At 39.7% G+C, this 60,948-nt stretch overlaps 2 protein-coding genes and 1 long non-coding RNA gene across 5 annotated transcripts in view; 1 reads left to right on the top strand and 2 right to left on the bottom strand.

The window, feature by feature from the left end:
• Positions 1-334: 334 nt before the first annotated feature.
• flrt1a (fibronectin leucine rich transmembrane protein 1a) lies at positions 335-41,172 on the bottom strand. Of its 3 annotated transcripts, none has more exons than XM_044222188.1 (3): positions 40,596-41,172; positions 16,897-17,155; positions 335-4,617 (listed from the first exon to the last, which is right to left on the bottom strand). In XM_044222188.1, the coding sequence occupies exon 3, from the start codon at positions 4,538-4,540 to the stop codon at positions 2,483-2,485; it is 2,058 nt and encodes a 685-aa protein (XP_044078123.1). In that variant the 5' UTR covers positions 4,541-4,617; positions 16,897-17,155; positions 40,596-41,172; the 3' UTR covers positions 335-2,482. The 3 variants fall into 3 exon arrangements, with proteins under 3 accessions (XP_044078123.1, XP_044078122.1, XP_044078124.1); XM_044222187.1 differs by having other exon boundaries at positions 40,600-41,172; XM_044222189.1 differs by having other exon boundaries at positions 17,070-17,155; positions 40,600-41,172.
• On the top strand, positions 11,005-21,496 carry LOC122888146. The gene is made up of 2 exons (XR_006380657.1): positions 11,005-12,065; positions 17,906-21,496. It is a non-coding gene; the product is annotated as an uncharacterized LOC122888146 (long non-coding RNA).
• A 19,581-nt stretch (positions 41,173-60,753) lies between the features above and the next one.
• rps6ka4 (ribosomal protein S6 kinase, polypeptide 4) overlaps positions 60,754-60,948 on the bottom strand; it is a 12,599-nt gene continuing 12,404 nt past the window's right edge. The window contains exon 18 of the mRNA XM_044222185.1: positions 60,754-60,948. This exon is cut by the window's right edge and continues 2,313 nt beyond it. The gene's annotated coding sequence lies outside the window, so the exon portion shown is untranslated.

Below are 60,948 nucleotides of genomic sequence, written 5' to 3'. Positions count from 1 at the left end.
CATCTGAAGTGTTTTGATGAAGTTTGATGGGCTCGTTCAGCCTTGTGGAAGTCCAGGCTGCATATCAACATAAAGTCACTGAGAGCAGCAGCCTCTTGACTCTTCCAAGTTCCATCTTATAATCTCAGCTGGTTCCAAGTGTCTGGCCTTAGGCTGTAGTTGGCACTGTTTTATCCCAGTGCTATTCAGGGCTTTCATCAAATGAAAACAATATGTAGGTATAATTTTTGCCTGCTTCTTGGGGTAGAATTTGATTCCCTACCAATACCTCTACTGTATGAGTTATAAAAATATTGTCTCCTCAGGCATGAGATGAAATGACAGGTTGCAGTAATAACAAGATTATAAAACTTTTTATTGATCCCCTCTGAAGATGAATTTATAAAGCAAATTCCACACATATCTCAGGTTCACATAATTTTTTACGCAAAGTTATGGCACCATTACTTTCTATAGTTTCACCAGAAAAAATATTCATGTGGCTGTGGCCATGGTTTTATTTATACAAATAATGAGGAAGTATGTGTTTTGAATAGACTCACTGTAAAACAGCAATTACACTATATCAACATTCCCCAAAACAGACTTAACCAGGCCTGTAAGATGTTATTTGTTTAAGCCAGTGATTTTGGGTGCAAGATAAAATATACATTCCACTGACATATTGTCTGACACCAGCGTAAAGCTCTAGCGGACAGAACAGTCAAGGAAGCACAATTGGTTTCCCCTTTGAAAGCAACACAGTGGTAAACAACTGATGGACAATATTAAACCCAAGGGGAGAAGCTGAGTATGACAAACAGATTTATGCATGAGTGAACTCCACCGTGCCAGAGCCATCAATTCAGCATCTTTCTCAGTGCCTGGAGATGTTTCTTTACCCTCCGTCTCCCCGTGCCTGTCATTACATTTATCCCTGTTCTCTGCTAAGTGCTAATACATTTACATTTTTAGTGCTGCTCAGTAATAAAAGAGGTGGAATGAGTGGAGGCCTTTTACCATTGCTAAAACAAACATCAATGAACTCACCTCACTGAGGAGTCCCCCCACCTCCAAACTCCCCCACCAGTCCATCCACCCACCCACAGCTTGGCCGCTGCTCCACAGTGCAGGTCAACAGTGTTGCGGTTTGAGTCTCCTCAGTTTCACTCACAGTTCTCGCCCTCATTTCAAGGTTCACTCACAAAAGTCTGCCTCACACAGGAGGGTCCACATTAGTATTTTGTCCAGTCTGGATTCTCTGTGAACGCCGTCATCGCTTTAAGAATGTGGAGGAAACATTTTGTAACCAATAGTTACCAACTGGAGTCACAGGTTAAACACACAGGCAATAAATGGGAAAAGAGGGATTGAGGTTGATCTCTATCGTCTCAGTGGACTGACATGCTAGTCTTTGGGTGGGGTCAAATTTTCAAATGACATATTATAAAAAGTCTCACTCAAGAATTCATTCTGCTGCATTTAAGAAAACATGAACTTGGAGATAGCCATCAGGATATTTTCTTCTTGTATTTTGTTGTTTGGATGAAACAAATCCACTGTCTTCATCAAAGCTGGGTTTCATCAGTAATGACATGAGGGTGAAAATTAAAAACAGCTATTTTAGCAGAGACAAAAACCATCACATGAGGAACAAAATAAATAAATAAAGAGAGCTGTGCAGGATTTGATTACTAAACAAACCACTGATAAAAATAGCAAAGCATTTTTCAAACACAGCCCAGTCGGTATCCTAGTATATTATCTACACGCTTGTGTTGCATCTCATCTGATGCAACACTACAATACTGATCTTAGGTGAATGATCTCGAGAGGTATTACCAAGGCTGACCAGCCCTGATAAGATCTTCACTCTACTGAATAAGGTAATAACAAGCCTACTTTAAGACACGTGGTTATTGGGTCGTTTGAAATAGAACAATTCACAGCTTTACAAAGCCCTTTCCTTGGATAGCTGGTAGGGCACATCAATATAGTTGAGGCATTTGGAACAATGAGTTGATAAGACTACATACTGTGTATGACCGGTGAGCAGGAAAAGAGTACCAAAAATGTGAGTTTCTCATCGTTTCTTAATCCATTTTGAATTGACTGCTGTGGCTCCTGTGTGTGAAAGAGGAACTCTACCTGGACCTACACTAAGGTTGACCTTTCCACAGTGTATACATTCTTTACTTACAAGTCACAGGGAAAGAGCAGAAAAGAAAACATACACAGGCCATTACTAAGATGGTGAAGAAACAGTCAGCTGTGCATTTACACCTGGGGCACTGGCTGTTGCTTCCTGCAGTGAACTGTTCCCATACGGTTTTAGTTCCAGTTAATCACATACAGTACTTTCAGTGCAGTTCAGCAGGTAATTTGGAATGGGAGACCAGAAGAAGAAGGCACAGAGGGGTGCTTCAGAAGTGTCCATGCGAAGGGAAATTGTGCATCTATACAGTTTACCAATAACACTGTGAACAGGATCTGGTTCAGTACATCATGTGTAACAGTAGTCTATATCTGGGATTCCTCCTTCTCTATAGCCACGGTTGGTGCCATGTCCTGCATTAGAAACATGGTTGGCGCCTTTGTACAGACCAGTGCCATTGGAGGGATATATGGTATGAATGATGTAATCCTCTCGTAGGGGTTTAGGCTGCATTGGCTGGCAAGCTGCCATAGGCGTCATCTGGAACCCTGGACCACGAATCTCCAAGATGGTATTGTCCTTCTTCGTGCCTGACTCAATGTAATCATCATAGGTCTTGTTTTTTCGGGAGCTGCTGCGAGTATAGCGGTCACGGGGACACAAATGCCCAGTCCTATGTCCATACCAACAGAAGACGCCAAAAATAAGAGCCAAAGATACAATGGCAGTAGCCCCACCAATAATCCCTGCCAGGGGCAGCGCTGTCATCTGCTGTAAGTCTTCATCCTCCTCCTCCTCCAACGGGCTGAGGTCTGATGTTTCAGCTTTAGCACACACCAGAGCTTCATCAGAATCAGCATCTCCAGAAATTGCCCCTTTGCTTTCTGAACTGGCAGAGAGGGGCACCATGCAGATGATGTAGCTGGAGTGTGGTTGCAGGGAGGTAAGAAGGTACTCTCGACGGTCACCCCGGACCAGAGTCTCTGTGATTGATCCCATGGCATTCCCAGTACCCAGTCGGAGCCAGCTCAGCCTGAAGGAGGAGCTGGGCTGGGCCACACTCCAAGTAACACGGACGCTGTTGTGAGAGAGAGGCTTCACGTTGAGGGCCAGGCTCTTCCCCACACCACTGCTACTAAGAGTATAGTCTAAGCCAGAGTCAGGAAGCCCAAGGCCAGGTCGCTTTGAGCGGAGGGTAAAGAGAGAGCCCTGTGGAGGGGTGTGAGTGGTAGAGCTATCGACCCCACCTCCACCCACTCTGTCTCTGTTCCCTGCTGTCCTCACCACCTCACATTCCTCCATCTCGCTAGTCAGGTCTGTCAAGGCCATGTCTCGCACCCTGTCAGGCCCATGGCAAGTGAGACCTCTGACAGTGATGGAGTTACCACGGGCATGTAGCCAGTCATACAACCAGCGCAGGTTACAGCCACAGTGCCAAGGATTACCTCGCACCAGCAGCTGACCCAGGCTGTCCAGGTCTTTGAACAGTCCCCTCGGCAGGGTGGTGAGGTTGTTTCCTGACAGGTCCAGCCTCTGCAGCCTGCGCATGCCATCCAAGGAACCACGTGGCATATGAGTCAGGGCATTGTCCTGTAGAGACAGGCGCTGCAGATGTGCACTGGGCAGGTTGACAGGTGGGGTCTGGAGGGAGTTACGGACTAGGGACAACTCGGTCAAGTTGGAAAGGCGGGAGAATGTGTCATCGGCAATGCGCTGGTTTGCCAAAAGGTTCCCATCCAGGACAAGACATCTAAGTGAGGTGAGGCCTCGGAAGGCATGGGTTGGGATAGTGGAGATTCTATTGTCATCCAGACGGAGTTCTTCCAGAGAGGCAGGCAGTCCTGAGGGAATACTAGACAGGTGGTTGCGTGAAAGGAAAAGAAGGCGCAACCGTGGGTTGTCAGCAAAGGCTTGGTCCTCAATGCTGACAGTGGAAATAGAGTTGTCATCCAAGTGGAGCTTCTCTAGCAAGGGCATCCGAGCCAGCGCACTACGAGGAATGGTGCGTATGTTGTTGTCCTGCAAATGCAGTTCACGGACGGATGGTGGCAGGTGCATGGGGAATTCATCCAGTTCATTATCATAGAGGTAGACCACACGGACGGCAAGATGGTGCTCCAAGGAGGTGGGCAAGCCTGGGTTGTTGATGTGGTTGTTCTGAAGGTAGAGGACGGATGCTGAAGGAGGCAGTGACGGGATAGAGCTCAGGCCACGATCGTTACAGTAGATAAAGTCCTCATCGCACCTGCATACAGATGGGCATATCATGTCCCTGTCTCCAATGTACCCTTGTATTGTGGCTGTAGCATACTGAAGCATGCCGGCACGTAGTGTCAAGCAAAGAAACAGCAGGAAGAGCCGAGCCTGCAGTTTAGCTACACCTACAGGTGCCATTATGGTGAACATATGCACTGTCTCACTTTTCCAAGTCTGTTGTTAATCCTCAAATCGTTGTGGTGAGCTGGAATCCTGTGACCTCCACCCTGAGAGAGAAAGAGAAATTACAGTCAGCACAGATGCACAAATTAATTAGTTAATGATCACAGGTGATGAGACAACTAAAGTGATTTAAGTTCAATTTCATGAACTCAGCTTCACGCTAAACTTTCATTCTCTTATGTCTAAGCAATATTATAATCTAGGAACATGCTACAGTTGTCATACCTAAACAGAAGCTACAGAGACATCTTGCATTCAATAACTACATTGTTATTTCAGAATTAATAATCATATCATCAGGGAGATCATAGATGGATCTGTGAGGATTTCCATCACAGCCTCTCACATCATTCTGTCATCGATTCAAAGCCAAAACGACACAAAGATAACTGCACAGCAAACAATCATTATGTTGAATTAGCAACAGTAATCCAAGATTACTTACAGTTATAAGACTAAACTTTAGTATGTCGTGTAGTGAATATTTAGTCTTAGGAAAACTAACTCTGGAACGGACTAATCCAATCCTTCATTTAGACTTAAGCCCTGTGCATAAATATGAAGTCTTGAGAATATTCTCCACTTCTAAATTATTTAAGAGATCTTGAAAGGCTCCATAACTCCATTAGGAGTTGCCAGCAGATGGCTGCATTAGATAGACAGAGCTGAAGATACTTTTCATTGTCAAGAAGGAAGAACATATTTTAGCTCAGAGCCATTGTCTTCAAGAGCTAAATTCTCATCCGGGAGTCAAAATGGCACTAGGTACTATAAAACTTCATTAAAACTTCTAGACAAATCATGTATTCTTAATTTAGTTGTATCACATTAATTGAGTACAATAATATAGCAATGGAAAGATAAATCTGCTGCAGAATATAGATGATGTGACAATTAATTAACTATTTGTAGTCACCATAATTGTGCGGTGGGAGTCTACATGAGCTGTACTCAGAACTTGATTGGCATCGTGATTTGTTGTTGTTACTGATTAAGTGAGAGATGTCATAACAGTAAGTACATTATTGACTACAGAGATTTGGAAACTGGTAAATTGCAACACAGTGACAACTTGAGCCCATCGCAGTCTTCAATAACCAGGGCCATTAGTCAAACCGTTAAGGCCCACACAGCAGCAAACATAGTCAGGCTGTAGTATTGATTTTCTCACAAATCCGAGGTGATCTGCGAAAGCCAGTCGGCTCTCATGCAGATTACAGGATTCCCAGGAGTGTAAGTTAGACAGCGCGATAATTTGCTGAATATATATTTGCAAACATTATCTGTATATGCTTATTCATTACCAAAATATTGAAAATTATGACAAACTTTGTTGACATTTCATTAATTTTCAAGTGTAATGAATCACAATAGACAACACCAAACACTCCAACAGTTGTTCAGCCGTGGCTTCAACTGTAAATTCTTCTTACAAAAGTAGGAATGCACTTATTCTCCGCTGAAGGTTGATGGGAGCACAATTTTATGACCATCTTATTCACCATTATGTTAAATATGATTTGGACTTCAGGGTCTAACTATCAAACCTATCTGGATACTCTTAAGCTGCCAATATGCTTCTTCAGAAGTGTTTGTCAGATGGGCAAACAGCTTCAGAAACCCCCTCCCCTCACATTTTTATGACATTGGAATTGGAAGGGCAGTGTCTGACAATTTCTGTAACTTTCCGAAACCATAAATCTTACATTCACACCCACTTTGCTCAGTGATTGGAAAGCTGTGTGAAGGTGAGACAGGATTTGAACTTCTCTCTCTAGCTCTTCTCATTCTTGACACAACTATTTCTGTCACTCTTCATGTGCACAACCGAATGCAACACAATGAGAGACAGTCGGAAAATGTGCACCATTATCCCCATATATATACTGTTATCATGTCTCCACGTCTGTATGACGGCCGGCAAAAATGTTGGTCATGACCATAAGGTACTTCCAGTAAAAACGATGCGTGTAAACTACACCAATCTCTTAATAATGCCTCTACAAATATAAAAATTCTGGAAAGTAAGTTTTAAGGGGAAAAAAATTTAGAAATTTCTGTATATTTTTGTGGGGTGCACGGTGGCAGAGCGGCTAAAGCTCCTGCCTCCCAATAAGGAGATCGTGGGTTCGTGGGATCGATTCCCGGACCAGACCATCATCACACAATCTCTCTGGGTGGAGTCTGCATGTCCTCCCCGTGTTACCGTGGGTTCTCTCCGGGTTCTCCGGCTTCCTCCCACCGTCCAAAGACATGCATGTGTAGGTTAATTGATAACTCTAAATTGCCCGTATTGAATGTATGTGAGAGTGAATGGTTGTCTGTCCTTGTCTGTGTCTGTGTTAGCCCTGCGACGAGTTGGCCACTGTCCAGGGTGTACCCTGCCTAAGGCCCAAAGTCACTGGGATAGGCTCCAGTCACCCGTGACCCCTAATGGGACCAAGCGGTAGAAAATGGATGGATGGATGTATATTTTTGTAACTATTTCTGAAAACGCGCCTGGGACATTCCGGGGCTAGGAGTGTTTTGTAACGTTAGCGAGATAGCTAGCGTTGTTAACGTTTTTTCAAAACTGAAGAGTAAAATCATTACTGAATTTAAAAAAAAAGAAGCTGATATTGTGTATACACTTTGTGCATTCATATTATTAATTCATTTTATGACTAAGAAGGCTATACACTGTATTCAGCTGTAAATGCTCACATGGTCTCGGTGTGCACATGTGCATGTGAGCCTGAGTAGTGCTAAAGAATGGATTACTTTTGAATCCCAGGAGCTTCAACAGTGAGTCTCTTGAACACTGGAGTATTTGGGTCAGCCCTTTAAAAACAAGATAGATGTGTTGTGAGATTTAAGTGATGCAGAGAGCCAGAGAGGATTAATAGAGCATATTGAGCTGTGGTTCTCTGGATTAAGCAGGTGCTACAAAAAATGGCAGACAGTCAGTTCAGGATTTTTTGCCATATGAATGCTCATTTTTCTTCCTCTATTAGAGAATGATGTAAAAGCATAAAGAGCACCTGACTGCTCTTTATGTTTGTGTGTTTGTCACTGTGAATGTTTCTGCTTCGGAAGTACTGTGTGTTTGTCTATCCATGCATGATCAAATTCCAAACATTAACCCATATGGGACAATCTATATGGTTGCAGTCGGCATTTCAGTTATCTGTAGAGGGGAATAAAGAAGGGATGTGGGGTAATGTGTTAGCCAGACAGCCAGTCGCCTAAGGCAGAGTACAGTACACACAACAACCCCCAATCTAATACTGGAACCCAAGACTGGATCGATTTACATTAAAAAAAACAGAGAGGGAGAGAGAGTGATAGAAAGCAGCTTTGAGCAAGACCTTTGAACCCCATCTCCCCATTAAGACCCCCACAGAGGGATAGGACTGGGAAATCTGGAAAACCGGATTTTGGTTGACCGAAGGAGCTGTTGATGTATCCGGAAATCCACTTTACTGATGGCAGAAAAAAGATAATAGTGGCCCACAGCTTATCTTACATGCCATGTCCATGGATCGTATTTTAGATTTACAGATTGGACATGTGGACAGGGTGACGCAAAACATGATGGTTATGGTGATGACAGAAATAAATCGAGGGATCTGAGATAGAAAAAAATAAGAGGCCAGAAAAGCATGGCCTATTCATTTTGGTTAATCGTAGAGGTTGTTGGATTTTATTTGTGTGTATATAATATTGTAATACTCTAGCTAAGAGACCATGTCTTTGCAATATTGTACTATAATCTTCAAGTTATTAAAACATGGAGATAAAAAAAATGGACTTTAATCCCCAAAAGAAACAAACAAGGCACAAATACATATCGCAGTGTACAAAAAACAGAAATATTTGTATCTAATATTTGTATTTGTATTTATATCTCTACAATTTGCTTCTTTCACATATTCTAAATCAGTCCAGCCCGGGGTCCTTTGCTGCATGTCATCCTCTCTCTCTCTCTCTCCCACATTTCCTGTCTCTCTTCAGCTATTCCTATCAAATAAAGGCAAAAAGCCCTCAAAAATAATCTTAAAGAAAAGAAACAGACACTACTGTCATCACAAATGATGTTCAAGTGTTTATGGTGAATAAAGCCATCTATATTCATTGCCTTGCATATTTCCCAACCAAATGAGTCCCTGCATTTGCGGCTCATAATAAACTATAATTATGAGTTATTTGATGTACCAGTTCATTACAATCTTCTTAACTCTCTTGTGATCTTCTCTTCTTGCCATGTGAATATGCTATAGAGGCAGATTGAATAACATGTTAAAGGCTTAATAAGTAATGGATTCACCCCCCCATACTAACTCAGTTTTTTTGGTTTATGCACCAATTTCCTGGCATGAAGTAGTGATTGGATTTGCACTCAGCAGTTTCTCATCTGAGCTGCTGACACAAAGACCCAGGGCATGTGACAAATATAAAGATTTGTGTTTCTGGATGAAAATCATTTTCTTATTTTTGTCATATAGTCTATATTAACACTCAATTGAAAAAGACCTGTATTTTCTGTTGTGCTAAAATGGATTAAGTTTTTTTTTAAAGAGCTTAAATTCTTGTACAAACAAACCAAATATTAAATTCTGTGTCTAATAAATTACACATTACACATGTAAAATTGGATCTGGATTCAAGACATTTAACCAAAACTGGGCCAATATTTTCAATACACATATTTAACTGTATGTTTATGACAATGCAAGCACTTTTAGAAACTCCAATTGCCATATAAATATGAAAGGGATATTGAAAACAAATGAAGAACACAATAATAAATATTGGACCTACAAATTAACAGTTCATTTTGTGTACTTTACTAAATATTGCTTTGAAAATATGCTGTAGCAAAGTAATAGAGATAGTACAGTGGTTATGGAGTGCTTCACATAATTCACAGTTGGGGATGTACCTTCATCTTGGGGGGTTTTGTTTGCTGGTGGGTATGCAGCTCACAGGGTCCTGAAGTGACTTGATATATAGCTCTACAGCACTATAACATGTTTTATCTTTATAGCACTATAATATGTTCTGTCGTGCCACCAGTCCAATTCCCCATCCTCTCCACTACAGCTGCTGCTGCCCCTGAAGTCTTTTTGGCTCAGTGTTTCTTCCTCCAGACAGCCAGATTACAGGTAAATCCTTTCAGCATTAACAAAAGGACCACAGCTCCTTGCAGCAATATGCTCCTGCATTGTGTGCAAAGGTAAGAACAAATCTTACATGCTGAAAGGGTTGGGGGGGTTATGTTCTGATAAATAGCGGGTTATCTTTACTTAACTGAACTGGACAGTTTTATCGTTAAGTTTTGCAAAAATATGCTTAATAATCGTCCCATTTCAAAAAATTACAGTAATCCAACAAACAATTAGTTTTTTCATTTTTTACTTTTTCTCTGGAATAGATAAAAAAAGCCTTTTTTATATCAAATGACTTTAATATTCTCAAGCAAGTATTCCCTGCCTTTGTATGCTAATTAACTAAAAAAGCAACTGATCTACATGTCTCTGGGTTTTATCTATGAAGCGATTTAAAATAGAGGTCTTGATATTTAATGGGAGATTTGCTGTTCTGCCACATTGTTGGGTGATACAATGAGATTTGGCCTGAGCTTGGCAGACTAGCTGGTAAATAAACTTCAGATGTGTCAGTCTGCGTCAGTGGTCATAATACAGTCTTTGATCAATGCTTCACTGGCTTCTGAAATCATTTACACTGCTTTTAATGTTGCTGGGTTTTCCAGTAACGTTGATGTTACATAAAACCGAGGAAACAGTTTATTCTCAAGAAGAGTCTAGCCTCTCCATTTTGAGAAAACATACTTGATCATTTTAAATGGGACTTATAAAGGGCAAATTTATCTTCTGCCTTTAAGTCAAGGAGTCAGGCTGTAGTTGTCACGCTTCAGCTAGGACTCTGATTGGATTTTTTTTACTTGTGAGAAAAGGAGAGAGGGAGGTTGGTTAGCTTAATTGGTTAAATTTGAATTCAACCCTGACAAGTTGCAATATAAATACAGGGCTGTGGGAGGCCCAGGCAGCTGAGTCACCTGACAGCGCTGTGCTTTCAGGGTGAAAATTAACCTCCACATCAGAAAAACAACAGAGGAAAAAGAAAAAGATAACATCAATGAAAAACCTCTCTGTATCCCTGACACCTTTACAGGGCTGTCAGGTTATGTCTGGCAGCCATACTGGAGATCCAGAGGCTATGAAAAACTGAGAACGCCTACCATTTCACCACTGCTAAAATGATGTGAAAAATATATGTGTTATGAGTGTAAACTGATCACTTCACTGCTGCTAACCATCCCTGTCATGTATTAAACACACATCAATATCAGCAGCAGCTGCTAGTTGAGGCGTAGTTACACTGCAACTTTTAAAGATCAAGAGAAGTGCATCATTCATCTTTTTCTTTGTTTTATGATTTTTTATGTATTTTATATTCTTAAATTATTTGTGGCTGTTCATATTCAGCATTGTGCAATCAGATGTTGCAGTAGCCTTTTATTTTATCTTTTTAGTTTAGGTTCATGTCAGGGCTGTGTTTTTGTTTTCTGCATGTGGATGAAAGTAATGGACATGTTAACATTAAAATGAAGGTTAACATTCTTTGCACTTTTTCCATTTGAGGAACCAGACAGTATTATTTGGTTTGCATTTTTGGCAGGCAGCTGTCACAGTGTTGGCATTGTAATCACAATGAACAATGAAGAAATGTGTTTTTTTGTTTTAACATGGTTATTTTTCCAGGAAAGTGGAAGTTTAATATTATAAGGCTTTTCATATAAAGATTTTCAAAGTAAAGCTTCATGTATGTTTGTGCGTTATAAAGCTAGAACGATATATCAGCATATATATTAGCTTATTGCAGATATCAGTATCGGTGTTGGGACCACTGGGACTCCACAGATGAATTTGTTCATATGTGACTTTAACTGAACATATTAAGAATGCATGCTCTTTTGTTCTGTAAACAAACGAGCACCACTAAACTCAGTCTCCCACAATCCATAGGTATTCACACCTACCCTAGATGTGAACTCCTTTTATGCCCCCTCTTCCAGCTACCATTGGTCATTCTGACCTGTGACCCGTGATGTCACCAGGTCAATAAAAGGGTCAGCGACCATTGTTCTTTTTCTCTCTTTTCTCCTCGCTCCATGCCCAGACCTCGTGTAATCTACTCGGAGCAGAAACACCAAACTGAACTCTCTGATCTTTCAACAGCGTCACGGATTCTGCATCAAAGCTTAGTTAGCGCCAATGGCTACTGCACAAAGTCTGCCAGCTAACTTTTACAAGCAGCTAAGGAAGTTAGTGGCAAGCTAACTATAAGGAGAACAAATAACGGAGCAACCAGCTTCCTCAGACCCCTACAATCGGAATACTGCACAGCAAGGACTTTTCCCGAAACCACAGTTCTTCTCCACCTAGCTAATCCACCACAGAACCACCAGCAAACGGAGCAGTACACCAAGGTAAACTCTTTTCCCTCCATGGACTGATAATGTAACGTAAATTAAGTATAAAGTGGATATAAGTATAAAATTAAAATAAGTGTAAAGTACAAAGTGGATAAGTATGTACGGTATAATAATACAATGTAATAATACAAGTAGTAAGCAATAGTGCATGGACTGTCAAGTTAAGTGTAGCTTATTAAGATTATTATGAGATGGTGGATATTGCAGTAATAGAAGTATGAATAAATATCAATAAGTAGGGAATTTTAAACTGAAAAGAGTATATTGCACAGCAGTATTAACACAGAATATTGCACAATTATTTCAAGTATTGCAGTGATGTTAATGATCAATGTCCAGTTTAATGACTTAGGGTCATATAGACTAACACTTAGAGGGAGGAGTTAAAGAGTTTGATGGCCACAGGCATGAATGACTTCCTGTGGCGCTCTGTGGTACTTTTTGGGGGGATGAGTCTTCCGCTGAAGGTACTCCTTTGTTTGACCAGCACGCCATGGAGTGGGTGAGAGACACTGTCCAAGATGGCATGTAGTTTGGCCAGCATCCTCCTCTCTGACACCACCGACAGAGAGTCCAGCTCCACCCCCACAATGTCACTGGCCTTACGGATCAGTTTGTTGAGTCTGTTAGCATCCGCTACCCTCAACCTGCTGCCCCAGCATGCAACAGCATACAGGATAGCAGGATAGCCACGGCTCTGGCCCTTCCTGTAAACAGCTTGCGTGTTCTTAGCCCAGTCCAGTTTATTGTCCATATGTAGTACAAGGCACTTGTAGTCCTCAACAATGTCACACTGACCCCGTGGATGGAAACCGGCGTCACTGGTACCTTGGCCCTTCGTAGGTCTACAACCAGCTCCTTGGACTTTGTCACATTGAGCTGCAGATGGTTCTGCTCACACCATGAGACAAAGTTCTCCACCGCAGCCCTGTACTCAGTCTCATCACCACCGCTGATACATCCCACCACAGCAGAGTCATCAGAAAACGTCTGAAGGTGGCAGGACTCTGTGTGGTAGCTGAAGTCTGTGGTATAGATGGTGAAGAGGAAGGGAGAGAGGACAGTCCCCCGAGGGGGCCCCGTTGTTGCTGACCACGCTGTCCAACACACAGTGCTGCAGACGCACGTGCTGTGATCTGCCAGTCAGGTAGTCCACAATCCAGGACACGAGGGTGGCATCCACCCGCATCACTGCCAGCTTCTCACCCAGCAGGGCAGGCCGGATGGTGTTGAAAGCACTGGAGAAGTCAAAAAACATGATCCTCACCGTGCTTGCCGGCTTGTCCAGGTGGGTGTAGATGCAGTTCAGCAGGAAGATGATGGCGTCCTCAACTCCCAGCCGGGGCTGGTAGGCGAACTCAAGGGGGTCCAGGAGGGGTCTGACCGTGGGCTACAGAGATACCATGTGGAGACTGCAAGAACTGTGATTGGCTGCTTGTTTCAAGTCTCCACTGGCAAGTTTCTGATGAGATTATTGGTAGTGAAGACAACATTAAATAAATTGAAGAAAGGCTCAGTAATCTGCTGCTTTTCAGTAACACACATGTAGCAAAGCCATTTCCACTGCAAACCTTCTGATCACCGCGATCACCACTTTCTATAAATTAATGAACGTAAACATGCTGACTGCACAGCAGTAGTCTCCATTCAGTAATAAGAAAAGGTGAAACTGAAGTTACCTGGTATAACTCCAGTCATATAAGTATGTGCGTAGCCCACCGTCATGTGGGAAATGCAACAGTTACTGTGGGGAATATAATTGTTGAACTAAAAACTCAACAGCTACGTTTTAGGTATCTACAGTGGTACTCCAATTAAGCCCTTGCATCAAGTATAAATTCAGTTTAACTTCTCAGGTTAATCTTTGCTGTACAGTAGCTCATATTCTTCCAACCTAATATAGTTTTCCACACTGTGAATATTCATGGGAACAGTTCAGTTTGACCTTAGCCACAACAACATTTCAAAACCAAATTCACATCCTACCAAAATAAAAAGTACAAGCAGAAAATCTAATGAATAACTCTATTATTTCAGTGTTTGGTTGGACTGATCATAGGCTAGTTTCCATCACATGTTGGTGCCATGATCTCACCGGTCTACTGTATTATTCATCTACTTGTCATCTACTTGGATCTTCATACTCTCATCTACACCCCCCACACCACAATTTACACATCAAATCCTACACTGTACTTTCCAAAATAAAAGCACGTTAGTGTATGTCTTCATATACACAGCCTGGACCTCTGAGGACTCAATTTCAGCCTGCATTGATTTAACAAAAGCAGCTTTTTCAGTTAGAAGAAGCATATTTTCTCCTCGCTCTCCCTGTCATAGTTTCTCCACTCAATGTTTGTGGCTTGTGGGAATGATGAGGCAGCTAAGTGAGACCCAGTTTTCTTTTGCTTCATCATCACACCTCCCTGTACAATCCTCCTTTCACTTTTGTCTGGCCTGTCAACTGTTTGTGTTACATTTACAAATGTCAAAAATGTCTTGTCATCTACGTTGACTGAATTTTTATGTTTTCATCTTTCCATCTGCAATTATGTTCTTTTTTCTTTTTCTGTACGTTTTATTCCTTAGGATTCAACCTGTAGTACTTTATCTCTTTTTTCCTCTATATCACTCTCTCTTTGTGCCACATTTGCTTAATCTCATTTTAAACAGGTTTATATCGTCCAAACAGAAATCTAAAGGCAAACAAATACTTGCTTTTCCTTTGACAGATTGAAATGATAAATGCTGGCAAATACCCTCCTCTTAAAATCCAGTTTTGTCTAATAAAATCTGGTCCAAAGGAAAATTACAGCAGCAATGCAACTTAGAAAATTAATTACTGAGCCATTACACGAGCCTAATTTAAGTAGATGTGAGGAGATGTTTCCTTGGGAGATGGAATTGTAGTTGTGGTTTAAAAGGCACTAGTGTATGCATGCAGGCTTTTGTTTATAATAAATAATAAAAATTAATAATAATAAAAGTAAATATGATCTTGTGTTGTCGCTCTTGGAGCTGTATACATTTGTCTTTCACCATATGAGAAATTACAGTGGATAAATAGATACAGGCCGCCTCCGGGACTCAGAAAAGATCTTGTGCAGTGTACACTTGACTTTGACTTCTCGCTGTGTGTGGGTTTCTCCTGCATGAAATATCAGCTGTAGGAGTGCTCAGATCTTAAGCAAAAGTTGCTTTGTATCCCGAAACACCTCACACGGTTGTTCAAAACTCTTCATTCTCTTATGACTCCATATGATCTCACTTTCACCCCTGAAATCTGGTCAGACTGGGTTCAAAACACAGAACATATTGTATTTTTGCTGATTTGCTGATAATGTAATCTGACCTTTGAAACTGAATCATGGCTTATGTTTAGAAAGTAAAAAACTAAAATCCTGCCCCTGTGAACCAATACATGCTGGCTTTGGAACTGAAAAACAAATTGAGGCAGTCGTGGTGTCAAGAGAGACAGTCCACCTCAAAGCATTGACCGATAGCAGCAAGTTAGTATATTTCATTAATGGGTGCTGGCTTTTAGAGCAACCTTTACTGATTGCTTTGTTTGGCCTCCTGCCCAAAAGGAGAAAATGAGGGGGATAATCGAGCTTTATTGCTCACTGTTTAACTGTTGATAAGTGTTAGTTTGTTTAATGGATTCATTTATCTCTTATTTAATTACTGACACCATTTGAGAAAGAAATACAGTCAAGGTGCTCCTCTGGCTTGGTTTCTGTTTGCTAAAGGTTTAAGGTCTCATAAAATACAGCTTTTCTAGGTAAACCAGAGTGGATTTTTTTAGACAGTTTTCTTACTTCCAACTAAGCAGTAATTATATTACATTTTGTGCATTTCTAGAAGTCAGTCTATTGAAAAAATTGTGATCTAATACAAAGGTTCATTGAGCTAGATTGACATTAGATGAGGTTAATTTATTACCATTACCCCATTTTTTTTATTACCACTACTGGGGTCCCTCAGGGTTCTGTTCTGGGTCCCCTCCTCTTCTCTCTCCTCTTCTCTTTAAATTCATTTTTAAAAAGCAACAAAAAGACTTTTTCTCTATCTCTTATTGTTTCTAAATGAAGCAGTTCAACGTATTTGATAAGGTTGATGTACTTGCATGATTCTTTGGGCAGTATCAACATGGTGCAATGCACTTATCACTATGGATAAAAGCATCAGTTAAAAAAATGTAATGTAATGTAAAAAACATTTGAGTCACAGCGCTAAGCTTCTGTTTCTCTGAAAAATAATTACTCTGCGATCTTTGAAAAACCCAGAGGGTTAAGTCAAAACTTAACATTGTCTGAAGGTATTTCCAGAATCCCCAAAAGATTCATCTAACCATCTGGATGAAAAAGTATTCCATTCAGTGTAAGAAAAAAAGATTTTTAACCCGTTTCCAAGGTTGCAATTCTATATCCTATCCACATGCTCCTTCTGTAATACACTAGCAAAATATTAATACTTTATTTTGTATGAAAATATAAAATACTGGAAAGAAACATCAATATATACCAATATAACTGTTAACTAAAATTAAACTAAAACAACTAAAATAACAAAATCAATTTAAATTAAAATAACGGATGCTTGGCACTGTGACTCAAATGTAGTGGTAATACATGGGGCTATAGGGTTAAAACAGCATAAGAAGACGTATAGTACAGTACAGGTGAGCATCAGTCAGTGGCAAATTCAAATACAAAAGAAAATACTTTGATTTTACTATTACATAGTAACACAGTGCAAAAGGTATAAACTTCTCAGATATTTCAAATGCATTGACTAAATCAAGAATAACTGAATATATGCTTACTTTTTGAAGTGGGGCTGCCAGGGAAGGAGGTGCTGCAGCACCATTTGCACCACTCTTTCTAACACGATTCCTTCAAAGTCTGCAAACTGTATCTTTTTTGGCGTTTATCAACATCTAGACCATAAACTCTGGAAAGCTGATGCAGGAAGTGATGCGTAGGGGTGTGTTCTCACTTTTTTCAGGAACAACTCTTTCTTCTGTGTTTTAATGTTCAGCTTTGATGTCGATTAGTTGTCACCACTGGCTTCAGATCTGTTCTCTGTGGAGAAAGAGAGTGACAGAAAAATCATAAGGGATCACAGCTGACCATCAATGCCAATCAAATGTCAAGATGTCACAGTTTCTGATGAAACTGTAATGGCATTACAGATCTTTCTGCATGATTCTGCCTGTCATGTGTGTTGTTATTATATGTCATTCTGTAAACACTATTCCAGTTTCTATTTTTATTACTTTTCTTAATCTACTCTTGGTTAGAGGATTAAGTGATTTTTTCTTCATTTACCTGACTTTCATTACATTTATTCAAAGTAAATCAGATGTGCATTTGCAATGACTGCGACTCAATTTAATCAAAACACCCTAAAAAGAAAAAAAGTTAAATTGTGTTTAAATGGTTTTATAAGGCAAATATAAAGTCAGCAAACTTTAAAAACCCATTACTTTCCCCCTGATTTTCCATCAAATTTAATGCTGTGCTCTTTTCCGCTAAGTTGATTGCATCACCATGATAGAATTAAGGTTGTTAAATCAAACTAAGTTAAAAGAAACTGTTCAAAGAATGGTATCAGTCTCAGCTAAAACATGTTGATGTGACAGATTTCCACCAAAGCAACCTTATACTAAGGTTTTGCCTCTAACTTCACAAAACTACTGTCCTACTCTCTCCCCAAGGTCCCTCACACCTCTCCTTTGAGGATTTTGTCACTTACTTGGAAAAGAAAATGGTTAATGACATCTAAATCTCCCAACTACCAACCACCACCAACCATCTCTCTTGTTTTCCCAGACGAGGCCTTGAAACTCAGCCAGCAGGCCCCTCCACCCTCATCTCACCGTCTTCTTCCTTCACATCGATGCTGATCGGGTCTCTTTCTCACAGCTAACATCAGCTGCTTTGTGACATGAGACAGCACGCCATCTTCCTTCGAGTCAGTTCAACTTACTCCTCTTGTCATGAAACCCAACCTCATTTGATCAGACATCTAAAACACAGAGCAGTATTGCTCCTTTAACATGCTGACTCCAATGAGCTGTATAAAAATCTTTTCCAGGAACAAGGAACTTAATTGTTGAGTAATTTCAACAAGGTATCTGCAAAAGGTATTCATGTAGATCAGGGGTTGTCAGAGTCTGACACTGTGCCCCCCCGCCCAGACAAACTTGCCCCAACTCAATCTGGCACTTTTAAAAGTATGCCGAATTAGTTATCAGCAATTCCTGTTTGCAGCTTACCCATGGATTTACAGACAACTATCACTGGATTACTTTGATACTGAAGAAACTTTAAAAATGTGATGATTCTCGTTCTTAAGTTATTAGGAGGGTCTTTTTTACTGTGATTTCTAAGCAAATTTATGGACAATTATTTGTGATGGACATCAGGGATAATGATATCCTCGGAAAGGGTAAGTCACACTGAATCTAAAAATATGTGCATCATGTCTGTGTGTTCAGATTTGTTATGACTCAGAGAACAAGTGCAATTTTTGACGCTGATTGCGACAATTGCGTGCTATGGGTTTTGAAGTAACTTAATTGCCGACATGGACTGTGTGTCACAGTTACTGTTGCTGCTTTAACTGTTGATTATGTTGGTGATAGGCTCAAATCAGCGGGCCAAACTACACTAACTAACTTCCTAATGGTTTTAGAACACCGGTATGCACCTGTCCCTTTCACCTAACACGGTATCTTTACCTCATGTCTCTCCCTCTGTGCCCCCTCTTCAACTCTCCTACGCCACCCTTGGGAAGCACGTCTCACAGTTTGAAAACCTCTGATGTAGATAAACACAGATGTGGATGAAAATGTAATCTTGCCACTAAACTGGAACTGAAACAAATGCAAAATATCCAAATGTTGGGCAGGCCGCGCACCTTGCCCATGATTTCATCCCAGTGTACCATCAGTTATACAGTTGGGTTATGATTTAACAATCTTCCATGCCCGATGTCCATGCAGCATACTGAGTCAAATCAAAGTGACACACAGGGACAATACGAGGGCCTGGTTAGCATGGTACTTATGTTAAACTTATATATCAGAGAAAAGAGCTAGTTTACACACCTGTGACAGCTAGAAACAAATACATATGAGGACAGCAACAGTTTTATCATCAGAATAACTGTAACTCACTATGGCCATAATGTAAGAGGAGCACCTCTACAGTAAGTCATTGCCACTAAGTAAACAAAGTGGTATATTGTAGGAAGAGACAGCAGAAGCAGAGATTGTGTGGTGAGACATAAAACACAGTTCAACTTATTTTATTGCACTTTCGTAAAGCGCATGTTTTTGTTGAAATTAGAAGTTATTGTTTTGGAAAAACAACTGGTGGTGACTACAAGGCTTCTAACATTAATACATCTATCAATTCGAGAAAACTGACTGAAAGCAAGAAATATTGTTGAAAGAGTTGCTGCCTGAGAAGTCAGCTACTGCCTATCCAGACAATGGTCGGTGCTTTTAGAAAATATTGTGTTACAGGTACTGTATCATGAAAAGAGTCCGCATCTTCCTCTCCAACTGGGCTAAACCATCTTCTTTAGCGGCATTAAACTTGGCTCTCTCACCACATCCTATAATTCCTCCTATCACTGCTATGACACTTAACTGTCCTTTTGATTCCCAGCTCTGACACACAGGTTGGGTTGCATATCTCCAATTTACTAGCTGAGATCTCCAATTGGATTCCTGCCAAACACCTCCCGATTGACCTTGACAAGACTGAGCCGCTGTTCCCCTCTCAGAAATCCTGCTCTTAACAACAGCCGTCAATCACAATGACACCCGCACAGTCGCTCATTCCCAGACCGACGTTTAGTTTGATCTTAGACAACCAACTGCTACAGCTGCTATTGCAGATTTGCTGTGTGTAAAATCTGCTGACTCAGACGCAGTTGCTTGTGCAAACACTCTTTGTCTCCCATCTGGACTGCTGCGGCTCCGATCTGGCTGAGCAACCTGAAAATAACTGCAACAAGACAGTTGTCAAACTAAACTTCAAAATGTACTTGGGCTTGTTTCCTATTACTGTAATAAAAAGTTGTAATATACCGCATGCAGATCTCATTTAAGATACTGAAGAATTACTGAAGCGACTGTTGATGTACAGTCCTTACATCAACATATTTACACTACATTACCCAACTTATAAGGGAAGCTTTGGATTAATATTTCTCTAATGAGGAATCAAAAGGAATCAAACAGCAAATTTATACAATGCAAAAGGCATCTGGGTAAATTTGATAGCATTTCCCTACTTGTTTGTCCTCCCCTTTGTTCTGTAACTCAATATAACTGGATAATACTGGGAAAAATACATAAAGGAAAAGTTCAACATTTTGGGAAATATGTTTGCTTGCTTTCTTCATGTCTGTGCGGTAAATATGAAGCGACAGCCAGCAGCCAGTTAGCTTAGCTTCACATACAGGCTGGAAGCAGAGAGAAAAAGCTAGCCTGAACATTGTATCTTGATTTATCCATAATCATATAAATAAGACGTTAAGAAGTATAAGATGTTTTAGAGGTATTGGCAAATGTATTTTTAACTTCAAACAGAGCCAGGCTATCTGTTTCACCCTGTTTCCAGTCTGTGTGCTAAGCTAAGCTAACTGTCTCCTGGCTGTAGCTCAACAGATATGAGAGTGGTATCAATCTTCTCATCTAACTCAGTTAAATATACATTTACCAACACCTCTAAACAGATTGATTTATATGATGTATCTTGTTTGTTTAACCCGTATATGAACAGATATGTGAAAAGGAAAATTTGTGATTTTAAGGAGTGCTTTGGAGCTATCTCTCACCGCTTGACAAAACATGTCCTGATTCTTTGTACAGACAGGCTGGAATTTGTGCAACCTGCACAAACACAATAAGTCACTATGTTGTAAAACTCAGCTCAGGGACACAGGCTCCTTTATGTGATGTCATCTGACACAATATGAAAAAAAAGCCCTTTTTAAGGGTACTGCTCAAAAGTGCAGACTTTTCCCTCTGAATTTCTGCCCTTATATCTTATAAAATCATACGTCACTTTTCAAATGATCATTTCTATGAAATGTTAAGTATAGATTCAGTAAGAAATTCAACTTGCTCTTTAACACACATGACATGGAATTTGTATCAATCTTCTCAGCTTACTTTCAAAAAGAAAGCAAATAAGCGGATTTCCCAAAACATTAACTATTTATTAAAGTCATAATCTGTATGTCATGCTTTGGAAACTGATGACTAATCATAAAGTGATCAATTTTGCCTACAAAATATCAGGTGTCCATGTTGAGGTTTAGGCTTTGTTACATATCTCTGTTGTTATAGTGCATCCCGACTGTAAGTTTCTGTTTCCATGTATATAAATGAAAGATTCACTGATTCCATGAGTGTGTGAGTATTTTAAATAGTTTATACCTCACTGTGATTTATTAATAGTGATAGACAGCAAAGGTGCAGAACCTGAAGCTGAAATGATTTAACACACACACACACACACACACACACTACTCTCACACACAGATACCCAGTGATGTGATCAGACTTTCAACACAGCTGCGCATAATGTCTATTCACTGACAGGGAGGTGGTGGAGAGCAGCGTGGACTGGGATGACAAAGATGGCAGATAATTGAGACAAAACATACTAAGTGAGATGATTTCACATGAACAGTTAACTCAGACCTTTCTTTATCATTGTCCCAAAGTCGTTCTCGCCCTTTCCTATTCAGTGCTTTGCTGTTTCACTTTTTCCTTTGAGGCCTATCTCAGTGACAACTGAAAGAGCATTCTCTCTTCCCTCGTTAACTGAGGAGTGCATCAGTCCTAATAAGAAAGCTTTTACACGGTTAATTAAGAGACACTGTAATGCAGTATGTAATGCTCAATTTACTCATCTCCCTCTCCCCCTCGTCCTCTTTAATTTCATTCAGAATCAATCTGTCGGACTCTCTTTTTTTCCCCATTATGTCGACTTTTCTACATCTACACTGTGCTTATGACTGTCCAATTTGCTGGCTCCATTTTGAGCCTTTCCAATAGTTTCCTCTTCTACTGCGTTCTCTGATCAGCCATTTCTTTTCATTCTCAGCCTTAATGTTACTAATTCAGGGCAGATGAGAGGGGAGAAAGGGGACACGAGTGTGGAAAAATCGATATAGGTAAATAAATGAACTGGTTAGGAGAGATATTAAGATTATAAAATGCTGGAAATGGGGGGGGGGCTAGCATTCACCACAACACAAATATTGGCAGGGACTGAGCCGTGAGGACTTGCCAGTGCAACTAATGTAAACATGGAGGGAATATAGAGTGGAGAGGAAAAGAGGAGCTGTGAAAATAGAGTGGGATAGTGTTGAAGTGAAAGTGGATGAGTAAATAGACCAACCACACTTTAAGGACAAAGAGGGGAAAAAGTAGAAGAGGTGTGGACATTAGGAGAAGGAAACAAACAGAGCGGACACTTGAGAGAGGGAGCGAGCTGAGGTTGCTGTTTTAAAGGTCCGCACGTTTGAACATTAATTAAAAGTTATCCACTGATGAATTGCCCTGTGATGAATTGTTTCCCTTACCATATAAACTGTGTATGCATCCCAGAGGGATAGAGGCAGGCCACTAAATCTGTCATCCATGTTTTTCATGCTCTCTGCTTTTGACAGTAATGAGCCTGGCCAGTATGATTGGCTGTTCAGCGGCTGATTAAAAGTAGTTTCTTCTAATAAAGTGGATTTACTTTGACATTTCTCATGCAGGAAACTTAATGGCTTCATAACAGTGGTGAGAGTAATAATTATTTCATTAGCAATTCATTTCTCAGTTGTTGTTTTGATAAATAAATGAATTGTTTCATCTTTAAAATGTTTTTAAAAAATTGTGAAAAATACCCATCACAGGCTCTTGAGCTCAAGGTGACGTGATGAAGCAGCTATAGCCGATATTTCTAAATTAAGAATGTATGAAAAATGACATGACACAAGGGGATGCTTATAGTGATGAGCATGCAGAGAATTATCATCCTGAGTTTGTGACAAGACGTGTGTTCATGTTATGTTCTGTTATGTTATGTTTGAGAAGGAGACAACAGGAAGCTAATGTGGTTGTTGTTCAAAGTCTGTGGCTCTTGTGTTGTGTAGCAGGCTGCTGTCAGTATGATCGTCTACATATCACAGAACGCTGACGTTACTGATTTATGCAAATGTGGTTTAAAATGAAGGATGGAAACAAGTTCTCCGTCTATGTAGACATATACCTAAACGTATTCCGACAGATTAATGCAAACCGACAGAAAATATTTTGATAATCGAATAAGCATTTTAGTATTTTTTTAAGCAAAAATGGAAAACATTCCCCAGATCCAGCTTCTCAAATGTCAAGTTTTGATGCTTTTCCTTGTCTTAGACAATAGTAATTTGAATCTTTGGTTTTTGGACAATTAGTTGGACAAAACAAGACATTTGAAGACATCACTTTGAACTGTGAGAAATTGTGACAGGCATTTTTCACTATTTTCTGACATTTTATAGACACAATGATTAATCCACTAATCAAGAAAATAATTGGCAGATTAATCAATAATGAAAATAATCGTTACTTGCAGCCCTACAATTGACTAATCGATTAATCAACTATTCCTTTCAGCACTTCTTCACAATGTCTTTCCTGTAGACACAGATCTCCTGAGAGTCTTTTTTCCCCTAACGAGCTTTGAATGTAACATGCGTTTATAGCAAAATCACAGAATAACTGAAGTAAGCATCAATCAAATTGTAATTACAGCGATACCATATATCTCTCGCCTGTAAAAGGCCTTGTCATGTAAACATGTGACTTGCTAACATCTCATCATTCATGAATTCAAATATACCTCGCCATAGGAGGCCCACACAGAAATGCACAAGGCGAGACAATCGTGCATGTTTCAAACATGCACAAGCAAGCTGCATTGAGGCTGTTATATGACGCGAAGTGGGAGACAAATTGCAGAGTTGCAGGCTGAAATGGTTCATGGCCGCGGCTGAGTCTGATAAATTCTGCCCGCTGAGCTCCACTAATCACTGCAGCCTGTCACAGACACGCCCCTCTTCCCTAGAGAGCCGACTATCACGCTCCTGATCTCAGGGCATCCACTGGCCGACCCCACAAAGCACACACTTACGGACTTACGGACACACCCATGCAGCCCCCTCACACTCGTGCGCTTTTAATGCATGAATTCACTGATTGTCAAACGGATCACAATCAAAATACAGTGTGAGTTTCCTCTGCTTCTCTCCCTGGTAACAGAACAAAAAAATCTTTTTTTTTTCTGCCCCGTGTGTTTTTTGTGACTCGCAGGAAACGAGAAACTGCATACTACAGCACAAAAATTTCCATATCTATCATTCTTAATCGTTCTCTATTCCACCCCCATCTCACACCCATACACACAAACACACTCAGTGTGCTCGTTTGTAGGCCGTATCAGTGTAATTGATGCAATACTGGAAATAAACAGGCAATTTAAGTGCTGGACACCTCACTGCTCTCTCTCGCTCTCTCTCTCTCTCTCTTTCTCCTTCCACTGCTCTCTCTCCCACCTCTATGTTTCCTCTGTGTCCCCTCACACACACACAGTCACACATACATTGTGGACTATCTCACAATCGAACAAGGTGGAATAAGGGACAAGGCCAACATGCTGGGGGGAGGGGGAGATGTGTGAGACGGTGAGGAAATTAGACAGGATAAGAATAGAGAGGGACAGAGGGCATGCAGAAAACAAAGACTAATCTCACAGATGACTCATGTCTGGATGGCCTGTTTAATGACAAATTCACAGCCTCGTGAGAGAGAGCAACAGACCGTATTATCACCAACCAAACTACATTTTCAACCATTATCAGTTTTTGCTGCTTTGACCACTACGCTTGTTCATTAATGTCATTCAGAGGCCTGCTGCTCACAGGAGGTACAGTCCAGTGAGCACTTTCACCTTCCAAAATGTTTCCTCCAGAAAGTCTTCCCTGTTCGCGTGATGGGTCGCCCTCACTCGACCACTCAGCCGAGCGGACAGTGTTCCAGCCTCTCCTGCCTGCAGCGAGCTTGGACCGAAAAAGACAGAAATAGCCCAAGCTGATCCAACTGGCCACGTCAATCTGACCAGGCTGCAGCACAAAACAACAGACTTTATCTGTAGTTATAAAGATCCCTCATGTGTGCATTCACATGTTCCACTATATAAGTACATGATATGCATCTATATGCTGACCTGTAACAACACTAATTATTAAAAAGCTACATGACAAAATGTGTACTTGTCTTCTGCACGTGTATGTGACTGCATTAATCTGATCCCACTGTTAGCATCAGTTGGGAACAGACTTGCTGCATGAATATTAAAAGGTTGCAGTCAGTTGGGTATGCTACAGAGTTCATAATAAACAAGGTCTAATAATTTAATGAGTCCACATGCTGACATATCCCATGGGCTGCCATACTGTCTGTACGTGAGGTAATAGGAAAAGAGAGTCAAGAATAAAAATGATACAGCAGGACTTGACAAATGGAGAGCAGTGCAAACACAAGGAAATGAACAGGAGGTTCAGTTTCCTTCGCTGTCTTTAGGCATTCTTGATGGAAAAAACTTCCAGAGTATCCTCAGATGGCCCCGGGGACCCAGATCAGAAAGAACCTCAAAAAACACAGTTTTGTGTGCTGTCGCAGACAGAATCTAAATTAAATTCAAAATAAACATGTGCAACATTTCCATTTTGAAAATAAAACGTTGTTATTTTAGAGGTTTGAGCAGTTTGTATTATTGTTTGTTCAATTTGGATGGTAGGATTTGCACTGTACATAGTGAGTTCTTGAAGGGGTCAGTGTACATGCACCTATCTGTAGAGTTGATAATGCCAATCATCTGCGGTTACAGTGGCAGTGACTGAATCACCCTGACGGGTTAACCAGGTTTTTATCTCTGTCATTAAACCTGTTGGCCTCCATATAACCATTATGTTTCTGGGGGGAAAAAAGCTCTATGTGTGAACACAGTCTCTAATGACCTTTGACCACAGCATTGCTGCTCAGCCATATTTTCAGGACTGATGACATCTGCCCTTCTGCTGAGGAAAATATAGTTATTATCTTTCAAACTGCATGCCCTTGGTTCAGCCTACAGAGCAACTCAACCTTGACTTGTGATCACATTGACAACATTTTACTGAACTAAATAAACATTCACAAGATTAATCGCTTCAGCATAGCATAACCATGTTCTTGTTTTGGGTTAGGAATAATTAATACAAAACCAACCAGCTAAGTCATACTAAATGTTTTACACTGATTCTTGAAGGTTTATGAAAAACACCAAAATCTAAATGATTGTAATATCTTTGTTTTAGTGCCACCAACTTCCAATTACAACAGTCACTGGTTGGCATTAATTCCTGTATGGTATGGAAATCAAATGGCATGACTCCTGAAACTTGCTTGTGTTGCATAATCAAGGGTGCAGATCTCATTGCAACTTGGGGGGAGACCACAAACATGGAATTTTCTCAAGAAGTGTTACGGATATGATCAATGTAACATTAGCTAGCAAGCTAGCTCTAAATATGGATCTGGCTGGGGATAAGTTAATTCACTTGAGGTGGTAAACAGTCTGGTTACATATTTAAACCTTTTATTCTGTTGATGGGTAGACTTTATCTTTGTTTGAACAAAATTACTTACAAGGCATCTGTCACAGGACTAGCCTATTCTGGGAAACGTAGTCCAAAAGCCAAGGTATCAGGATGAAGTAAACCGTTAACTTAATTTCCAAAATTCCCACTTAGTTTAGCATATGCAACAGTTGTTGTTTCCTGCTTAGACCACTAAGCAGGAAACATATGGGGTATATAAACAAAACCTTCAAAAAGTGTTGTGTTTATGTGTGAATTGTTTCAAAGTGGAGATATAAATATATATTTTCAGTTACATCATTTATTTAGAAATAATGTTTTTCAGAGGTTGGAGGGGACTCTGGAAAACAGCTGCTGCTGAAGTTTACTGTGATGAATTTCACAACTCAAGAAAGTCTCAAGAGTCCCCTAATTGATTTTTAGCCTTGATTTTAGCATGACTCTATCGATTGCAATGTCTGTCTGTCGGTCAGTCCACCACTTTGGTCCAGACTGAAATATCTCAAAAACTATTAGATGGATTGCCATACAATTGAGTTTAGACATTCATATCCCCCTCAGGATAAATGGTAATAACTTTGGTGATCCCTTAAATTTTCATCTAGTGCCATGAATCAGGTCAAAATTTGATTTGTCCAATAATTTGGTTTTGGCCTTAGCTGTACTTTGTTTTTCGTGCTAATTAGCAAATGTTAGCATGCTACCACACTAAACTAAGAGAGAGGTGAAATCTCATCCCTCTCTTCCTGACATGCTTGCTCATTCTCCCTTGAAAGACTTCACTTCTTGATGGCAGCATTATCACTGCAACCTCCAGACAAACAAACCCCCACTCATGCAGCAAAGCACACTGAAGCACACACACGTACTGTACATACACACACACAGACACACTGCGTAGGCTCTCTGCAGTGCCTCTACCTCATTGACCACAGTATAATACTTCATTAGCTATATAGCAGATTTTACCATTCTAAGTGAGATTAGCTTCCTTTGTCTCCTTTTAGCCTCTGAAAAGCTCCCTGCCATAAACCTTCTCTCCAGTCACAAAGCCAATAACCTCAAAGTCAAGAAATTTTATGTTTTCCTGGCATTTTTTTTTATATAAGCAATTTATTCCTTTATTCTCAGAGAGTGTGTGTGCTGGAAGAGATCCATGACCATATGACTGATTGTGACTCTGACACTGAAAACTGTGACACTGTAAAAATACACATGAAGGACTCCCAGATAGGTCAAACGCTCCCTTTTATTAGATAGAAAATAGAGAAACCAGATACTTGTATAAAAGGAGTATAATGCAATTTTCTAAAAAGCTTATAAATCATAAAATGTACTATAATGTGTTTATATATTTAACAACTCTCTCCTGTAATATTAAACACCTACAGTATTAACAATCAAACTGCTTAAGGCTGTTCCATAAAGGGCAGCCATTTGTCTTTCAGCACAGAGGAAAGTTAAAAAATTCAGGAGGCAGACCGGGGCCACAGAACTCCATTTTAAACCTTCTGAGAAATTTTCAGCGCAATTGATCATCGCACTTCATTTCACAAAGCACAAAGCCTGAAGCGCAGAGAGAGGACTGGGAAGGAAATCAGAAACAGTAAACCTGTCCAACTGGGCCCCCGTCTGTGTGGGCTGGTGGTTATTGCACCCTGACAGGGCGTCCACATTGCGAGCGGCTGATGTGTCGCTGTAATCTGACCTAGTGTGGGCGGTGCAACAGATTGCTCTGATTCAATCTATTTCAATTCAATTTTATTTATGTAGCACCAATTCATAACAGAAGTTATCTCATTGCACTTTTCCTATAGAGCAGGTCCAGACTCTTTATATTATTTACAGAGACCCAACAAATCCCACCATGAGCAAGCACTTGCTGACAGTGGCAAGAAGAAAACTTCCTTTTAACAGGCAGAAACCTCAGACAGAACCAGACTCAGTGGTGGGCGGCCATCCACCACATGATTGCTTCTATGTTCTGGTCTTGTGCAGCTACAAAGTTTAGAACAGGCAAATTATTAATGATTTTGCTGCATTACCATAGCTGAAGTAAATGGGAAGCATTAATCTGAAATAATAAACTGAAAATGTCACAAGAAAAATAAAGCTGTGAGCAGAAAAGTTAACTTTTATAAAATACTGAACAGGAAATGATTATATGTGAAGCTTATGGGCCCTACAGGCAAAGTTGTTTACCGTGTGGCAATGTATATAATACATGCCAATTATATATATATGTATTATACTGTATGTACCATGTTAATTAGTCAAGCAGCATGGCGATTATGAAAGTTTGACTTTGAGACTTTACTACAGCGACCTGAATGATCACATTTGTTCCACTGCTTGTCGTTAAAGTATTCATCCAATGTACTGTATTACACATCTAAATGTACAGTACAAACTCACACTACTGTTACACACTGAGTTACAGTACACAGTTGCACTAATGCAGCAAAAGGAACTCTTTAATATACAGTTAAATCATTTTTATATTCCCCCCCACTCGTTACTCTCCTGTTCTAACTTTGATTGTTGAACTTATAGCCACTGGAAACATGGCCTCATCTTAAGTATTTCTCTATAACATTAAATTTAAATAACTAAATGAGCAACAATCAAAGTTAAACAAACACTTCTTTAGGAATTATACTCCATAAGGACTGTGTAGGTGTGATTGTGGGTGTCAGATTTAATTGACAGAAACCAAACTCACCAAGATTTGAACCAGATTCTGATTCAAATGTTGCTAAATCCTGATTTGTGCATGGAAGTATATGACATCACCTTTTTGTAACTGAATCCCTTCATAAGACCCAAACCATTGAGAAGAGCGCAGAGGAGAACAGAATTTTCAAATGTGAAATAACCAAAGCTGTTCTAACTTTTATAGAAAATAGTGTGTTCACGTAGGATCCCATCACTCATAGTAAAGTAATCAGAGAGCACTGAATCTGCAGTGAGAGGCTGTCTGAACGCTGGGGGGAGAAAAACTCGCCTTCCAGTCAACACATTCCAGTGATGCCGTCGTAAATGACATGTTTGTCTCCACAGACATACAGTACCTGACTTCAGTTGAACAATGTCGGCATCATAACTAACCTGGAAACCGTAACGCTCCCATACAGACGGTCTAAATGTCACAGGAGGATCCTCCAGCTCTGGGCTCTCATTTGTGTTTGCCATTCGGAGGCAGCGACACTACAGGAGCTCGACTAACCGGGCTAAGCTGACTAGCATGCTACAGCTGATAGACTGGTGCTCTGTCAGAATGTTTTGGGTAAAACTCGCACTCTAGAACTTCTGTTCCGTGCGAGTAGTCGACATAAACAGACTATTTTGACAGTAACAGTTTGGGTCACAGGGCGTACCGATCAGAGGAAGTTGCATACCGAGCTGAACTTCCAACCCTATTGAACACAGCACAGTGATACACAAATGTTCCCTTTTGTTTTATACATTTTGATCTTATTCAGTTTTATTTTGGACGCATTCCATTCAGGTCTTCTTGCAATATTAGGGCAATGCCCTGCTTGTGAGCCGTTTCACTGAGCTTTCTGTCATGGTTTGTGAATTATTCATTTAAACATGGTTGACCAGGGCATTGAATTACGGGATTGATTGATCATTGGGCTCGTAAAAAGGAATCCCAATGACCACTGAAACCTAAGTTGTGACTTAAATGACAAAATGGTGGAGCAACCTCAGCAAGCCGACATGCTCAAGCACTGCAGGCTGAAAATGCATCACTCTGGTTTTGGTTCACAGCATCCCTCATTCTTGTTACATTCTCTGTAAAGAACATGGTGGTTATAAGATGGGGGAGGGGGGTAACTAAAACTACGATGAAAATCTGACCTCTGAACACGTTTCTTGGGAATACTAAAAACAATTGGTAATCTGTCGCTTCACCAAAGAGGCTACAGATTAGGGCTGCAACTAGCAATTATTTTCATTACTTATTAATCTACAGATTATTTTATTGTTTAAACAATAAATGGATTGGTCTATAAAATATGTATTTAATATAATATCAAAACCCAAAGATACTCAGTTTACTATCATAGAAGATGAAGAAAACCAGGACATATTCACATGTGAGGCTGGAACCTGTTAATTTAGCCATTTTTGCTGGAAAGATTACTTATTACTATTAATCTACAATCAAAATTGTTGCCAATTAATTTCCTGACAATCGACTATTCAATTAAGCAACTTAATCACAGCACAGTACTTTTTGTGCCATTGCAAGAACAACGCTCTCCTCCTGTCCTGTGACACAAAGCACCACCAATCTCTGATGCATCATGAAGAAATGTATCAGATTGCTAGAGAAATGCAAAGACACATAATGTCATCTGTAGTGTAAAGGCTTTTAAACAAATGTCTCAGCTGTCATTGTAGTAATGGTTGTAATCAGTGTAAGAATGCTGTATGTTAACACCTTTTAACTGGTGCTAATAGCTAGAGCAACATTTACACAGATATCAGATTTATATAGAAATGTCTGTGTCTCCTGGAGATATTGTTGCTGGTGTTTCTGTCTCAGACTCTTATGCTCTCTCTCTCTCTGTCTGTCTCCCCCATCAAAGCAAAACAACAAATCCCTGTATCCCTGATTTTTCATTACCGCCTGTCTTGCTTTATCCCCTAAGGTTCAAGTCTGAACCTTGTGTTTTGTCTATTTCTTTTTTCTGTTTTGTGTATTTCTGTGCTGCATGAAGTGCTGGACATGCCCTCTGTCTGTACTAGAATAATCCCAGATTGCACATAGATATTGAGTGTGCGTATGTGTGTATACCGTTATATGGCTCACATCTTGTTTTCTTTTACTCTCTATATACGTTTTATGTAATTGTGTGTCTTGAAATTTCATCTTTCCATCACCTCTGCACCTCTGCACCTCCATAAATTGTTGTAAAATTCTGCAATCCAGCCCCCACAAAACATTAATCAGGTCTTGGATTTCTAGAGCTGCTGTTTAGTCTACATCAACCAGAGAAACTGACCCAAATGTCGCTTCCCATTTAGAGTGGAGGAATGAAAAGAAAAAGCTGTCTGCCGTTAGGGAATTCTTGAAAATGAGCAAATTGTGGAAATTTTAAATCATGATAACTGCTGCTCCTTCTTCATGCCTGCTCCTCCTGTTTTCAACATCACTTCAGTCAGTCTGTCATATATTCAAGAGTCAGCTAAGTATCAGCTGTGCTGTATGTAGTGTGTAGTATTTATATATGTGTGTGAGTGTTTCCGCACAGGGGGGAGCGGGACGGCACTTGCTGTTTGTATAATAAAAGGTGCTGTTTGCATATTGCAGAGTCATTACGGGAGATGTCTTCCTTTCGCTGTATGCTATAAAGCTGCTGAATTTAGAGGCAAAGCACCATTTTTTTTAGGAGAAAGAAAAAGGGAGGAAAAAAGCCACATGAGCAACAAAGCGGAGCTTAATTATTGCTCCTGTCAAAACAAAAAAGAAACATAGTAGTCTTCCAGAAGCAAGGACCACAGACATCTTCATCATATTATGTTAACATATAGGGAATAGATGTCAAGCTATCGTCATCTATATATTTATAAAAATCTAAATTTAAAATCAGTCCACATGTAATTGTTTTTTTCTAATCAATTCTACAAGTGCTGCTGCTTTCAATGGTTGACTTTACGGCTGCTGTCTGTGTGGCCTCTGCCTTGAGACCGTCCCACTGGGTTCATTTACAGACATTATGTGAACGTACTGTTGCATGTTTTAATGGCCACAAAGCTCTGTGGGCAGCAGGGAGTGTAATGTGTGCTGCATGTGTTTGAGCACTCTAAAAAAGAGCAGCAATAGCAGATACAGAGCTACAGCACACATGAGTCAGTCACGTTTAAATGTGTATTTTCTCAAGTCAGCTGGCAAATATCTGCACTTGGGTTGGCATGCCCACTGTACCCTACTGGCTGCCAGCTGTCACTCAGGAAGACAGAAAGATGGAGGATAGAGAACAAGAGGGAGGGGGGATAGATAAAGGGAGTGGTGATGATGAGAGGACACGAGCCCCGAGGCTTTCGTTCCCTCTTGTTTCTCATTTGTCTCTCTGATGATAACAAAAAACATGGCAGCTTGAAAGAAGAGAGGTCGACATCAGAGAAAAAAAGGGGAAAACAATGCTGAAGGAAAAGAAAGAGTGAGCATGATATGGAAAGGAATGACAAACCATTTTTCCTCTTTATGGCAAAATTACAAAGTATGCAGGCCACAACATAGTGATTCTTAAAGAATTAGTCCAATGAGTGCACAGGTTTACCTTGACATTAACCATATACAACAATGTGGTATTGTATGCATGCTTTTATGCATACTAGGGCTGAACGATTATTATTGCGATTATTTTGACAGATATTGCAATTGCCATATGTGTCACGATTTTAGTGGAATGGTAATTTTTGCATTTCATTTTCACTGAAAAAAATATAAAAATGATGATGATGATGATTTGATGTGATTTTTGCTGGGGTCTGTACCAAACAAGCATGTTGTCTTTCATCTGGAGAATGTGATTTGTAGGCCACATTGCTTCATTTATAATAGGATGTTGTGACACATTTACCTTTATCAAAAAATTGCAACTCCTGCGTTTTGGATATTGCACCTCCCCATTTTACAATTTTGATAATATTTCGACTAATTGTTCAGCCCTAATGCATACTGTGCATGAAAACACAAATTCATCAATGTGAGTGAAAAATGTGATGTGAGTCTCTTCTTGATGCCACATTTGCACTCCAGTGAAGTACACAAGCTGCCATGTTGTTCTGAGAGCAAACTGTATACTATTAAGCGACTGCATAGTCCCCATTACGATCCAACCACAAGCAAACTACAATTACTAGTGAACAGCAGAAAAGTGAACAGTCCATTTTTAAGAAAATCTTGTTTCCTACTCTTGTATGATGAATGAAGACTGTTGTGAACCCCTAATGGAGCCTGCTACACTAACAACACACTAGAAAATCTGATGTCATGACTTCTCTCTCTGACTTTGGGACCATCAATCAACCCACAGTCACAGCGCTGCACAGAGAGAATTTCAGCTTAGTTACTCTGAAAGAAAAGTGTCAGCAGCATGTGTGCTGTCTGAGGTTTGGGCTGAAAATACTGTATATCAGCACATACTGTACATTGGATTTGACATGAAGTTACTTGATATTCTTTGCGCTGCTGCTGCAGATTTACAGATTAATAGATTTCTTGAAGCCTTTCATGTTACACGACTGGGCATGACACATGCAGATACAACTTGCTCATATTCCACCTCATGGGAAACATTAATATTTAATATCTTTCGCTCATACAACAATTTACAATTTAGCAGCACTCTGCAGCTAGGGTGATTCTGACAACCTTTGAATTTGTGTGTATATTTTGTCAAGAAATATCAGATACAGCTATATTGCTAACATATAAAACTGAGCATGAATGCTTAGGCTTTTCATAAGACAGTGATTTCTGTGATTTACAGAGTACAAGGGGGTTTAACAGATCACTAAATCATTAGAAGACACATTCTGTGACTTTTGCTGGATTTAAACGCTTTAGTGTCTACAAATGCCAATACTATTGGGCCTCAGAAAGCTTCCTCCCTGTTTTATTTAGAGCCTCAACATAAAAAGGAAAATCACCATTAACTGCTGTTGTTTTGCATTTTAGATTTTAAATCTCTCCCCTTCCTAAATATCTGTTTTTAAATTAAAATGACTATTGTGATTTTCCAAATCATTCATGCAAATAATTATTATCATCATGTTCACCTTACTTTAGGGCTCAAACTCCAGCAGTGTTACACAATAAGATTTATTAGAGTAATACTGCATGAACATTTTTTATTTCACAAATCCACCCATAAATCCACATCCACAAATGAAACATTTTTTTCAAGCCTGCATGAGACTGAATTGTCAAAGGGATATTGTTATATTTAGAAAAACAGTATTTTTACACACAATAGTTGTGTTCCATGTTGTATTAAAGCAGTTATGAGCTACATGTTATTTAAAAGATGTCGGTATAGGCTCAACTTGTGTTTTAGGGTAAAAAGCGTAGGATAGAGCAAATTAAGTTCACAGGCCAGGAGAACATATTTCCAATGGGAAAACAGTGCTCCAACAAGCAGAGAGAAGGTTTGATTATTTTATTACTGCATTGAATATGATCAACGATATATCTCCTGCATCTATGTACCCAGAGCCTGTTCCTAAAATGAAGGACAAATGAAAATTGAGTGAGGACGTAGTTTGCTTTTTCAGCCTCTCAACATGGCTAATGTATGAAGGAGGAAATGATATTGCCTGTGGTAGAGCAACACAGGCTCTATTGAGATAGAAGAATTGTGATTTTACTCCAGCTCAGTACACTCTCACAAGCAGCTTCAAGCTATTGATGTCTGTTCTCACAGCTATTGTTATTCGACATTCAATTCGGGGACTCCAGGATACCACTTTTAAAAGTAAAGCCACATATTGGACAATGTCAGTGCAATGATGACCCCACATCCTCACACAGCTTTCATCTGCACAGAGCTTACATCTATGGATGAACTGGTCACTCTGCATGCACAGTCAAAGTAAAGCAACTCGGTTACTCACAGTATTAAACCAGCTTTCTGTGTACAAAAGGCTGAGACATCAAGCCTTTTTTTTTCTTCTGTAAAAATGGCAGACATTCAAAATACTCACAAAATTCATGCAGGAAGCTATGTTTCTTTAGCCTCAAACCACAGTAAATGGTTATATCAGCATCACCACTGATGTAATCAGGGAAAGATATGCACTGCACACACAGCAAGACTGAAGCATAGCAGGGGGAGGGAGAGCAGTACCTGTCTGGTCTTTTTAGTCATATCATGAAATTGTCAATCTCTCATCTTTGCACCTGCACTAGCTTAGATTCAATTTTAGAATGCTTAAACCTCACAACGTCTTTTGCATATTTACCTAACCCTGATGAGTAGGATATATAGGAGTGTGTATGTACTGTAGGACTGGCTCTTAGAGTGACAGCAGGTACAACACTGGTGGTTATAATCCAGCGGTTCCCAACCAGATGAACTCAAGTACCCCTTCACCACCCGACACGTTCCAAATTAATGAAAAATGAAAAAAAATGTTTGAACAGGATGTCATTTAATACCATTAAAGTGGAAATTGTCATAATTACAACCATTTAAAACATTTTTTTTACATCTCTGTTCTTCTCTGTTTCTTAATAGTTTCAGGTGTTAAACTCAATATTTGTATATACTGTTGAATCAAATCGTAAATGTTTTTTTTAATTGAGCTACTCCACATCTACTTTCCACATACCCCCTATCTTCATGGCAAAACAGACAGACTTAAAGGAGCATCAGCACTAACGAATGCCATGCATTGTGTAATAGGTGTAATAACTTATGGTCATTATGGTCTATTTGCATGCTTTCAGTGCTTGACTTCATTACATTTTGATTCTTGGAAATGACATGTATAATGACATGTTTGACTGTCCATTTCATGCATCACAGCACCTGTTAAATTACAAGCTAGGTTGGAGAAATAAAGGCAGTATAGAGAAGGGGTGGCTTCTGGTGGTGCTGTGCATGATTTTTATTTTAATCAAACCTGCTATCTTACCAGACCACATACTGCTGAAAGTATTTATACTTTCTGGTGGTTAATATTGATTCATTAGTATATCATATTTTATGCTAATTTGCAATCAGCATTACAACAATCAACAGCAATTAGGGAACAATTGGAAATATTTCATGTCCATTCATATTTTATTTGCCTTGGAAGGATTTCGGTTTAGAGTGCATGTGCTGATATCGCCATTCCCACTCTGCCAAATAAATAGCACTCATAAAACTCAGGCGTCTGCGGCACGGGATGGCAGGAAGTTTACAATAAATGTCTGGATAAATCCACGAAAGACAGTGTTGCCAACTCTTCTCCAGTGAAATACACTAATAGCTGCTCAAAAAGTCACACAAAGAAGATGATGCAATACCTTAATTTAAATGGAAATTAAGTTAATAGGTGTTTATCATCAGAATGAAAGACTTTACAACATGAAAAAGAGAAAGATGGATGTTGTGAGTGGAGAGTGACTGGGCTATGGAGAGGCAGCAACACATCCTGTCACAAACTGCCCCTCTCTGGTCTCCCAGCCAGCTGACTAACATTGATCCAGTGAACCTCAGTTTTGTCAGCAGTAGTTCAACGTGCTGTTTACCCATCAAATGTACAACTAATTAATTTGTGGTCATAGCCAAAGATAGAGGCTGTCCAGCTCAGTGCGGGCCTGTGGCAAGGGTACCAACACCAAAGGCCAGAAAGCCCTCCCTTTCCTTTCCTTCCTCCCCTCTAATGCTTTCACTGGAGAAGAGAGGGACTGTGTTTCTGTTCCTGCTGCTGCAAACAGCAAGGGGCTAAGAACGGCTTTCATTAAAGCAGCAAAAACAATTGGATGTAAAATGCATTCATACTGTATAACAAATTCCTTAAAAACTAGTCTTTGCCCACAAACATTCTGCAGAAATTAGACCTCTAAAAGAGCCTGAAAGGTTGCTGAAAAACTACAACTCCAAACACAATTTTAGATTTTGCCAATTTTCCCAGCTATGAAATTGTAAGAGCACTTGCAATGTGTTCCACAAGATAAATGTAGGTGTGCTCTACTTCATGAAAAATGTTGTATGCTCATACATTTGTATGTTGTTACAAAGCAGTACTAATTGGTACTGATGCATCTCCTTAATCAGTGTTGTTTTACCACTATGGCATTGAAAATAACACGGTGGGATTCTTGGAATGACTTACCTTGCAATTAACAATATGAGTCAATAGTGAGTATAGGTGCTTTCCGTCAAAATCAATCAGAAGTTTTTTATGAGCTGTTTTAATCTTGCTTCTCAGTCCACCTCCAGTCTGTTCTGACAAATTTCCACCTACTGCCCACCACAGACACTGCAAACCATCAATTTTTCAGCTGTAATGGCAACAATGGGTAGCGGGACGGCTGTCATTCCTATAATGACTGTGCTGTCATGAATATAATGGCTATGCTGTTATGTTTTATAGACAGGAAGTTCACATTCCCAGTGTGAGCAAGAAGTACTGTAGCTAGGGCAGCTAGCTTCGCTGGGCTGAAATTGCACCATTTCTTATTTTGTAAGCTTGTTTTGTGGCAACACTGTGCAGTCTACGATGGTAAAAAAAGATGGAAGGGTGTCATGAATCTGTTGCAGATATGTAGCCAACTGATCTTTAAGGTTGTATGTTGTTTCTGTAAAATTGTTGCACAGGGGGCGTTGATGCACTTTTTTCTTGCCTGTTTTTAATGATTTCTACATGAAAAAGCCATGTTGATATTATGTGACATGTTGAAACTAATCTGTCAGAGATCAGGACGAAATTATCTGGACATCAGTCAAACGTCAATAACATCAATAAGTCAAATGTCAGTAAGTAATGTTACCTTGCATTCACAGCCAATTGAACAAGTAGTAATGATTTGGGACTGGCTTATCACTGGCAGCAACAACACGAGTCTCTGATCTGCTACAGGTTGCCAAGTAAGGCACACTTAAGCGAGCTGGTCATTATTGAAAGTAAGCCCCAAGGCGAAATGCAATAATGAATGGCTCCCTATACATTATCCTGCTTATTACATAGCTGCTCACCAAAGACATTAATCATCTGACACAATATACTGATTTTAAATGTTTTTCATTAATGCAATGAAGTAATTAACAAGGCAGCTCAGTAGTGCAGCCATAGAAATGTTTGTAACTAGCATCCATGGCTACACCGTGAAAGACCTGGACAGCAGCATAAAAAAATCCAACAAGACTGCTGTACAGTCTCTGACAGGCAATAAAAAGTATTGTGCTCTCCAAATAAATTAGTGTGCTCTAATCTGAGTTTGCAGTAACTACGGATAACGTCAAATCAACAAAAAGAAACCTGAAAAGATCCACACAAAGACCCTTATACTACAACACAATACCTTGCACTATAATGTGCCTGCTCTATCTACAAACGAATGAATTACGAAGCCACAATAGTCAATAACCATGTTAATGACACAGCATCTAATAGCACTGGAAGAGGCTGCATTATGCCTGAGCTAGTCATCCATTTGCAAATCTCAATTGCTTGCATATTTATTGATGTATGATTAAGCCATGCAAATCAATTCGACAACACTGCAGCATCAGCATCGCAGTTGCAGTGCAACAAGAGAGATTTTTTTGTAAGGTATGGGTAAGTCATAAGACTGAGCGATGTAATCAGCGAGGCCATTCACCATGACTGCCATCATTACTGCCAGACGCAGGCCTCGGTGCCAGCGAGTCAGAGGGTAGCCCATCCAAGAATATCTCTTCCAACTTTCACAAGATGAATTCCTTTGGAGATGCCATCTGTTTGTCTATCGCCCGTGTGCCATGTGCACAGGTTAGATCAACTTATTGCAGGAGACATGTCCCAAGCCTCTGCAGTTCCTTATTCATATGAGTCCTCATCACCCTGTTTAGTTTCACCTCTGTGAAGTGCCCCTCTGTGGGCTTTTGCCAGAGGTTCCTCGCGTCAAATCTACCTTCATCCCGGTATTCAGCACACAGGATTATTTAATGAGTTGCATTGGAAATGTGGTTGGAATATGTTGGACTGTATGTACTTAATCAGACACTAGTGCTTGAAATTTGGTTTCCTCAGAGCTATTAAAGGAGCTACTGTTATCATGACGTTGGCATTGACAGAACGTTTACATAAAAGAGGATAGATTTTTGTATTGGGGACACATAACAATGTGCTGCAAAAGTATTACAATCTGACACTTTGCTTATTGGTTGCATTATTTCCATTCTTATTCACCATCAGCTCAGCCAGTGCATGAAGCAAGCTATGGACACATGAGCACTTTCCTGACTGATCCTCTGAACCACAATATTTCTATTTTACATGTTTCCATTTATTGCATGTTGTGCTGATTTTCAGCTTGTGGTGTTTTTACTTCTAACTGTTTTACTACCTTAATGTCAATTTAATGGGCACACATGGCAGGGGGCACTGCTGCAGGAGTAATATATGCAGAAATTCTGTCCACAAGTCAGATAAGTCAATGGCAACCTGGCAGTGGGGGTGGGGTGTGTGGGCTTTCAGGTTATCCAGAACTCACCTCACCAACTTTACAGTCTTCATTAAACCCCCAAACCAGGCTGTGCTGTATATGATTTGAGCACATTCAGACTGATTCTGGAAAGCACTGTTCTGAAAATAGATTGTTCTTCACCTAATTGTAACTAAAATGCAGCCCTTTACTCCATTAAATGCACATTACCAGTGCTAGTGTATTACACTTGTAAACTTATATTTTGTTGCTTCAATATGCAGTTTTTTTCTTGAAGACCTGCTCCAATCACTGTCTAACCCCTGTAGCTTTTATGTTGTGTCTTCTCCTTTGTTTGAATTTATATCCAGACTGGGCCTTCGAACCACAGTCCACTGCTTATAGTTCTGACTGCCAGCTATTAACTGAAACACGTATCCTCAATCAAGTGGCTTGGCATTTGCAAAGAGGCGATTGTATTGTTTCACAGACAGACCTTATTATTTCTTGAACCGCGCCACAAACAGACGACAGATATGAGTCAAAGACTTGTTGGGCTATCACGCGCAATAAAACACTGACAAGGTGGTTATTATTATTATTAGTATTTTTTTTTTTTTTTTTTTTTGGCCAGATCCGATGATGAACAGCATATTGGCAGTCCGTGCACATCAATCAAGGCTCACCTACCGGATGGTGCTTCGGATGCCACGCTTTCTCTCGGCTGTGTTTGATGCAAAGTCCCTCAGATTTGGCCGCCCTTTTCCCGCACGGGTCCTCCGGTGTCCTCCACAAGCAGGTGTGACCACAATCTCGCCTTGTTGTATTCCCATATGTTGTCGCCAGCGCAATTATGAATGCTCCAGTTGATCAGTGACTGGATAGCCTGCGTGATCATGTGCTGCCAGCTCTCTCTCTCTCTCCCTCTGTCTCCTCTCTGTAACTGCTCCCTCCGCCCGATTATCTCCCCGCTGCGGCACTGGCTACATGGTAATACGGAGAAATAAAACGTGCCTGACTCGCCGGCGAACTTGTGAGCCTTCTTATGGCAATTAGTCACCGGACCGGTCCGTGCTTGTTCATCCGTGCACCTTTGCAAAATACACTGCCTCTCAGCTATGTCCGCTATTTGCACTGAATAAATTGCCCGCGAGACGCCGAAGCGTGTTTTATTTTCTGAAAGAGAAAAAGAAAATCTCTCCAATCTGCCGGCTGAGGCTGGAGAAGAGGAGCAGAGGAGAGAGAGATTGAGGCGTAAAGGATGGAGAGGATTAAAGGAGAGGGAGGAGGAGGATGGAGCACATTTGTGAAAGCCTTTCCTCTATATGTCATTTGAATAACAGTGAGACACGGTGCATATTTCCCAAATCTCTCTCTCCCTCTCTGTCTCTCTGTCTCTCTATCAGTCAGCTGCTCCCTGTTTTTTAACTGTGGTGTGAACTTGTGCAAAGCAAGCTATTCAGATCACAGAAATATGTTGTAAATCTATCTATCTATCTATCTATCTATCTATCTATCTATCTATCTATCTATCTATCTATCTGTCTGTCTGTCTGTCTAACATATCTGCAGTGTTTTGTCTAGAAATCAATCCTTGTGAATGAATAACATCATCACCATCATCTGTGCAGTTGCATTTTGAAAAACAACAGTTCCCCACAGATTTTGCTCTGGCTGGTCTCAGTCTCACTCCCTCTTTGTCAGACTGATGGATGGATGTTTTAGGGGTTTTTTTAATTACAGCTCCTCACTGATCTGCACAGCATGTTGGGCAGGTTATGATTCTGTCCAATCATGGCATTGTTAGTCCGAGCCTTGACAGAGAGTGTTTTCAAAGTGGTCTTCAAATTGGTTGGACATCTGTTACAGTCCCCAGAGTGATGTGGACCACGGTTCGCTGTGGGAGGAACGAGCTGTGTGAGGACTGTGTTGTGAATCCCACCGGTGGGGCAGAGCTCAGACCAGCTGCTTACATTTCAGTTGTGCATCAAAAACCAACACTTGTCAGGCTGAGAGTTTTCATTGAATCAGCTGGTGTGATTACGTGTGGCACAGCTTTAGCCTCTCTTTCCCTACCTATATGTGTACATGTCATTGTACAAAATGTGCCGTCTCTATGGATTTGCTATTGTTTTATGCTGCTCGTTCATGTCCCATTAAAAGCCAGGGTTGTGATTTGTGTAGAAGAGCAGAATTTTTCACATAAAAGGCAAAACTTTAAGCAAAGATCAGTGGCTCCTATAATTACAATGCAGAGCATCAGCGAATAACATTAATGATTCAGTAGGACCTTGAAAAATGAAAAATGCAGCTACTCAAAGCTTTCTGTGCCACCATGCACTCCTGTGCTCGCCTGCATTTCATGTAATTTTTTGTGCATCAAATTGATGTCAGTATTTTTCTAGGAAACAATTACTGTAACATCTGAGAGTGTTATAGGTGATAACCTTAGCCCTTTGAACAGGGAGCAGAAGGGACTGGGTGTTTAGAGCAAGTAACCTACAAGTCAGAGATGAAACTCGACAGAAAGGTAAGGAGGCCTGTAACCTAAACGGAATCGGTCTGAGAAGTGTTGCTTCTCAGCTCTATGACAGGCTTTGCTTGACGCCTATCCGCTATACATGGGAATGTGCAGCCTAATAATCCTAATCTGAATGATATGCACTGTGGAGTCACAAAATTCCAACCTTTTCATTAAGCTGCCATGATTTCATAGAATTGTTGTGACAGATGATTTGTATGCAGGCTTGTTTGTAGCTGTCTTAGACACGCTTGGACACGTGCTACTAGAAATATACGACACCATCAGAGATGCTATCTGTCACTATGTGCATGCAAGTCATCGATAGGTCCGATCACTGCTGGAGTCATGTTGGCAGGTCCAGACATTTCAGTGGCTCTGCAGGCTGACTGTTGATTTTTTACAGCTGCTATACAATCAAATAGTAAGGTGAGCTGAGCTTTATGGACTCTGAGCTTCATTCATTTTGCTGCCTGGGCTGCATGTTGAAGCACTGAGAGGATTACTACTATGCCAGTTGTGTTGTACTGGCTAATGACAACAACCTTGTTTGAGTGCATGACTCGCTGTCAACAGTTGATGTGGGTGTACAGAAGCATGCACATTTTCAGATGTGTTAATTAAATGTACCTGGTTCTCATAGTGATCTCTGTGGTTTGCTATATGCTCAGGCTGATGACACTGCTGTGCTTGAAGTATCTGGCTCTTGTTTATAGCCAGCTGTTAAGATCCTATTGTGATAAAGTGGCTTTCAGTCCATCCAATGAGCTATTGTACTGCTAAATGTGATTTGCCATTAACATGGCCATATTGTAATTAGACTGCAGATTGAGCGAGAGCTTGAGTGCTACGTGATGTTCAACACATTTTCTGCAGAAGAAAATAATAAACAAAATCCAATGGCGCAAAAATGTAAATCTTTAACAAAGTATCCCTAACGGGGCTTTAGAGAGAGATGGCACGTAACTCCAGAGGAAACAGCTACAGTTTGCAGTAGTTTAGAGTAATATTTTGAGGTAGTTTGCAGTATTTTGCTTTATATCATTAAGATGTAATGACCAATATGGTGATTGAGATCATGATGTTCAAAGTCACCTTTCCCCCCTAATCTGTAGGAGTGCCCAGCCAGCATTCAGGACTGAGTGAAGGAGTGAAAATAATATCTGACCCCCCTTGTGACATTTTGTTCATCTTTTCTCTCTCCCACTGCCACTGCTCTCATCTATGCTGCATTTCCTTCCTTATCCTCCCTCTCCATGGCATCTCAGTGGGAGTGGGAGTGTAATTACGCAGTCAGACGGTGTTTACAGACGCAAAAGCGCCTTAATTTATTCCAACAGTTAGAAGTAATTCCCCACTTTAATTTATAGCTCTTCCACCCAGTGGGAAAATGAGAGAAGCAGATAGTGAGAACGAGGGGGAGAAAGAAGGAGCATATGGATGTTATATTACAGAATAGAGTTGACTACAACTTCTACAATGCTTACACACACGTAAAAGCCATCACCATTGGTTTTACTGCACAATTAAGTTGTTTTTTTCCAATCAATGGTGGGTTGTAGCTTGCTCTATAATGGAAGAAATGCAAACCAAAAAAGAGGTTCATGGCTGTGTTATTTGTATCTGAAAACTGTTTGCAGTGTTGCTGTTCAGTAATCATTATCATCCTGTTCCTGGCAAACAGTGATATTCATGTCAGGTCAGACTGTAAAGCAGAGGAGTGAAGGGTAGTTTAGTTTGTCTTTACTGTCATTTAATCAACACTGTGATTGGGTAATAATTCACTCTTACCAATGTGTTACACTTCTCCTCTTGTAAACAGGTTTTCAGCCTGTTTTAGGGGTGATTTACCGCCCACAGGGAGGCATTTCAGGCAAAAAGTGCATTTACTCCTGTGTTTTCTTAACTTGTAAGCCCGTCTAACGCTGTGAACACTGGTGAGAAAACTGGCATTGATTACATTCATACTGCTGCCTCACAACAGCTACAATGGTTCTTATTGACTTTTTGGAAACTATGCGAGGCAAGGTACAAAACCTTAATGACCACATGAAAGACTTAAGATACCCAGGACAAACAACCTGCTGAACTGTAGCAGCTGGTGCGGAAACACGCCTCTCCATTCCCAGCATGAAAGTGCAGTATTGATGCAGCTGTTGACAGCAATTTGAAACAGGAACAAGTCAGAATTGAGAAAAAAAAGCATGGACCAAATCTTTGCATTGAGGGCTGTCATTGAAATCTTAAAAATATAGTCAAGAAGAGACATTAAATACAGTATCATCTTCCTGGACTGTATCCTCTCCTCCATTCTTCTACTGTATTTGCCACTGCCATGCAGAAAACACTGATAAACCTAAAGGCTTCTCCAAATAGGATGATCCTGATTTACATTTACACATTTAGCTTAAGTTAAGGCAAATTGCATTTAGTGTAATGCTAGAATAAGCTTAAATTCCTGGATAGCCAACATTACAGCGAAGCATTAATAAGACCATTAGTAGGAGTCAAAGCCACAGGGGCCTGACAACGAATGTAACAAATCTTTCTGTGTGACTAGAATGATCATTTACAACAGAGAAACACTAATTAAAGAAAGAAGGAATTTTGAGTTAGAGAGAAGATACAGTTTGTACCGGGGAATGGGGATGCTTCAGAGACAAGAAGACTATAGTGGAGAAAGAGACATGAAGTTATTAGATTTTAGGTGAAAACAGAGACATTGATTGCTGTGTTTACTGGGAACGTGAAGCTGACTCCAGCAAGGATGAACTACGAATGAGTAGTTGATGTGACATTGGGTGGAGCCACAGTTCTGTGGCCACAGGGAAAAGAGAGCTAACCAAAGAGCAGACACACAAACAAGCTGGACTGTGCATCAAAATGATCATGTGCACTTCAGCAAATAAGCTGCATCTGTCATTGGTCACACATATCAGCGGTAAAAAACACACAAAATTGGCATAGAGCTGGCTCATCTGGCAAGACTCTTCAGTAATTATGTCAGACTAAATGATATCACTGGGTCGTCCTCGTGAGCCAGTAGTCAACACACACCATGGAACTGTGACTTGGTTTGAGTCTGGCTGGAAACTTGTAAAATGTCATCTTCTTTTTAAAGAGACTAGGCAAAGAAGGACTAATAGGATGGGCGTAAGTGCAGGCAATTTGCAGTAAAAAAAATTCAAAACAATACTTAAGAACTGTACGAAAATGATCGGGTGGTTAAGGGGGCTGAACCACTTTATCAAGAGTTTAACACAAAAAAAATAGCTAATCTGCTTCTTCAGGACTGTGTGGGTGTGGTCTGATCAGATTTGATTGACAGTGCTGGCAACAAAAGCATGCAAGCATTGCTCACATATTCATGTAGGATATCCTTGTTCATAGTAAGAAGCTGATTATTATAGCATTTAATTTCAGGGCCTTGTGGATGCTTACGTTCAAAAACGTTCTCAAAAAAACTAGCTTATTTGATGATGAATTACATGACTGAAGTCAGTCGGTTCTTGAGTGTGATATTGGTCTTGAATGGGAACATTAGATATTGCAGGAGCCCATAAACACTGTAGAGAGGGAGATAGATCAATCTTGTGTCCAGATTGGGAATGGATAAAAACACTGAGCATGTTAAGTTTTTGGATGTTTCTTGATATTTTTTACATTCTTTTAGGTAAACCCAGGAACTGATTTTTTTTTATAAATCATTGCAGTAAATTTCCACAAAAACCCTCAAGACCCAATACAAGTACCTCATAAAACACAATCACAGAATAATTTGTAGATAATAAATTTAGCGTACAGTCTGTGAAGCTTGCAACAGTGGGCAGTTTCACTGCCAGTTTTACTATAAATGGCTCAAAGCCTTCTTCATCTTAAACACATTTACATATTCAGAATTGCTACAGTATAAAGATTAAAGAACTGAAGTTGAAATGTCCCTACCTGTCACATCATTCAATTTTAAACAGTGAGCTAAAACTGAGAAAAGGATGTAATGTTCAAAGGACTGCTTATGAACGCGGGAAACTTAACATTCATGTGAAAGTCAATGGGTTTTGTGAGAACCATAACAATGTGCTTTTCAACCATATCACCTTTCTATGCAGCCTCAAACTATGAACACAATCACATTCCCTCTCTGTCATTTACATAGACATTTCACTATTCATTCTCCCTTTAAACCATTCTGCGTTTTATTCAGTGGAGACATCAAATAAGCAGTAGATGGGTAAACCAGGGCAATCAGCACTTAAACAGGAGGAAAAAGAAATAAGCCTTATTGCTAGATAAAAAAAAACTGGTGATAAACAGGCGTGGAAGGAAGGAAGGAAAGAGTTAAAATGTTCATTTTAGACTTTAATATCCCCTTTTCCTATTCATGCAATCAACAAACCATCTTGCTGCACTGCAAAGGGTAGTGATCCATTACAGCATGATAACAGTAATTTTGACTAGATGAACAGAGTCAGACCACTCAACAAAACCCGAAGCAGCTGTCAGATTCAACTTAAATGACATAACTTGCTAACTAATAAATCCTAAACACTCTGTATATTTTGTTTGTCCTTGTGGGTAAGTTAATTATATTAATTAAAATGATGTTGGTCTCATCTTTTACGTCTGTCCTTGTTTCTCCTACTTCACTAAATACTCCTAGGATCCTGTTCCTGCTGGTGTTGCCGGGGGAAGAGGAGTTACTGTCAGGCTGGACTTCTTCAGAATGCAGTTGGGAGTTACTGTTGAGAGTCAGCCCTCCTTATTTGGCCACACAAAGCAGCATTTCCCCCACCCGGGACTCACCAAGGCACAACCAAATATTTACAGAAGCACACGTTCTTATATCCACATTGCAGCCATCATTTGTACCCTGCAGAGGCAGATGTGAAGCATTCTTGGCACAGAGCAGGCTGGCACAGCAGGACAAGTGAGGGAGAGAGGAAGTGAAAGGAAAAGTGAGACAAACTCTGGGTTAAGGAGGTGTATGGGCACAGCATCACAACATGCTGGAGGGTCAACAGTGGTAATAAGGCTGTTGATATTTTGTATTTTTCTTATTTTCAACAAATCCCATGAAAAGGTCAAAGCCAAAGCCAAAGTCGACTACTAACAAGTATTGTTTGTGTAGCTAAAGCCTGATATATCTTATTCCTCAAAACTGTTGTCTAAAAACTACTAAAAAAAACATCAGTGAGGCACACTGTTGCACCTGGTGACAGGTTCATTCATTACCATGAACATGGGGACTGTAGTTTTCTGAGTCAACCCCACATATACCATCTTGCTGCTGTAGATACTCACTAGAGCGCCAAAAGTGCATTAATACGCAGCTGAAAATGGTCCCCAACAAATGCACTATTTACTCTTGTTTGAGTGACATTTTCTAAAAACTAAAAATGTCCAGCTGGAAATTATTTAGCCTTTTTTTGTAAATTAAAGTATATATATGTGAGGCTTTTATAAATAATTACACCTTCAGTAGGAATGAGTGGGCTTGAGGCTGAGAGCCACAGATAGAGTAGGGTAATTTGAAAGTATTGAGAGACAGACAAAGGCATTGTCGGTTTTGGTCTTATCGTGTGATTTGTTGACAATGACAAAATATAGAATATTGCCAGCTGTATCCTTTGATGGGCTGTGGAGAGTGAGTTATTCTCAGCAGAGGGCTCATCCCCCACAACCACTAAGGACTCGCTATATTACTTATCAAAGATTCCTTGTTGATGATTCCCAATTAATGATCTAATTTTCCACACCACTGAGCTGACTTACTCTGTCCCACAACATATGGGACAGTAATATTGGAGGCAGGGAAGAGAGACAAAATCACCATAGATGCATATTGTCGGGGGGGCGGTTGAGTGCGTGTTAAGAGGAAATCATCTCTCCTCATACATGACCAGCACTGTACCTTCCTCACATGGACAACATATACAGTATGTATCACAAGGTGTCCTAGCAAAGAGAGATGAGTGCAGTCGTACCATCTTATAAAAAATTCTCATTTCAAATGGCTTTTACAAAGCAGACAAAATCAGAATCAGAATCAGAAATACTTTATTGAAACTCTTTCTCACTGCTGCTCATTATCACTTCACACAGGAGAAGAAGTACTAATAGAATAGAAATAGACATAATAATAAATAAGCCTGCAATCAAATCGAAATATGATTCATTATAATACACCTAATCAAACTAAGTACAAGTGGGTATGAAGTATAAAGCTAAGTAAGTGTACAGTACAATGTAATAATATAAGCAATAGTATTGCAATCATGTCAAGTCGAGTGTAGCAGATGTAACCAGCTTAGTAGGCGGTGGATATTGCACAGCAGTAATATAGTTTTCTGAATGATTAGTTCTTTTAGTCTGATTGTCAAGACTTTTTGACGATTGCACAGTACTGTGTGTTAAATATCTGGCACCAAACTGATCTCCAACAAACAGAGTTTGTTAGTGCTGTATTATCAATGCACAGGTTTTTAACGCTCACTGAACCACCTCTGCAATCATACAACTATCTTGAATTATCTTGTGCCTTGAAGGCTCGCAAGTCTTAAACACACATCAGAAATAGAAATAAACGATTGCACTGTTCTATTTGTCAAATCCCTAGCACCAAACTGATCTCAAACAAATAAATTACCATGTTCTCAAAACATAAAACTACTACTGTTGATTCAGTCTGCTAAACTAGTGTAAAATTTAAAAAAAGCGTTATAGTGAATGCGCCTTTAGACCAAATATATAATCATTTATTTTTATAAAGATATTTATCTTTAAATTGCCATATGGTTATTATTCAAGGCAAAGACAGCCACATGATTATATTATATATATGCTATATGTATATATGTTATATATGTATGTATATATATATCTACATACCATTATACCAAAAAAGGAACCACACATAGAAAAGTAAATAAGTGTTCACAATATACAACAAGGCACTGTGGAAGAAACCGGCACGCTCGTCTTTGGATGGATCTGCCGCCCGCGGAGCTCCAGTGAAATGTTTTAGGAATGTTACACTGCAAACAGTCCAACTGAGCAAGTCATTCAAACTAAATTCCAATTGATCGCATCAAAATCCACCTAATCCATCTAACTTCTAATGTTTCAGTCATTACAGTCTAAGTTACAAGGGGCATTATGTAAGGTTTTAAAGCCTTATGGCACACAGTGTCTCCTGTATCTCAGGGGTTTGTTGAAAATAACACATTTCTGGCTTTTGGTCATATTGTGTAAGTGCTCTGCAGGAGTGGGGAAGCAATTATGTACACTGGAAAAGAGGACCATCTGTGGTCAAAACGTAGCCTACACAAAATCAGAATGTGGGTTTTAAATTTTTTTTCTCTGTTACTGTTTTGGGGAAAAACTCTCCAAACGTAAAAAAAAAAAAAAAAAGCCCAATATATTGAAATATATATTGAAGTATATAGCCCATCTACTGCGTGTCTTTTCTGTCATAAAAATGAAATATCAGAATAACAGAAATCAGCATAACAACTATAATATGAACACATTCATTTGCTGAGATGTGGTTTAAAGCTCCAGAAAAAGCTAGTAATTGGACTTGAGTTAAGATTTTGCTTTTGTCAAAATAACATAAAAAACATAATGCTCTTTTTTTTACTTTTTTGCACAACAAATAGTTTAGCTCCTATTTCTAAGTCTTAATGTGCTCTGTTGTACTTTGTATCTCCTGTTTTAACCTCAGCACTTTACACCTACTCTTTGCCCTTTGTACTTAAATAATAAGAAGCAGAGAACTATCCAGGCTATTTGTATATGAATTAAGAAGTGATGTTTGGGAAACGTGAAACAGCCCCAGCCTTAAGCAAAGTGGTTGGCAATAATTGAACAGCAGATGATAAATACGTATTTAATGAGATAACCTGAAAGAAAAGAGAGGGTACGTGTATAGCAAGATGCTTATCTGTAATTTAACAGTGAAAATGGGTCTTGGTTTGTAGGAAATAGAAATGTTAGGCACCTTTAAAACAGTATTATTTGAGGGAACAGTTTCAGTGCCACTGACAGCACTCGCTCTCCCAGCAGGAGCCACTGGGGAGAGAAACTGAGGGCAGCTATCGATCCAGTGATCTGCTCTGCATGTGGGCAGGGAGTCACAAGTGCAATACAGTCCTTTATTTCCCACTAACCTACATGAAATGGTTTTATGGCAGGAGACAGAAAAGCTTTAGAGTTTGCAAGGAGGTCAGAACAGCTCCCTGGTGCAGTAAATGGCTTCATGCCAAACTGTAAGAACAGCTCTGGATGTTGCTGTTGTTGATTTTCTGTCACACCTTTCTCATCTGTCCTGCCTGGTGCAACATCTGCCAGAACCTCAACAGGATCAAAAAGGTCATCAGGGACAGATGTTCTCCCTTTTATACCTGAACGTTTATAGTAAATGACCTTTTGCAGAAATTCAGCTCTGTGTTGGCTTTGCTAATTGGACTTTTTAAATTAAATTAAGCATGACTTAATTTAAGAGAAGAGAAGTTGGCTATCATTCCCACAATGTTAAAAGATAAAGCTTATCTCAGTACCTTCTGACTTCCCTATCCTGTTTGTGGCACTGAAGCCCATTTGTTTTACTGAAAATGTAAATCTTAGGTCACAAATATATATATATATACATATATATATATATATATATATATATATATATATATATATATATATATATATATATATATATATATATGTAATTTCCTAGAACAGCTGGGCACTGTAGTTTTCACTCAAGCAGAAGTAAATAGTGCATTTGTTGGGGACTATTTTCAGCTGCAGATGAATACATATTTGGTGCCTTGAAAGTATTTTAGTATTTCCAGCAGCAGGACGGTGTATGTGGGATTGACTCAAACTAAACTACAGTGCCCATGTTGGTCGTAATGAAGGAACATGTCACTCAGTGCAACAGTGTGGCTTACTGATGTGTTTTTATGTAATAGTTTTTGGACGACAAGATGGAGCGCTATGTCACAGAGGAATATGATGTATCAGGCTTTTCGTGGAATTTGTTGACAATAAAGACATAGGATATCACCAGACTTTGTTTTTGTTTTCCTGTTATGAACAAACCATTTTGATCATAGTATGAAAGCGTGCAGAGTGTACTTTACCAAGTTTGTCAAGCAAAGAGGCTACCTAACATACTGAATGCTAAACATATAGTTTCATCCTCAATTTGGGAAAGTTCGCCGCACATGAGGAGCGTGTTTCTGTACTATCTATGCAAGTAAGCCCAGGAACAATACATGAGAATAACTGTGAGGCAACGCATGAGGAGGAAGTAAATTAGTAATGAAGCTACCACAACACAGATTTCCTTCTTCGTGTACATTATCAAGTCACAGTTCTGGAGGTTGCTACTAAGTTCTTGACTCGTGTACAGTGACCGTAAAATTTCAGACACACAAACGCGTGATCAGGTTATTTATAAATGAAAGGTTTATTAAACTACTAACTACACACACAACTAACAACTACTAACCATACAAATTAGTGAATAAGGGCAACCATGAATGAATGCAATGACTACAGCGATGAACAATTAATAAATGAATTAGTGAAATTATGAATACAGCCCAAACAATGAATGACTGGATGAGGACCAGATAAAGCAGTGAATGATGGCAAGATGTCTAAATTTGTGGAAACACAGGAGACAGTGGAGGAAACTTAATCAAATAAATCATTTTGATGCACCGTTCAGCAGCTGAGAGGTTGCTGGAAAGCACGAGTGAAATACTTTAAGCAGTTCCATATTATTAGTAAATTGATGGGAGATCCTACTTACCTAACGTTTCCTAATTACTCTTAGTAATCTATTGCATCAACCCCAATACCCAAAAGTAAAGTTTCACCTGCTATGGCTCTTCCTCTCAGGTGGAGCTCTCTGGAGCTCTCTGGCATTTGGGGGCATTTTTGATCCCACGTGGCGACTTCGGCTTGAGTCTACTGTCTCTCGGCAGGCAGAAGGGTAGCAAGTTTCTTGTAGAAGGTTTCTTGTTGGCTGCCGCCGGCCTCCAGCACTTCAGTGCGGCCTGCATGGGCAAATTCGGGTCAAAAGCTGGAGAGCGACTGAAGAGAGGCAGAGAACAAGAGCACACGAGAGTGAACAGGAGGTTTCCTCTTGTTTTGTAGTCTTCTGAAAGAGGGGTCCAATGTCAACTTTAGTCCCACCCTTAATTATTTTTTCTTCTAATTTCTTTTCTAAAGAGTTAATAAAGTTAGCATGTCTAATGCTTCCATGCTTAAAAGGTTGGCCTACACAGTTGCTGACAGACACCAAACACCTTTTGTGAATACGGGATATTATCCATTTAAAATAAGTAAGTAATAGAGGGGCACTCTGAGGGTACATGAGTTTTGGTATTCCAACTTACACTTTGTTTTGTTACAAGCTATGATCAATTTTCTAGTTAGACATGTACACATTAACAATGTCCGCGTCATTATTACTAATCAAACAGTCTACACCAATGAAACTGTGTTTCCCAAGTTACCAAACATGCTGTCCCAACTTAACAAAAATGTCACTGAAAATTTGTTTTGTGTCACTACAACAAAATGGTGTGCCATGCTTTGTAAAAAATATCATACACACTTCATTCAGAAACAGTTCCTGTTACTTCACCGTTTATTGCCCCTGCATCTAAATCAGCACTCAAAACATCCCATTCATTTTATATGGTTAATGACACATAACATATCAATAATGTACATTTCAGTTCTGCATTGCAAAGTCAGTTTCTTTGTCCTTTGTTGTCCATTTCCTGGAATGTGGGAGTATTAGGTCAGTTTGAGGCCTGTCCGTCGTAAATTGGTCAGTTGTCACTTAACGTTCCATTAGTGTCCTCCCTGAGTCCTAACTGAGCCTCTTTCATAAACCAGAGGCCATGTGGACAACAACTTCAGGGAAGGTTCATTCTTTTATCAATAAAAGATACAAAATGTTCATCAGCATGCACATTGATCCGGCTACAGCATGAAGCAGCTCAATGATAATTATTATGCTTCGCTGTTTGTGCACAAGGACAGGAATGCATTTCATGCGTCCTTCAGCAGCTTGTGGCAGTTTCAGCACGTATGTGGCCCATGAAAGCGTTGTTGCTGTGAGGCTTGAGCGATAGCTGTAGGCGCTCTGATAGCTGCTGTACACATACACATCAGCTACGAGCGATTTAGTGACTGTTAATAAGAGCAGAGCAGACTCCATAATAGAGTTGATTGTGTTTCCTCTGAAATGGTGGTCCTGTGTGCTGCATGTCGGTCTTGTGTGTGCCTGTAAATGCACTCATGCATTGCAAGGGCTTGACCCAGATCACAGATAGACATGATAATGCATGACAGGTTGTCCTTTTGAAAGCCCAGTGTCCTAAAAGGCAGACTGGCCATTCACAGCCCCCATGTCTGATACCCTGATGAATAAAGGAACAGTCTGCTACACACGTCTCAGTTTCCATTTAAATTTCACCGTGTGTTTATTCAAATCTATAAAACAAATCCACACAGTATGAGTGAAATATTTAAACCTAAGACACCATTTTTTATGGCTGCACCATAAAAGTATTCTATGTGTCTTGTGCATCATTTTATACATATTATCAAATCAATTCGAATATATTTGGTATCACTGGAAACTTTAAGATCCTTAATGTAATTTAAAGTAAACTTGTATAGATTTGAACAAAGCAGAGGTCTGAGGACAAATAGGAAAATGTCCTCAGACTGAGCACTCACATTAATGTGTGAGACTTGCAGCTTTGACTTTGGACATGTAAACATTACATTCACAAAAAGCCCAGCCAAGATCTTATTCCAGTTACAAGAAGCTCTAAAAATACTCAGAGAATGTGCTCACATACCAGGATGTCAACTTAAGCACAATTTCCATGGCATCTGTGAGCATATTCAGTTTATTTTTATTCATTATACATGTGCACGTGTGAGCATGACATTAAAGATGCATACGGACAGCTTATCACAAAGACTTTAAAGGCGCTCCTCACCAAACAAAGATAATGTATTATTCAGATAATCTCATGTTGTGAAACTGTACCACAAATTCCTCTGCTTTCAGTTGTTCACAGTTAATGAGGCTGAATTTGTCCTCTGAGTGGTGTCATCTGAAGGACACATACTCCATGTGGAGGGGAAGTGACAGTTCATCTTGGTAGAACATTTACATTTTATAGTTCACAACTACTAACTCTACGTGACTGTATTAACTGGTGTTTTCCGCAGTGTTATTTTTCTGAATGCTGTGCTTGTTGAGCTTTCAGGGCCACTGTAGGAGTGGCTTTTCTGTAAGTCTCAATGAGGTTTTGTGTCTGATGATTTAGTTATAACGGTGACATTATGAAGAATCGATAACATGAAGGCTACAGTGTACAGTCACCACATTCTTATCTGTTTGTATCTGGAATAACTGGTGCATGTGAATATACTCACTGAATTTATCCATGACAGGGTTTAATGTTCCATCTGAATCTGTGTGCTGGTTAGTATTCATCTCTCTCCATAATCTAGTCTGTTAACGTTTCTCGCTGTCTCCTCAAGCATTTAACCTTGTCAGAGATAGGCTGGGATCCATTAAGATTTCCTGAAAGGGTTGAGCATTACAGGCTAATTTAGAATGACTTCCATTTTTAATAAACTGCTCACAGCCCTGCAGATCAGATACAGAGGAGGTGCACTTAACAATGCCGGAGAGATAGATATGCCTCATAATTTATATTACACAAAAGCTTAGGAAATCATACCAGTGCACCCTCCATGATTTTTCTCCCTATATTTTGTTCTGCTCCTTCCTCCTCTTTGTGAAAGCTCTTTTCACACCACATGCTCGTAGTTTGACATATTCAACATGTTTAAAAGCTGCCTCGTCTTTTCAGGTTAGCCCTGCTGAAGCTCTGGTGTGATTTTTTTTTTATATGCTGCAATAATGTTTACCTTTTTTTTAACAGACTTGGATTATTTTGTTTGTACATGGCATCACTGCTGCCAGCTTAATCTATAACAGTCTGGAAAGGCTTGTTAAAGTGGATCACTGGCAGAGAAACTGTCCTGTGGATTTACCACTGGGGATTTTACATTTTTACAACACACTCAAGATTACACTGATATTTGTATCACTACACAATCATGCCTAAAGTTGAATGTGTGTGGAAAGGTAATGATCATATCCCTGCTGAACCAGAAATGATGGGATGAGAATAAAGCGGACAGGGTTAACAGACAGTGAGAGGGGTGATGGGTGCCAGAGGGGAGGGTGAGGTTAATGGAATTGGTGGAGTAAAAAGTGCAGGGGAGGCTGTTTAAATGGTATGTGAATTGAAAATGCCTTTTTAGCTGCTAAATCAATACACAGTTCTCTGTTCTGAGTACCTGTCGGTTAGTGAAGGCTCTTTAGTACAGAGGTGAGAGGGTGTAGGGTGAAGAGAAACACAAAGTAAAGATCTTTCTATCTGCACTCTTATACATTCATAACAGAAATCCCATTACATCGACATATTCATAAGGCATCTCTCTCGCTCTCTTTTTTTCTTTCAAAATCAAAATATGTCAGCTCTATTGCTATCCTCTCAGTCAATTTAGCAAAGAAACATGCTGCTGGAAAAATATGTCTTTATCCTTCCAAAATCTCTTGGGTTGACCTGCATGATTAAATGAAAGCAGCTCTGTGCGCTTCGCATGAGTCAGTTTTCTGAGATCTATTCACAGATGTTAGCTACTGCAAAATTAAAGTTGCTTGTGTAAATGCCACTGAGTCAGAGGAGGACAAAGGTAAGAAAAAGGAAGTAGACGTACACGACAAAGGATCATTCTTTCTCATCCTCTAACACAAGGTTGTTGGCCATTGATGCACTCAGCAACTCATAGAGCAATTTCATAAAGTGTAAGTAAGCTAACACATTCATCGACAATACACAGAGACACAGGATTCACTCATTAGCTGAAAAGTATTCATTCACACACCTCTCACAAAACCTCTTTAAGTGATTATTTTTAATTTCTAACTTCAAATTAAAGGAAGTTGTAAGCTATGAAAAGTTGTTGACCCCTGGGTTAATGAAACCTCTTCAATGCGATGACGAAAATGTCATCCAGTTCAAAACTTAGTCCCAGACATTTTGGAGATCAACTCACAACAGTAATAGTAAACAACGCCTGTATTGTGACATGATTAATGTTCCTTCTTGCTTTCTCACTCAGGCATTAATTTACCCTGCTAAAGCAGCAACACATCGGAAAATGTTTAAGTACGGTAAAAGGATGACTTTGTGCTTAAAGGGGTCAAAATTGGTGCATCAGAAGCTGAGAAATCCTACCTTTTAATCACTAGTATAGGTCAAGCTTCAAAGGGGCTGGTTCCTACAATTCCCAGAATGCAACTCAATAATATCTTACATTCCCGTAATATCTTCCCTGCCCGTTAAATACGCAAATCTTTAAAACTCATTGTCCTCCGTATATAACACAGGTTTTCTATCAAATATTTGAAGTCTGAAGCCCAAGTCAAGATAACCCTGATGACATCACTATGGCATCATCAGGGTTATTTTCTTGAGGCTTTAGGAAGCTCCTCCGGAGTCATAAAAGACACTATACAACTGTTTAAACAGGATAGTACTCCCAGTGATGAGTAAACTGACCAAAACTGGTGGAGTGTCCCTTTAAATTTACTTGTCACACAAACCTTATATTCTAATCTTATTTTCTGGTCTAATAATACTGTACAGTTGGCATCACATGGCACAAGTCAATATAGTGTCTTGATGCCCCCTGTGCTCCCTTGGAGCCCATATACAACTCCAAACGACCTTTGAACTGTTTAATAGAAGAGTCTACGGCCGCATCTGTATGTGTGATCTGCTCTGGAAACTCATCAATAAGTGAATTCTTACAGCATGATGGTGCTGCTGGTAAATGTTTGCCTCTTTTGTGTGTGTGTACGCTGCTGGCTGAAGGAAGTGCACTGTGTTCTTGGGTCACTTCCAAGCTGTACGGACTGTAATTGATTATTTTGAGCAAGTGTTCCGTCCAGATCCGTCTTTGTCATGCTCAATATATTAAATTTATTCCGTGCAAATCTTCCCCCCAGGGATTGATTTGATTAATGATTCAATGACACATTATATTCATGTTATCCGTCGCTTCTCAACTGCTCACTGTGGCTCTTGTGCTTTTAGTGCCAAGCATCCTACTGACCCCCGGTGGTGTGGAATTTATGGTGCAGCGCTCAGGACCATGGACAGCGTCAGAGTTCATGAAACATATCAGAGACCTAATAGAGCATTGTGGGTCCTTGATGGGCAACATTTTGTGACATATATATATATATTATCACAAATCACATATTTTAATAGCCCGTTAAATATTTCATTAAGCACTCTCATCAGTTAAAACACAGTGCACAGTTTTTAACATAAAGACTACACTGGACAGCTGTTTTTAGTGCAATATTACATTTCATTGCTTCATTAAAGCTGAAAAGTCTCACACTACAAGGAAACGTAACACATTACAAAATACTGTGGTCCACAACTGTAAATGGATCTTGAAGGACTTTTATTTTTTAGTACACTACAGAGTGTTACAGGGACGCTAATAGCAGCTTTTATGGCACTTTCAAAGGTCTGAGGAACTGTTAACATGCTTAAGATGATATTTTAATTCTACCTTCTAATTAATATTTAATTCCTTACAAAATCTAAACATAGTTTCAATTTGCCGTGCCAACAGAGCAGTTTTTTCCCCAACAGTTTGTTGGCTTTCATTCTTGTTCGGTACAAAAGCGTGAGTTTTATGAGTAAACATTTGCTTCTTCCTGCAGAGACAAAAGTCTTGCCCTTCAGAAAGTGCAGCTGTTTGTAAGCATTGTGGAGCCAATAACAGCAGCCTTTGCTGCAGCACACAGTCTGTAGAATATGTGAAGCGAAGAGTTTGATTAGCCCAGAGGCTCAGCAGGGAATTCATCTGTTGCCAACGATCAATGAGCAGGCTGCAAAGCATGCCAATCAGTTTTATTGGTTTCTCCTTGCTTTTATGTTATCACATGCATCATCACCACCAATATAATATCACCTTTTGTGCCTCTATGGCAATGTTGATCTGTGGGTCTACCACTTTGGTCCACACTGAAATATCTCAACAAATATTGGATGGATTGCCATGAAATCTGGTACAGATATCCATGGTGCTCAGAGGATGAACCCTAATGACTGGTGATCCCCTGACTTTTAATCCAGCACGTGTTTATGACCAAATACCTACAAAACAAATGACATTCCCATCAGCCTCAGCTGTACTTTATGTTTAGAGCTAATTAGTAAATGTTAGCAACTAAGATGGTGTGAGCTGCTGAGTTTTGGCAAGCTTGTGGTGCTCAAAGTGCCAAAAAAAATACATTTGAAAAACTCAACAGCAATGTCTCTTTCCAGAAATCATGACCCAGTTACTCAAGATAATCCACAGATTTGTTGTGAGCAGTTTCATGTAGGAACTATTTTCTTTCTACCAATAGTTCCTACATGAAACTGCTCACAACAAGGTCTCAAATGTATTTTTTTGGTGCTTTGAGCACCACAAGCCGAGTGCCACATAGTTCCATTATATTAAAGAAATGCAGACATCTCTACGGCCGAAACTCTGCAACTCACACCAAAACAATCTAGATGGATAAATAGCACTACAGGTAAGAGGAAAAATATGTATTTAATTTTGACAAATTAGAAAAAAAGAAGTATATCCAACATAAATTCACCAGAGGTGTTTCACCAAGCTCAGCAGATTATTTGATCAGTGCTTCTCTTTAGGTCTACAAACCCTTTACTGTACAACGCCTTTACAGGCTCCTGGCTTGGTGGTACATGAGAAAAGGTGTTATTTAGTGAGAAGGTGTAATTTAGTGTCTTGTCCTGTGTAATGAAGGTCTTGTATCATTAGGTGGCCACTGTGTCCTTTTCTGTCCTGCCCTGTGCCGGCTGTGTCCTGTTCCTCGTGTCCTGTGCTGTTAATTGCTATCTTGTCCTGAACAATGTTTCAAACATGCATGTGGTCTAATGGGGAAATAGCAGCTAACAGTATAAATCCAGTGCCATTGACCATCAGGCTTCACATCATTTAGATGAGTAAAAGAAAAATATAAGTAATCCAATATTATCCAACATTTATCCAACATTTTTAAAGTATTTTACAATTGATTTTTATTGACCACAGTGACATATTCATATATTTCACAGAGGTAACCAAATGAGGGAACACTTGACAGGGGATGAGATGAAGGGACAGATAAAACAGGACACAAAGGACACACGATAGCACACAGTAGCCATCTAATGGTACTATAAACTCATTACACAGAATGGGCTGTTGTAGCATGCTAGCAACAGAGAAGCTAACTAAGAAATAGAGTTGAGCTCAGCTGTACTGTAAGCTGTGTAGGACCAGAAATAACAGCAGGACAGAGGGATTGTTTGACTGAAAAGAAATGATTACACAGGGTTGGTTAGGTTGAAATCACTCCACTTACTCTCCAGTTCAAACAAATGTTTTTTTTCCAGGAATTTCAAGGACATCAAGATCAAGTTGAACAGAAATAAATAGGCAAAAAAAGCCCATGATCAAATTTAAAACATGTACACTGAATTTGTGATTAATACAGTGTTTTTATAACAGGATATTTGGAACCAGACCTCAGCAAGTCAGCATCATCTTTCTCAAGTAATTAGGATATGAAGTACCCAAGTACAATTAAGTGTCACCAAAAACGTTTGTGAATGCTGGGAAACCTGATTCTACACTGAAAACAATTTGATTAAGACCACAGGAGAAATTCCAAAATTCTAGAGAAATGTTTTGTACACTCCGGTGTTAAGTTTCAGCCCACAAGCAGCAGTGTTTAAAGATGAAAGACAGCCATTTCCACAGAGGAGCTTTTCTAAAACCCAGCTGAGGATCAGACAGAATAGATGCTCAGAAATCCACTTAGTGTGGTCATAATTTCAGGAGGAGCGGACTGATAACTCTTCATGTTGTTTTGACATTAAAGCATTAAAGCTCTTTAATGAGAGCGTTTCCTCTCTCTCTGTTACGAAATAATTATATTTTTGGAATGACTTTCGGCAAATGGAAAGGTTATCAAACTTCCTGTATAATTTATTGTGTTTGCACTTAGTACCAATAATTCACCCTCAGTATTAATGGATCTCAGGAGGTGCTGACAATGCTCAAACTACTGAGCACTCTGATCACAAGCATTTACAGAACAATTACAACATGCAAAAGACAAAACACACAAGCATATTTAAAAGTACTGTTTATTTTGCACCAACCAAAAAATCTTGGTGCAAAAGAGAAATTCCCAGTTACAACATCAGTGACAGTGCATCTCAGTAAAATAGTAATGCGCAAAAAAAACAAAAGAAAAACATCATTTACTACAACAAAAGAATATCAACACCAATCAAAGCACAGTTTCTTAAGTAAAAATGTCA

This window comes from Siniperca chuatsi, linkage group LG14, assembly GCF_020085105.1.
Source record: "Siniperca chuatsi isolate FFG_IHB_CAS linkage group LG14, ASM2008510v1, whole genome shotgun sequence".
NCBI classification, from domain to species: Eukaryota; Metazoa; Chordata; class Actinopteri; order Centrarchiformes; family Sinipercidae; genus Siniperca; species Siniperca chuatsi.
Note: the sequence above shows the minus strand (reverse complement) of the source record. Positions and strands in the feature narration are given on the sequence as shown.

Coding starts and splice junctions, on each gene's coding strand:
- flrt1a (XM_044222188.1), bottom strand. CDS start 4,540: ATGTTCACCATAATGGCACCTGTAGGTGTAGCTAAACTGCAGGCTCGG.